The sequence below is a fragment of the Pelophylax lessonae genome, assembly GCF_965119305.1.
Source record: "Pelophylax lessonae genome assembly, chromosome: 9".
In the NCBI taxonomy this organism is placed as follows: domain Eukaryota; kingdom Metazoa; phylum Chordata; class Amphibia; order Anura; family Ranidae; genus Pelophylax; species Pelophylax lessonae.
Genome location: NC_138776.1, coordinates 3,648,435 through 3,720,523, shown reverse-complemented (window position 1 = coordinate 3,720,523; position 72,089 = coordinate 3,648,435). Strand labels below are relative to the sequence as shown.

The 72,089-nt window shown below is 47.5% G+C and overlaps 2 protein-coding genes across 4 annotated transcripts in view; both read left to right on the top strand.

Moving 5' to 3' along the window:
* Positions 1–28,320, top strand: part of ATN1 (atrophin 1) — an 83,739-nt gene extending 55,419 nt beyond the window's left edge. For 2 of the 3 annotated variants that reach the window (XM_082267372.1, XM_082267371.1), the window contains exons 7-9: positions 2,242–3,055; positions 7,527–7,670; positions 17,138–17,712. In XM_082267372.1, coding sequence (XP_082123498.1) covers positions 2,242–3,055; positions 7,527–7,670; positions 17,138–17,370 — 1,191 coding nt within the window. In that variant the 3' untranslated portion in view covers positions 17,371–17,712. Of the gene's footprint in view, positions 1–2,241; positions 3,056–7,526; positions 7,671–17,137; positions 17,713–27,833 lie in introns of those variants that run through there. The other variant, XM_082267373.1, reaches the window with a different exon arrangement.
* Positions 28,321–62,160: 33,840 nt separating this feature from the next.
* On the top strand, positions 62,161–71,348 carry LOC309564564 (protein C10). The gene is made up of 3 exons (XM_082269210.1): positions 62,161–62,308; positions 66,016–66,192; positions 71,075–71,348. Exons 1-3 carry the CDS (start codon positions 62,242–62,244, stop codon positions 71,215–71,217), a joined length of 387 nt encoding a protein of 128 aa, XP_082125336.1. The 5' UTR covers positions 62,161–62,241; the 3' UTR covers positions 71,218–71,348.
* Positions 71,349–72,089: the final 741 nt, after the last annotated feature.

Sequence of the window (72,089 nt, the reverse complement as noted above, 5' to 3'; positions counted from 1 at the left end):
GCTTTAAAAAAAAACATGTCCAATCCCACATTTTGAAGCAAATGTAAACGAGCCCTAATAGAGTAATCCCTATAATTGCTAGCGCCATCTAGTGACCAAAATGTGGTATGTTTTCTTATTGAGGTATTTCAGAAAACAATACCACATTTTGGCCTCTGGATGGCGCTAATGATCATAGGGATTACTCTATTAGAGAAATTATGGCCAGAATTTGTGCAGTATGCAGGAATGTGTTCAACATTCGCCCATCAAACGTTTTATAAATAGACCTCATAATGTCAGGTTTCGTGAGGCCTGGTTGGACAGCTTGGGTTCTTAGGAAGGTTATAGAGAGTTCAGATATGTCAGGAGCTGCAACTCAGAGTTGATCAGAAAATTATTGCTCTTGCCTAGTGGAGAATGAGAGGGAGGTTGCACAGCATAGATTTCCATGTTAAGGCTCCGTTCACATATATGCGAATTGGAATGCGTTTTGAACCGCATTTGATTCGCATGACATGTGAAGCAAACCAGCTTTCTATGGAGACGGCTCACATATATGTGGTGCAGCGACAGTGCGAGAATTTAAAAAGAGCCCTGTGCGTTTTCTGAGCACTGCAGTGTGGTTCAGGTGCAAATTCCAGGCTCATTGCCTTCTATGGGAACATATCTAAATCACACATCTGATCGGTTATTAACGTGAATATGATCCGGGAAAAAAAAACAGGGTGGGGTCTCCTTTCGGGTCTGGTATGGATTTTAAGGGGAATTCTCACGCCAAAACTAAAAGAAAGGTGTGGGGTCCCCCCAAAAATCCATACCAGACCCTTATCTGAGCATGGTGCCTGACATGTGACTGGGTTGGTGATGTCACAAGGGGGTGCTGCCACCAGATGACGTCACCGGGTGGCCCCGCCCTTTAGCTTCTTAAGAATTATCAGACAGTGGAGCAGGCAGACGGCAGGAGCCTTCGACATGAGCAGGGCTTTTTTATTTTTGTCTTCGTGTCAGCAGTGCAGGGGGCATCGTGATTTTAGATGGATCTACATCGGGGGGGGCTTTGTTTTAGTTTTTTAACCCCTTGGCGCTGGCTTCCACCGGGAGGCAGGGCTTGTGATCACGTGACTGCCGTGATTGGCTGTCACAGCAGTCACATAATCAGAAAACTCCTAATCGCAAGCACCAATCGGGAGCTTTCCGTGAGCCGCCGCCGGTCACTATCTTGGGAGTAAGCAGGGCGCACAGCTCCGTAGGCGCTATTGCATGCAACTATGAAGCCGCTCGGCGCCAAGTCTGGCCGCCGACCCGCACGCCAATATTTGCGTGCGCTTGGCACCAAGGTGTTAATAAAGAAATGTTCAAAAACTGTCTCTGTGTTTTTATTTTTGATACTTTTTTGCTACTATGTAACCTATATACATTCACATGGGGGGGGGGGGTGCGATCTGGGGTTCCCTTTGTTAAAGGTGACCTCTAGATTCTGATAAGCCCCCTTCCCGCAGACTCCCACAACCACCAGCCAGGGTTGCGGGGAAGAGGCCCTTGTCCCCATCAACATGGGGACAAGGTGCTTTGGGGTTGGGGGGGCATAGCCTCCCCTGCCCCAGAGCACCCCTATGTTGAGGACATGTAGTCTGGTATGGTTTAGGAGGAGGGGGCACACGTTTGCCCCCCTCCTTTTCCTGGCCTGCCAGGCTGCATGCTCAGATAAGGGTCTGGTATGGATTTTGAAGGGGACCCCAGGCCATTTATTTAAAAAAATTTGGTGTGGGGGTTCCCCTCCAAATCCATACCAGACCTTAGGGTCGGGTATGGATTGGAGGGAAGGGGGCACGCCGTTTTTTTTTCACAATTTCTTATTGGCAGCAATGGGGTTTTTTTTTAATTCAGCTGTCAGCGGGGAAACCTGCTGACAGCTAATGAGTAATTTGTTGTTAAGGATGCGGCGGCCAGCTTCTCGGCCCGCTGCTTAATAACCAGATAATGTCATGTTGCCCATGGCCGACAGTTCCAAAAATTTGCACCGGACATGTGTGAACCGAGCCTGCAGTGCCGCCCAGAAACACAGTGTAAGCCCTGCTGAATCTGGCTTCAGGATAAATATATAGAAGTGAATGGAAAGTAAACTGGCCTTTCTGAGTTGCTCAGCTCCAAATTTTTGGAAGTTTTGGTGGTTCATGGCTGATTTTGGGGGTAATCTTTCATTCAGGTCTTCATGTAGAAAAAAAAAATTGATAAAAGGTTTTTTTATGTCTTTTTCAGAAAATGGACTCTCGCCCTCACGACTGCCCCCAGCTGTGCCCGCAGCCGCCTCCCCATCACCCTTCCTTGGCTTTGCCCTCCCCGTCTTCTGCTCCCTCACGCCCACCTCACTTTGAGCCACCAGGAGCCGTGGCAGCCGTGCCCCCTTACTTGGGTCCTGACACCCCAGCTCTCCGCACACTGAGCGAATACGCTCGCCCCCATGTACTGTCGCCAGCTGGACGAGCACCCCAGCCCGGTCACCCCCCACATCACCCCTTTTACTTGCCCCTCGGAGACCCGCTGCTTGCCTACAATCTGCCTGCCGTCTTTGCCAGCGATCCATCTCGTGCAGAACGGGAACTACGAGAGAGGCTGAAACCCGGATATGAAGTCAAACCCGGAGAGCTGGACCCGCTTCACCCAACGACCCTGCCTCTTCCACCGCCGCCACCACCACATCACCCCCCTCCTCCTCAACCACCTCCCTCAACTGCCGGAGTACCTCCTCAGATGGGACTGCACCCGGCCTTCCCTTACCACCATGGGCAGCACTCCCACCAACATGCCCTCGAAAGGGAAAGGCTGGCATTGGGGGCCACCGGCGCAGGGCCCGGGGGCGGACCAGGAGCTGGCGGGGCAGCAGGAGGGGCCCGAGGGGAACTATCCTATGCCGAGCGCCTTGCCGCAGAACGACAACACGCCGAAAGAGTGGCGGCTTTGAGTGGAGATCCCCTGACCAGGCTTCAGATGCTGAACGTGACCCCTCACCATCATCAGCACTCGCATATTCACTCACACCTACACCTGCACCAGCAGGACGCCATCCATGCAGGTAAAATGGAAGTTCTACTTTACACTTTATAAAATACAAAAATGATGGAATGACCCAAGGAAACAAAAAGCCCTCCTTAAACCAGTAATGCCTTCTTCAATAGGGAGGTATCTTCTTGTCTTCTTTCCATAGTAAATCCAAAAATATGCGGCTAATTATTGCTCATTTTTGGTTATTAGGTGGGAAAATGCAAAATGTTACTTTTTTGGGCAAAATAGACGTCCCCATCAGAGTGCCCCCTTACATCAGGTGTCCCCATCAGAGTGCCCCCTTACATCAGGTGTCCCCATCAGAGTGCCCCCTTACATCAGGTGTCCCCATCATGTAAAAAAAAAAAAAATGAAGTATTAATCAGGGCCAGATCTAGCCTATATGATCTGGGGGTGCTGGAAAAAAGTGAGGGTGCATAATGTCAACACTCTGTGTGAGTCACTGACAGCCTATCACACATATGGGAAACACTATTACATCCCCCTTTACATTATGACTGCCCCCTTACATCAGGTGTCCCCATCAGAGTGCCCCCTTACATCAGGTGTCCCTTCAGAGTGCCCCCTTACGTCAGATGTCCATTCAGAGTGCCCCCTTACATCAGGTGTCCCATCAAAGTGCCCCCTTACATCAGGTGTTCCTTCAGAGTGCCCCCTTACATCAGATGTCCCTTCAGAGTGCCCCCTTACATCAGATGTCCATTCAGAGTGCCCCCTTACATCAGGTGTCCCCTCAGAGTGCCCCCTTACATCAGGTGTTCCTTCAGAGTGCCCCCTTACATCAGATGTCCCTTTAGAGTGCCCCCTTCCATCAGGTGTTCCCTCAGAGTGCCCCCTTCCATCAGGTGTTCCCTCAGAGTGCCCCCTTACATCAGGTGTCCCCTCAGAATGCCCCATTACATCATGTGTCCTCATCAAAAGAGCCCCCTTACATCAGGTGTCCTCATCAGAGTGCCCCTTATATCAGGTGTCCCCATTAAAGTGCCCCCTTACATCAATTGTCCCCATCAGGCTGGCTCATGGATCAATGGATGCACTCTCAGAGACCTGGGGGGGGGGGGAAACAACTAAAATCTGGGGGGCACAGCACACCCCAGCACCGCCTAGATCCGGCCCTGGGTGGTTTTGCTGATTGATGGGTCCTGGCACCACATCACCAAGAAGTGGTCAACAATTGCAAAAGTTGGGAGTATTCAGAGGACAATAAAATACAGTAGGTGGCACTGTGGAGGATGAGAGGTCTCAGGGGGCCAGGGAGCATTGTGGGAAAATGAGGGGCACTGCAGGCCACTATGAGAGTTTGAGTGGCACTGTGGGAGGTTGGGGGAAGCTCTGTGGAGACTGAGGGCTCTCAGGGGGGCTGGGGGCACTGTAGGAAAATGAGGGGCACTGCAGGCCACTATAGAATGTTGGGTGGCACTGTGAGAGGTTTGGGGAGGCACTGTGAAGGCTGAGGGCTCTCAGGGGGGCTATGGGCACTGTGGGAAAATGAGGGGCACTGAAGGCCACTATGGAAGGTTGGGTGGCACTGTGGGAGGTTTGGGGAGGCACTGTGGCGGCTGAGGGCTCTCAGAGGCCTGGGAGCACTGTGGAAAAATGAGGGGCACTACAGGCCACTATGGAAGGTTGGGTGGCACTGTGGGAGGTTGGGGGAAGCTCTGTGGAGGCTGAGGGCTCTCAGGGGGCCTGGGGGCACTGTAGGAAAATGAGGGGCACTGCAGGCCACTATAGAATGTTGGGTGGCACTGTGAGAGGTTTGGGGAGGCACTGTGAAGGCTGAGGACTCTCAGGGGGGCTGGGGGCACTCTGGGAAAATGAGGGGCACTGAAGGCCACTATGGGAGGTTGGGTGGCACTGTGGGAGGTTGGGGGAGGCACTGTGGAGGTTGAGGGCTCTCAGGGGGCCTAAAAGGGTTTCTCAGGGGGCCTAGAGTTTCTCCAGAGGTTCCAGAGGTTTCTTGAGCAATGAGCAACTTCTGCCTCTCAAATAAGTTCCCCCATCTTTTTAGCTATCTGTAAGGGGGTAATTCTTCCCAGTGACAACAAGTGTAATAAGCATTCTTCCTAATTTAAGGCAGGTGTTCCCTGAGACCAGAAAGTAATTTTAAGGGTTCCTCTGTGTTGAAAAGAATGAGAAAGGCTGCTCTAGATAGAAAACGGAGAACCTAATTTTGTTTATTTCTCTTAATAACTGATGTAAATTGTACATGTACTAATGTATACAGAAAGGTAAAAATGTACTTATCCTACACTCTGGTTTTTGCCCACTCTGCCTAGGCCTAGTTCCCAAGAAACGGGCCCAGCCACGGCCTCCCTCCTACTATGCCTTAAGATAGCTGCAGGTCCCCCAACCTACAACAGAACCTCCCAAGGTAGCCTGCAGTGCCGTTCAACCTTCCATTGCAACCCCAGGCCCCCTGAGAACCCTCAGCCTCCACAGTGCCTCCCAACTTCCCACAGTGCCCCCCAATCACCCTCAATGCCACTCAGTCATCTACAGTGCCCTCTTGCTTGCTGTAGAGCCTTCACCTCCCCATAGTGCCCCCAACCTCCAACAAACTCCCACAGTGACCCTGCAAAGCCCCCAGCTTCCTGAAGAGATCCCTAAATCCCTCACCCCCCCCCTACAAGGACACCAATGCCTGCTAAAATACTACAAAGTCCCCCTAACTCCCTCCAGAAGTCCCATCTAGGCCTTTCCAGCATTTCAATACATAGTATGTACTCCTTTACTTTTATTGCGTGCGTTGGGGACAGGGAGGTTTTGGACGAATTTACTGTACCCTGGTCTCAAAAAGAAAGGATAATGAACCTTCAGCCCAATGTTAATAAAAACAAGGAACACCATAATAAAATGTCCAGGAAACCATAAGGGAGACAACTAGTTGTGAATCAGTTCAAAGTGTAAATAATGGTTATGTGGTCCTGGTTCATATAGTGAATGTATGCGGTACTTAAGGCAGCTCCCAGGACATAGATCTCTGAAATGGAAAAAAAAGGGGAGAGTGGGGGCGCCAACTAAGTGTAGTATTGTTTTCCTCAATAAATGTATCTTTTTAATGCTGCACTTAGTTGGCGCCCCCTCTCTACCCTTTTTGCACCTTTAAAATATGCCAGCAAGATCCTTCAATCATTTCTAAGCCTGTGTGTGTGAGCGCTAACACGTAATATTATTATTAGAGGTACTTATATAGGGCTGACAATTTACACAACTCTTTACATACATATTGTATATTCACATCAGTCCCTGCCCCCAGGAGCTTACAATTCTAAGGTCCCTAACTCACATTTATACAAACACATACTAGGGACAATTTAGACAGGAGCCAATGAAACTACACTTCCAAGCAGGCCCCGACTGGGATAAAAAATAGGCTAGGGCATTTTAGACTGAGCAGCCTATGACATATTTACTGGGAGGCATGGGGGCAGAGAACATGGGGGGGGGAGTGAAGAGCACAGGGGGGCAGAGAGCACTAGGGGGGGGGGGTCGAGAGCACAAGGGAGGCAGAGAGTACTGGGGGGGGGGTCGGAGAGCACTGGGGGGCCGGAGAGCACAGTGAAGGCTGGAGAACACTGAGGGGACTGGGAGCTCGGGGGCCGGAGGCCATGAGGGGGGAGAGATAATGGAGGGCCAAAAAGCACAGGGGGCAGAGAGCACTAGAGGGGGCCAGAGAGCACAGGGGGGGCTTGAGAGCACTGGGGGGGGGGTGGAGAGCACAGGGGGGCCTAAGAGCATGGGGGGCTGGAGAACATGGGGAGGCTGGAGAGCACTGGGGGGGGGGGTCAGAGAGCACTGGGCCTGGAGAGCACTAGAGAGGGTCTAAGAGCATGGGGGGGGGGGTGAGAGCACAGGGGGGCCTAAGAGCACAAGGGGGTGGAGAGCTCAGGGGCCTAGAGAGTAAAGGGGGGCCCAGAGAGCACTGGGGGGCTGGAGAGCACAAGAGGGGGGGCTGGAGAGAATTGGGGGGGCCGGAGAGCCCTGGGGGGCCAGAGAGCACTTGGGGGAGCCTGAAAGCACGGGGGGTGAGCACTAGGGGGCTGGAGAGCCTTATGGCCATACCAGGCCTGCTTCCAACTATTATTACCTTTCGCAGAGTTTACAGCACTCCCTGCGACTGCCTTCATCTGCTTTTCTCTCCAGAAGTTCGGTGCCATTTTTGTTTAGGAATTGCTACAAAGTTACAGTCTGATCCCTTGGGGAGGGGAGACTAGGGAAATGCTTCCTGCTGCCTGCAGCAGACTGATGACATCATCGCAGCCTAGGCCCTATATTGGAGCTCAAGGACTGCGATCATGATAAAGGGTGGAGCTTTTTTTTTTTTTTTTGGAAATTGATACTTTTGCTTTATATTATGTTACAAATGTATTCATGCCGCAAGTTACTGAAGGGTCCATTGTAACATTCTGGGGGGGGGGGGGGGGGTACTCAGGAAGGATGTGGCGTGGTTTCTCCTTACACTCTGCCTGTCTGTCTTTTAGCTTCTGCCGCCGTTCACCCGTTGATGGATCCGCTCACATCGGGGTCCCACCTCACACGGATCCCGTACCCGGCAGCCGCTCTGCCCAACCCGCTGATCCCCCACCCTTTGCATGACAGTGATGTCCTCCGGCAGCAGATATTCGGTGAGTGATGGTAGGAAGCACCATCTACGAGTTTGGGGCAATTAAGCTGCCACAACTAAAGAGGGTAAAGTGTCAGGATGGGGGTCACTGGTTAGAAGAGAGAGGGAGTACTTACCTGTCCAGCGGTCTCTTTGTGGAAGTGCTGCTCCCCAGCTGCTAAAAGTGTTCAACTAGTGGGATAAATCCAACTGCCGTCTCCTCTGCCACACGCTGTGGTGCTCAGACATGTGCAGAACAGAAACATTTGTTTCATTTCGGATAAATTAATTACGTTACTGATTTTGTTTTGTTGATTTGTTTACGAAGTCGTTTAATTCAATTTTGTTTCGTTTATTAATCGTCTAATGAATTCCAAATTTTCAGAACAATTAGAATTCAGATCAGTCGAAAAATGATCAACCAATTGGAATTCTGTGTGAAGAATTGCTGGTTGCTGGGAAGCCATCCGCCTCGTCCTTAACAACCGATGACTCATCAGCTGCCAGCGGACTTCCCCACTGACAGCTGAATGTATACAAAAGAATGCAGCAATGAAAAATGCAGAAGAAAAACAGCATGGGGTCCCCTCCCAAATCCATACCAGGCCCGTTGGGTCTGGATTTTAAGAACACCACACCAAAATTTTTACAAAACAGCATGGGGTCCCCCCAATACATGCCAGGCCCTTTGGGTCTGACTATTTAGGGGAACCCCACACCAAAATGAGAAGAAAAAATTGCGTGGGGTCCCCCCCCCATTCATATCAGGCCCTTTGGGTCAGGATTTTTAGGGGAAACCCATACCAAAATTAAAAGAAGAAAATGATGTGGGGTCCCACCTAATACATGCCAGGCCCTTCGGGTCTGGTTTGGATTTTAAGGGGAACTCCATGCCAAAAATAAAAGAAAAAATGGCGTGGGGTCCCCCCAATTCATACCAGGCCCTTCGGGTCTGGATTTTTAGGGGAACCCAAAACCAAAATTAAAAGAAAAAAGGCATGGGGTCCCCCCCAATCCATACCAGGCCCTTCAGGTCTGGTTTGTATTTTAAGGGGAACCCCACGCCAAAATTAAAATAAAAAAAGGCGTGGGGTCCCCCAATGCATACCAGGCCCTTCGGGTCTGGATTTTTAGGGGAACCCCACACCAAAATTATAAGAAAAAAAAAGACGTGGGGTCCCCTCTAATACATGCAGGCCCTTTGGGTCTGGTTTGGATTTTAAGGGGAGCCCCGTGCCAAAAATAAAAGAAAAAATGGCATGGGGTCCCCCCCAATTCATACCAGGCCCTTCGGGTCTGGATTTTTAGGGGAACCCAACAGCAAAATTAAAAGAAAACCGGCGTGGGGTCCCCTCCAATCCATACCAGGCCCTTCGGGTCTGATATAAATTTTAAGGGGAACTTCACGCCAACTTTTTTTTTTTAAACGGTATGGAGTTCCCCCCAAAATTCATGCCAGACCCTTATCCGAGCATGAAGCCTGGCAGGTCATGAAAAGGGGGGGGGACGAGTGAGCAACAACCCCCCCCCCCCATTCCAGGCCACATGATGTCAACATTGGGTGGGGGTGCTTTGGGGCAGGGGAGGCTCTGCCCCTCCCTCAAAAGGGGCTTTTCCCCATGTTGACGGGGACAAGGGCCTCTTCCCCACAACCCTGGCCCAGTGGTTGTGGGGGTGACTTATCAAAATCTGGAGGCCTCCTTCAACAAGGGGGGCCTTCAAATCCCCCCCCCCCCATGTGAATAAGTATGGAGTACCGGATTCTTTACAATCAGCTATTCTTCACACAGTATTCAAATCGGTTGATCATTTATCAACCAAACCAAATTGGAATCGCTTCCGAAAATTTCTAATTCGTTAGGAAATTAATAAACAAAAGTAAACTAAATTAAACTAAATGAATTTCCGCAAACGAATCCACGAAAAAAAATTAGTAACATAGCATTTCCGAATTTGTTAGAAAACAAATATCCGAAATGATAATAAACAAATTTCAACTAAATTTATTAATATTTCATTTGGAGATTTGGATACATCTGAATCCCTAAATAACCAAAAATTCCCGATACGGGCCGAAACGATCTGCACATATCTAGTGGTTCTGCTGGCTTGTATGAACATATAGAACCGGCCGGAGAAACCATTGTGTGCAGTGGGGGGGAGCTGGTATTCTTCACACTCTGGACAGCTGGGGAACAGCTAAGAGGTGGTGGGCCACCGGGAAAGGTAAGTCTATTCCTTCTCTTTTACCAGATATGCTTTTACTTACAAAGTGACCCTGTTCAAGGTTTGAGAGAATATTGGAAAGGCAATATTAAAGGGAACCCGTCATGAGAGAAGATAGGAGGCTGCCATTGCTTATAGCTTCCTTAAAGAGACAGATGGAAGCCACCTTAGATACTTTTTAACTGCAAGTCCTGACTGTCCCACTAACTAAAGAATGAACTTGTGTTTGTTCGGAACTGGGTTGGGGTCTCAACCCCCGAAGCCAACTGTCATTTCTGGTCCAATGAGCAGCCAGTGGGGAATTCCTCAGCTGACACTACAAAGGTGCTAGGATTCTTGGGGTTTCGTTGACCTAATATGGCCATATGGTCATGTTGGGTCAATGACGTTAAACTCATGTATTGACCTAATATGGCCTTCAGAGTTTACTTAGCTCTGATGAAAAAGGTTTGCCCTTCGAGACACTTTAGTCCAGGGATCCTCAAACTACGGCCCTCCAGCTGTTGCGGAACTACACATCCCATGAGGCATTGAAAAACTCTGACATTCACAGAACATGACTAGGCATGACGGAATTGTAGTTCCTGAACAACTGGAGGGCCATAGTTTGAAGACCCCTGCTTTAGTCAATTGAGATCCTGGAGTGGTCTCCTAGTTCTGTAAATCCTTCCGAGTCTGTGATTATTGGGTTCAATGAGCTCTTCTGGTATATCTGTTTTTGAGTATATTTTGTTGTTTCTATTCTTGGCCACGGTCACATGAGGTCAACATCATTGACGTCACATGGTCATGTGGCCATATTAGTAAAGGTTTTTGGATCTGGTGGCTTGGATGGGTATTGCCAACATCCCTAAAATTATGAAACTGGAAAGGGAGTTCCCCTTGGGTGTGGGACTTTAAGGGCAATAACCCATCACATTGTAGGCTTGAATAGTAAACATGGCCATATTAGGTCAATGATGTCATGACCATCTTTGATCATCATCAGGTGCAGAGAAGACCCCACCAGCTGCTCACTGAACCAAGAACGACAGTTGGCTTCCGTTCCGAACAAAGACTCATTCCTAATGCTGACCCTCAGGCTTCAGTACTTCCAGTCACCGACCTGAAACAAGCATGCAGATAGGGACTTCTGACTTTAACCACTTCAAGACCGCAATGTATAAAAAGTATCTCACAAAATAGAGTACACCCCTCACATTTGTGTAAATATTTTATTCTATCTTTTCATGTGACAACACTGAAGAAATGACACTTTGCTACAATGTAAAGTAGTGAGTGTACAGCTTGTATAACAGTGTAAATTTACTGTCCCCTCAAAATAACTCAACACACAGCCATTAATGTCTAAACCGCTGGCAACAAAAGTGAGTACACCCCTAAGTGACAATGTCCAAATTGGGCCCAATTAGCAATTTTCCCTCCCCGGTGTCATGTGACTCGTTAGTGTTACAAGGTCTCAGGTGTGAATGGGGAGCAGGTGTGGTAAATTTGGTGTTATCGCTCTCACTCTCTCATACTGGTCACTGGAAGTTCAACATGGCACCTCATGGCAAAGAACTCTCTGAGGATCTGAAAAAATAATTGTTGTTCTACATAAAGATGGCCTAGGCTATAAGAAGATTGCCAAGACCCTGAAACTGAGCTGCAGCACGGTGGCCAAGACCATACAGCGGTATAACAGGACAGGTTCCACTCAGAACAGGCCTCACCATGGTCCACCAAAGAAGTTGAGTGCACGTGCTCAGCGTCATATCCAGAGGTTGTCATTGGGAAATAGACGTATGAGTGCTGCCAGCATTGCTGCAGAGGTTGAAGGGGTGGGGGGTCAGCCTGTCAGTGCTCAGACCATACGCCACACACTGCATCAAATTGGTCTGCATGGCTCTCATCCCAGAAGGAAGCCTCTTCTAAAGATGATGGACAAGAAAGCCCACAGTTTGCTGAAGACAAGCAGACTAAGGACATGGATTACTGGAACCATCTCCTGTGGTCTGATGAGACCAAGATAAACTTATTTGGGTCAGATGGTGTCAGGCGTGTGTGGGGGCAACCAGGTGAGGAGTACAAAGACAAGTGTGTCTTCCCTACAGTCAAGCATGGTGGTGGGAGTGTCATGGTCTGGGGCTGCATGAGTGCTGCCGGCACTTGGGAGCTACAGATCATTGAGGGAACCATGAATGCCAACATGTACTGTGACATACTGAAGCAGAGTATGAACCCTTCCCTTCAGTGACTGGGCCGCAGGGCAATATTCCAACATAACGACCCCAAACACCTCCAAGACGACCACTGCCTTGCTAAAGAAGCTGAGGGTAAAGGTGATGGACTGACCAAGCATGTCTCCAGACCGAAACCCTATTGAGCATCTGTGGGCATCCTCAAACAGAAGGTGGAGGAGAGCAAGGTCTCTAACATCCACCAGCTCTGTGATGTCATCATGGAGGAGGGGAAGAGGACTCCAGTGACAACCTGTGAAGCTCTGGTGAACTCCATGCCCAAGAGGGTTAAGGCAGTGCTGGAAAATAATTGCGGCCACATAAAATATTAACACTTTGGGCCCAATTTGGACATTGTCACTTAGGGGTGTACTCACTTTTGTTGCCAGCGGTTTAGACATTAATGGCTGTGTGTTGAGTTATTTTGAGGGGACAGCAAATTTACACTGTTATACAAGCTGTACACTCACTACTTTACATTGTAGCAAAGTCTAATTTCTTTAGTGTTGTCATATGAAAAGATAGAATAAAATATTTACAAAAATGGGAGGGGTGTACTTACTTTTGTGAGATGCTGTATATATGTTGCGGCTTTGAAGTTGTTTTTCAGGCAGTGGCTCATTAGCGGCAGGAGGTACCACCCAACCAAACCCCCCCTGCCTCCCGGTATTTCTTGGGCTAACCGATACAGGCGGCTCACCTGAGAAATGATCGGACGGTGCTGGTCACAGAGGCAATCAAAGACTACATTGTCTCTGATCGCCTCTATGGTTTTGGAGGACTGGAACGACATCATGCTTTCACTTCCTGTCCAGACTGGAAGCAATCAATTATTTTTTTTAAGAGCAAAAGATAACAAATAGGCTGTCAAATCGCAGCCTATTGCCGGCAACGGCACTGTCCCAATCAGTGCGATGCCGACTTTGTGGCGCCGCACCGATTTCCAAAAGTAGTTCCTGCACTACTTTTGGTGACTTCGGGGGAAATTTTAATAGACAGCTGTGCATGAACCCACACTAAAATGCAGGTTTGAAATCGTGGGGCTCTAGGTAAAGGAGAGATTTGGAGTCTTTTTTGGTGTCTTTTTGGGTCTTTTTTACTGGTCAATGAGGTCCCGGGCGAGCCCCAGGAAGGGTGGGGGCGGCAGCGGGAGGGAGGGCACCTCCTTCCACCGTCTGTAGAAGTGATTGAGTGGCTTTATAGCCAATGGAACCACTGCTACTGCAAAGGGAATTACCAGCTGAACATTTTGATACCGGGATGATGTCATCCCAGTAAAACCACTGAAACCCTAGGAAGTCATGTGATGTCCTATGGGTGGCAAGTGGTTAAAGCCCTCAGAGGTGAAACGCGTCGGTGCGATGAGCTTGCACGGTGGTGGTGTTCAAGAAAGTTTCATGAAAATTCCAGCTTGGTGGGCAACTGCTGTTCCTCGAATTATAATACGAGAGGCGGAGGTGAACCTAACCAAGGTGGAGTAAATGCCTGGGTGTGCCTAGCATGGGGTCAACACACTGGTGCTTGACGATTTGCCCAGCATTGTCACATGGTGATGGGAATAAAACAAAATGAAAAATGGAGGCATGGACTGGATGCTCAGATTTCTTCGAATGCAAGTTGATATTGGTGGATGTTGAGTAGATCTCAGAAAACACGAAGTGGGAGAAATGTCCTGCAGAAGATCACATGAACAGAAGAAACAGAACGCCCAATCATCAGTTCAAAAGTCCATCAAGTCTTTATTCTTCTTTCGGGGGGTCCAAAAATTCCCGCTTTAACAGGGCTTGATTGCTTCCTGTATCAAAATCTCCCAAACAAACATCTGATTGGTTGAACCGGAAGCATGCAGAGCTCCATGGCTGTGTGGTGGCGTTGCCACCAAGGCCATCAACAAAGCCATTGAGCTCTGCATGAAGAGTGGGGGAAGAAGGGATTTGCCCCCTCAAACGCCTATGCAAATGATACAATGGGCAGCACACAGTGGTGGTCCCATAATCAAAACATGAAGCCTTAGCGTCGCGTCCCTTTAAATATGAAGTCTCGTGTTGAGTTTTTAAAGGAGTTGAAGAGCTTCAACTCCTTCCATTCAAGTCTATAGTAACGCGCGGCGACCACATCGGCATGCGGTCACGGATCGGTCGTCAGTGGGGTTGCAGCGTAGCAGTACATTACAGTTAATAATAGATGTTTGTGGTGCAGCTTTAACGTGCCAAAACCACATGTCAACCGCACCGCAAACGCGGATAGGGCGTTCGGGGGGCGCTTATCAAGACTTATCAACATTATAGTAAATAAATAATATATAAATTAATGAATTAATCCCTACCCCCCTAATGTTACCAAATAATAATAATAATAATAATAATAATAATACATGAAAACATAAATATTAAATAAAATAAATAATAATAATATTCATGAATAAAATAAAAAAATAAATAATATATTATAGTAAATAAATAATATATAAATTAATTAATTAATCCCTAGCCCCCTAATGTTAACCAAATAATAATAATAAATGAAAACATTAATATTAAATCAAATTAATAATAATAATATTCATAAATAAAATAAATAAATAATATATTTTAGTAAATAAATAATATATAAATTAATTAATCCCTAGCCCCCTAATGTTAACCAAATAATAATAATACATGAAAACATAAATATTAAATAAAATAAATAATAATAATATTCATGAATAAAATAAATAAATAAATAATATATTATAGTAAATAAATAATATATAAATTAATTAATTAATCCCTAGCCCCCTAATGTTAACCAAATAATAATAATAAATGAAAACATTAATATTAAATCAAATTAATAATAATAATATTCATAAATAAAATAAATAAATAATATATTTTAGTAAATAAATAATATATAAATTAATTAATCCCTAGCCCCCTAATGTTAACCAAATAATAATAATACATGAAAACATAAATATTAAATAAAATAAATAATAATAATATTCATAAATAAAATAAATAAATAATATATTATAGTAAATAAATAATATATAAATTCATTAATTTACTCCTAACCCCCTGACGCTGACCAATAATAATAATAATAATATTAATAATTATAATTATAATAATATTAAATGAAAAGATTGGTAGTCAATTCTGTCCACTGTATCCATTCCACATCCCTATAATTTACATTCAATTCAAGGACTGAAATTGAAAATAATATTAAATGAATAAATAAATATTAAATAAAATAAATAATAATCATAAATAAAATAAAGAAATGATGCATAATAATAAATAAAGAACATATAAATTAATATAATAATATAAATCAATTATGCTAACATAATAATAATAATATTAATAATAAATAAATAAATATTAAATAAAATAAAATAAAATAATAATATTCATAAAATAAATAATTAATACATATTAATAAATAAATAATATATAAGTTATTGAATTAATCCCCTAACCCGCTAACCAAATAATAATAATATTAATAACAATGAAAATAAATAAATATAAAGAAAATAAATAATAATAATTAAAAATAAGCAAAATAAATTAAACCCTAATCCCTAAACCTAACTCTTAACCCTAACCAAAAAAATAAATAAATAAATGAATAAATAATAAATAAACTAAATTAAAAAAAACTCAATTATTCTCTAACTATAACCTGTAACCAAAACAAACAATAAAAACAAAAATTGTTAAAATAATGATAAATGAATAATTTATTTTTAATAAATAAATATTAATAATAATGTAATAAATAAATTAACCCCTAACCTCGAGCTCTAAACCTAGCCGGTAACCCTAACCCTCCTTTAACCCTAAAGGCTGTACAGAAACACACAAAAGCGTGCGTCAAAACGCCCAAAAAAAAACACTCCAGCCTAAAGGTCGTATTGACTTTTTGAACTGATCATTGGGTGCTCCGTTTCTTCTATTTACTCCGATCTATAGCTTGGAGGTGACATTGGGGCTTCCTCCTCTCTGCTTCTGAAGGCCAAGCACAGCGGTTCCACAGGCAAGCCAACACTCCAGACAGTGAAGGATGGATGGGGGGGGGGGGGGGTCACTCTCAGGGCATTCAGATAAAAAAAAATAAAAGAAGTCTCTTCACCTTTTGGTGAGGATTATATATATTTATATATATATATATACCCTGCAGAGTGTCATCTTAAGTCTCCCAATCTCCCAATTACTTAGCCCAATAATGGTGAAGGTTTACCTCCTGCCACTCACCTTCGTATGCTGGAACCTTTGGAGATATGTGGTCCTTCCAGGTATGGGTTGACTGTTAGCTTGTGGTCCTTCCAGGTATGGGTTAGCTGTTAGCTTGTGGTCCTTCCAGGTATGGGTTAGCTGTTAGCTTGTGGTCCTTCCAGGTATGGGTTGACTGTTAGCTTGTGGTCCTTCCAGGTATGGGTTAGCTGTTAGCTTGTGGTCCTTCCAGGTATGGGTTAGCTGTTAGTATGTGGTCCTTCCAAGTATAGGTTAGCTGTTAGCTCTTGGTCCTTCCAGGTATGGGTTAGCTGTTAGCTCTTGGTCCTTCCAGGTATGGGTTAGCTGTTAGCTCTTGGTCCTTCCGGGTATGGGTTGACTGTTAACTGGTGGTCCTTCCAGGTATGGGTTAGCTGTGAGCATGTGGTCCTTCCAGGTATGGGTTAGCTGTTAGCATATAGTCCTTCCAGGTATGGGTTAGCTGTTCGCTTGTGGTCCTTCCAGGTATGGGTTGGCTGTTAGCATGTGGTCCTTCCAGGTATGGGTTGGCTGTTAGCATGTGGTCCTTCCAGGTATGGGTTAGCTGTTAGCATATAGTCTTTCCAGGTATGGGTTGACTGTTAGCTTGTGGTCCTTCCAGGTATGGGTTTAGCATGTGACCCCCCCTTCCCTTCCTCCCAGAATGCAGTGCGAATGACAGCGTAAGAGATTCCCCAAAGGCCACGCCTCTAATGTTTCGGTAGACTAGACCCAAGCAGTATCTGAACATTCTGGTGGTACCGATATGAGATGAACTGACGGTCTCCTCTTTCTGTCAGCCTCCCCCTACAGAGACCTCCCTTCCTCCCTGTCCGCCCCGCTCTCCGCTGCTCACCAGCTGCAGGCCATGCACGCGCAGTCCGCGGAGCTCCAGCGTCTGGCCCTGGAGCAACAACACTGGCTGCAAGCCCATCATCCCCTGCAGGGAGTGCCCCTCCCCGGGCAGGAAGACTACTACAGGTACAAAGCAACTGCTCACTGTCCTGCTCCACCTCGTCATCCCAGGAAATAAAAAAAAAAAAAAACCAAATCTCTATGATCTCCACGTCTCCATGAATTTATTTAGCTAACTTACATTTCCAGAAGGGCAGGTATTACACCAAATCGGAAACCTTGGATTATAATCCTGTCCTGGACTATCCTCCACAGAAGTATACCCATTGGTTGCCTCCTCCCCTATATGTATGATGTCATGGAGTTGTCAGGGAATGTTTTGTAGCATCCATGCACTCATCCACACAAGAACCGGTACAGTGGGCTAAACCTGAACTCCAAGCAGATATATAAACTACACCAATTCATAGAGTTCTGTAATTATTATTCATCATTAAAGGTTTTCTTTTAATCCAAGTAACTGAATCTGACTTGAAATCAGCCCAGTACAGCAGAGCTCAGACTGGGAGGGGGGGGGAGAAGCAAGCAGCACAAGGAGCTGTGCAGAAATATGCTGACAGGAGGAGAGGGCAGAGTGATGGATAGATGAGCTTATCCTGCTGCTTCTCCTTTTAGGCTGGGGGAGGGACAATACCTGTGTAAGTACCTGAATCTGACCTGGTATCAGCCCTGTGCAGCAGAGCTCAGACTGGGGGGGAGAGAGAAGCAGCACAAGGAGCAAAGTATATAAAGGAAAAGGAGTGCTCAGCAATAACAATCAATCAAACTCTAATAGATATCATATTAAACAACACAAATATGAATCACATATAATAATCCGGGAAGACATGTGCTCAGTGAGAAACAATACATATATACAGTGAGGATATTGGTAATAAACGCCCATAAAAACTCCTAAAATGTCAAAGTCTACCTGAAAAACATAATCTACGTTCAAGAAATAAAGTGCAATGCCCGCTCACCTTACTCTATGACCCATTACAGGTCATGCTGCGCCTTTTTAGGATCTTGATATTGCTACCCTGAGGAAGTCACGTGACAAGTGACACAACACGTTGGGTGGAGCCAGTAGTGTCACTTCCGGTGTCCCTGAGACGACCAGGAAGTTGTGGTGAGGAGGCGATCTGCTAATATGGATTGCGACTTGTGTACATGCTAACGACAAGAATTGTTCATGTAAGTGTTTGTAACCCCTTGACGCTGACTTAGCGCAATTATGCGTCCTTCTGCTTCAAGGGGTTGTACCAGGGTGATGCCTGCAAGCTGCCATTTTTTAGAGCCAACAGTTGGCTTTCTTGTCATAAAAACTGATGCAGCTAATCAGCCGCTCGGCTGTTATTACAAGCATTGGGGGGGGGGGGGCGTCCTCCCCCCTCCCTCCATCTCCCACCACTCTCCCGTCCCATAATCTGTGTTCAAGAAATGCAATATGAAACGTGATGTCCATCCATATGACAGATATGTGCTAAAATGGCATCACCAGACACCTCTGAGTGCAATACCCGCTCACCTTACTCTATGACCCATTACAGGTCAAGCTGCACCTTATATTATCTTGACATTGCTACCCTAAGGAAGTCACAGGAAAAGTGACGCAACGCGTCGGGCGGAGCCAGTGACGTCACCTCCTGTGTCCCTGAGATGACCAGGAAGTCGTACTGAGGAGGTGATCTGCCATTTTGGATTGCGACTTGTGTGCATGCTAACGACAAGAATTGTTCATGTAATTTTTTTTAACCCCTTGATGCCGACGTAATGCAAATATGCGTCCTGCTTCAAGGAGTTGTACTAGGGTGATGCCTGCAGCTGCCATTTTTTAGAGCCAACAGTCAGCTTTCTTGTCAAAAAAACTGATGCGGCTAATCAGCCGCTCAGCTGTTATTACAAGCATGGAGGGGGACGTCCTCCCCCCTCCCTCCATCTCCCACCTCTTGCCCGGGCTCTCCCGTCCCATAATCTATGTTCAAGAAATGAAATATGAAACGTGATGTCCATCCATTTGAAGACAGATATGTGCCAAAATGGCATCACCAGACACCTTTGAGTGCAATGCCCTCTCACCTTACTCTATGACCCATTACAGGTCATGCTGCACCTTTTATTATCTTCATATTGCTACCCTGAGGAAGTCACGTGACAAGTGACGCAACGCGTTTGGTGGAGCCAGTAATGCCACTTCCGGTGCGCCTGAGATGACCCGGAAGTTGTGATGTGGAGGCGATCTGCCATTTTGACAAAAAATATATGGGGGTGCCCCGCGCTATGGACCAACCTGTGTTGCAAGTGATAAAATAATATAAAATAAAATACAATAAGGCTGTTGCCTGCACTCTAGATAACCACTAAAAGTGGTATCCATAAAATGAAATAGTGCTGTAGTGCGAGTGCAAAATGAGTGACAACCCATATGTTACCCCTGGAGATGAGTGATCTGGGCCATTAGGTCTATAAGTGTGTGTGTAGCAAAAAATTGGTAAATATATTGAAGGCGGCATTGACATCACATACATCCTATAAAGTGGATCAATGCTGCTGAACACACAATATAACCTTTACATAAAAGTGCTTTAAACCATGACGGTGCAACTCTGCAAACTTCAAAAGTGCATACGTGCAAATATATGTGCAAACAGTTGCATATGGCCAATCCCTAATGTCCAGTAAATGATGGTCCATGGGGGATCCCCAATGGCCGTATGCTGAGGGTAGTGCAAATAATAACAGTCCGTTGAATAGTTTCAAAGTGCCTTAGGCCAGGTGAGTACAATCGGTACTGTTGCGGCACACTTGGGAAACCCACAGTCCCGAAACACAGCACCCGATGTGCGGCAGTGCGGTGCTGTCTCCCTCCAAAAGGTGAACACTCATCAGAGGTAGCTCCCCTAAATAGGGGTGAATAGCCTTAGAATGCAGGTGTAATCCCGTGGGCTGCTCCCCTCTCCGCGGCCAGAGCGGGTGAGGGTTCCTTAGGGGTATGAAAATACAATGCCCATAGCGTTAATATGTTTAAAAGAGTATTCCTTTATTAAATAAGTGTCTCACTTACATTTAGACAAGATAAAACCAGCGTAGTACTGTCTGCTCGTAGTGTCCTGAGTTCCACTGAACAAAAACCGGAAGTGACGTGGTGATGCTTGGCTCCGCCATACGCGTTTCGTCAAACTGACGTCATCTGGCATGGCCCTCCATCCATATGAAGACAGATATGTGCCAAAATGGCATCACCAGACACCTCTGAGTGCAATACCCGCTCACCTTACTCTATGACCCATTACAGGTCATGCTGTCCCTTCTATTATCTTGATATTGCCACCCTGAGGAAGTCACGTGACAAGTGACGCAACGCGTCGGGGGAGCCAGTGACGTCACTTCCTATGTCCCTGAGACGACCGGGAAGTCGTGCTGAGGAGGCAATCTGCCATTTTGGATTGTGACTTGTGTACAAGCTAACGAGAAGAATTGTTTATGTAAGTGTTTTTAACCCCTTGATGCCAACGTAACGCAAATATGTGTCCTTCTGCTTCAAGGGGTTGTACCGGGAATGTTCCTGCAGCTGCAGTACCAACGGTCGGCTTTCTTGTCATACCAACCGATGTGGCTAATCAGCCTTGGTTGTTATTACAGGCAACTATGCATTCTTCTGCTTCAAGGGGTTGTACCGGGGTGATGCCTGCAGCTGCCATTTTTTAGAGCCAACAGTCGGCTTTCTTGTCATAACAACCCCTTGAAGCAGAAGGATGTTTTTACACTTACATAAACAATTCTTGCGGTGACCAAGTACACAAGTCGCAATCCAAAACAGCAGATCGCCTCCTCACCACAACTTCCGGGTTGTCTCAGGGCAAGTGACGTCACTGGCTCCCCCTGCTGATGCGTTGCATCACTTGTCACGTGACTTCCTCAGGGTAGCAATATCAAAATCTTATGAACACTTCTTGTTGTTGGCATGTACACAAGTCACAATCCAAAATGGCACAACTTACCACACTTCCGGGTCATCTCACAGACACCGGAAGTGACGTCACTGGCTCCCCCCTGATGCGATGCAGAAGGAAGCATATATGCGTTACGTCAGCATCAAGGGGTTGAAAAACCCTTACATAAACAATTCTTGTCCTTACCAAGTACACAAGTTGCAATCCAAAACGGCAGATTGCCTGTCACCACAACTTCTGGGTTATCTCAGGGCAAGTGACGTCACTGGCTCCCCCCCAACGCGTTGCATCACTTGTCACGCGACTTCCTCAGGGTAGCAATATCAAGATGTTAAAAAGCGCAGCATGACCTGTAATGGGTCATAGAGTAAGGTGAGCGGGCATTGCACTCAGAGGTGTCTAGTGATGCCATTTTAGCACATATCTGTCTTCATATGGATGGACATCATGTTTCATATTTTGATTCTTGAACATAGGCTATGGGACGGGAGAGCCTGGGCAAGCCCCAGACGCCGGCGGGAGGAGGGGGGACGTCCCCTCCCGCTGCCTGTAATAACAACCGAGGTTGATTAGCCACATCGGTTGGTAAGACAAGAAAGCCGACCGTCGGCTTTAAAAAACCGGTACTGCAGCTGCAGGAACATTCCCGGTACAACCCCTTGAAGCAGAAGGACACATATTTGCGTTACGTTGGCATCAAGGGGTTGAAAAACCCTTACATAAACAATTCTTGTCCTTACCAAGTACACAAGTTGCAATCCAAAACGGCAGATCGCCTCCTCCCCACAACTTCTGGGTTATCTCAGGGCAAGTGAGGTCACTGGCTCCCCCCCAACGCGCTGTGTCACTAGTCTCGTGACTTCCTCAGGGTCAAGATGTTAAAAGGCTCAGCATGACCTGTAATGGGTCATAGAGTAAGGTGAGCGGGCATTGCACTCAGAGGTGTCTGGTGATGCCATTTTGGCACATATCTGTCTTCATATGGATGGACATCGTGTTTCATATTTAATTTCTTGAACGTAGATTATGTTTTTTTCAGGTTTGTAACTTTAAGAGTTTTTAGGGACATTTATTACCAATGCCCTCACTGTATATATGTATTGTTCTCACTGAGCACACGCCTTCCCGGATTATTATATGTGATTCAGATTTGTGTTGTTTTATATGATATTTATTAGAGTTTGAGTGATTATTTTTGCACCACTCCTTTTCCTTTATAGATTTAACTTGAATGGTTGGAGTTTTGCCATTATCAGCGGTGCAGCAGTTCCATTCATTCTATTCATTGTTTTACACATAAGTAAGGAACATCAAGGAGCAAAGTAGCTGTGCAGAAACATGCTGACAGGAGGAGAGAGCAGAGCGATAGATGAGCTCATCCGTCTTCTGCTTCTCCTTTCACTGTCCAATCACAGGCTCAGGGTGGGAGAAGACCTGTCAGTGTGGCTGAATTGCACCAGAGAAAAATCAGTTCGTCTGTCCTCCCAAACAGGACTGTGCTGTGTGGCAGAGCTGTGTAAATCTCAGGACTGGATGGACAGAAATGCAAATCTTTTGGCATGCAAAACAGCTCCCATATGTAAATCTCATTGGTATGTCAGCTGTTTGTCTGGAGTTCAGTTTTTAAATCCTCTGAGCGATGTGATTGGCTCTCCCAGTGGTCACATGACCGGGAGCCCATCCTGCTGGCTCCCAATCGCAAATAAAAACTGAGAGCTGCTGGAGCCCCGCCCCCCCCCCCCGACCTGACACTGCACATGTGCGGGAAAAGGTTAAAGTACTACATATGGCGGTGGTGGGGGTCCATTGTAATAGGGGCTCCTGACTCACAATCTTCCATGCAAATCAACCAATGGCAGCCTTCTCTAAATCTGGGTGGAGCCAAGCCAGTAAAAGGTCCTACTCCTGAGGCTACTCCTAGCTGCACTGTGCATAGTATTAAACCCAGAACCAGAAATGTTATATATTGCAGCGACCCAATCATTAAAAAAAAAAAAACGAATGCAGCCGTCACATCTAAGAATTGGTAATCTGCAATATGGGAAATGTTTGCTTCATAGCTGAACTCCGGGACCAGCAAATATGAATCCATCGGTCATGTGTCTTCTCCCGAAACCTCGGTGAGCTTTGTGTCTTTCCTCCAGATCTGTGCCGTCATCCAGTGTGAGACTTCCTGTAATAAAGACCGCCCACTGCTGCTCTGTCTCATTGTGCATGGGTTGATGGTCTAGTCTCCGCCCCCCTCCTGTAGTTTTCTGTAGTGGGTGGGGCCTGTTGGATCCCTCCCGCAGTTCTGCTCTCTGCACAGTCTATGTACAGCACAGTGATGATGTCACTGCTATTTATACTAGGTAATATCTGGGCTTGTAAATGGATTTGGAGCTCACAAAGTGGATTTATATCCCCTGTTACTGTTGAACAATATATTTTTGTTTTTGAGCCCGAAGTTCAGCTTTAACAGTGACCATTCTGGTTAGGGGGATTCAAGCAGCTATTCTGTTCATGCATGCTAGCTCCATGCTTGTATGGGACAATGGCTCCATGCTTGTATGGGACAATGGCTCCATTCTTGTATGGGACAATGGCTCCATGCTTGTATGGGACAATGGCTCCATGCTTGTATGGGACAATGGCTCCATGCTTGTATGGGACAATGGCTCCATTCTTGTATGGGACACTCCATGCTTGTATGGGACAATGACTCCATGCTTGTATGGGACAATGGCTCCATGCTTGTATGGGTCAATGGCTCCATGCTTGTATGGGACAATGGCTCCATGCTTGTATGGGACACTCCATGCTTGTATGGGACAATGGCTCCATTCTTGTATGGGACACTCCATGCTTGTATGGGATATTGGCTCCATGCTTGAATGGGACACTCTATGGTTGTATGGGATATTGGCTCCATGCTTGAATGGGACACTCTATGGTTGTATGGGAAATTGACTCCATGGTTGTATGGAACTTTGGCTTCATGCTTGTATGGAACAATCCATGCTTATATGGGACATTGGCTTTTGGAACACTCCATGTTTGTATGGGACACTCCATGCTAGTATGGGACACTCCATGCTAGTATGGGACACTCCATGCTTTTATAGGACATTGGCTTTTGGAACACTCCATGTTTGTATGGGACACTCCATGCTTGCATGGGACATTGGCTCTATGCTTGTATGGGACACTCCATGCTTGTGTGGGACACTCCATGCTTTTATAGGACATTGGCTTTTGGAACACTCCATGTTTGTATGGGACACTCCATGTTTGTATGGGACATTGACTCCATGCTTGTATGGGACACTCCATGCTTGTATGGGAAATTCCATGCCTGTATTGGACATTGGCTCCATGCTTGTATGGGACACTCCATGCTTGTATGGGAAATTCCATGCCTGTATTGGACATTGGCTCCATGCTTGTATGGGACACTCCATGCGTGTGTGGGACACTTCATGCATGGTTTGGACACTCCGTGTTTGTATAGGACATTGGCTTCATGCTTGTATGGAACAATCAATGCTTGTGTGGGATACTACATGCTTGTAAGGAACACTCTATTCTTGTGTGGAACACTCCATGCTTGTATGGGACATTGGCTCAATGCTTAAATGGGACACTCCATGTTTGTATGGGACATTGACTCCATGCTTGTATGGAACACTCCATGTTTGTGTGGGACACTTCATGCTTGTATGGGACACTCCATGTTTGTATCGGATATTGGCCCCATGCTTGTATGGGACACTCAATGCTTGTATGGGACACTGGCTCCATGCTTGTGCAGGACACTCCATGCTTTTATGGGGATTTGGCTCCATGCTTGAATGGGATACTCCATAATTGTGTGGAACACTCCATGCTTGTATGGCACATTGTCTCTATGCTTGTGTGGGACACTCCATGTTTGTATGGGACATTGGCTCCATGCTTGTGTGGGACACTCAATGCTTGTATGGAATATTCCATGCTTATGTGAGACATTGTCTTCATGCTTATATGGCACACTCCATGTTTTATGGAACACTGGCTCCATGCTTGTATGGGACATTGGCTCCATGTTTGTATGGAAGACTACGTGGTTGTATGGGTCACTCCATGCTTGTATGAAATCCTACATGCTTGTATGGGACACTCCATGTTTGTATGAGACATTGGCTTCATGCTTGTGTGGGACACTCTATGCTTGTGGGGGACACTCCATGTTTGTATGGGACATTGGCTCAATGCTTGTGTGAGACATTCCATGATTGTATGGAATACTCCATGCTTGTGTGGGATATTGGCTCCATGATTGCATGGATTACTTCATGTTTGTATGGAACACTGGCTCTATACTTGTATGGGACACTCTGTTTGTATGGGACACTTCATGCCTGCATGGGACATTGGCTCTATGCTTGTATGGAACATTCCATGCTTGTATGGGACATCAGCTCCATGCTTGTATGGAACACTCCATGCTTGTTTGGGACACTACATGCTTGTAAGAAACATTCCATGTTTGTAAGGGACATTGGCTCCATGATGGAAAGGAACACTCCATGCTTGTGGTGGACACTCTATGTTTGTAAGGGACATTGGCTCCATGCTTGTGTGGGAAACTCCATGCTTGTATGGAATACTCCATGCTTGTGTGGGACATTGGCTCCATGCCTTTATGGCACATTCCATGTTTGTATGGAACACTGGCTCCATGGTTGTATGGGACACTCCATGCTTGTGTGGGAAATTGGCTCCATGTTTGTATGGAATACTACATGGTTGTATGGGTCACTCCATACTTGTATGAAATACTCCATGCTTGCATGGGACATTCCATGTTTGTATGGGACATTGGCTCCATGCTTGTGTGGGACACTTCATGCCTGTGTGGGATATTTGCTCCATGATTCTATGAATTACCCCATGTTTGTATAGGCTCCATGCTTGTATGGAATGATTAATGCTTGAATGGGACACTTCATGTTTGTATGGGACATTGGCCCCATGCTTATATGGAATACTCCATGCTTGTATGGAACACTGGCTCTATGCTTGAACGGGACAGTCCATTCTTATGTGGCACTCTCCAAGCTTGGATGGGACACTGCCTTAATTCCTATATGGGACACTGACTATATGCTTGAATGGGACACACCATGCTTGTGTAGGGCACTCCAAGCTTGTATGGGTCACCTTCTCCATACTTGTATGGAACTCTCCAAGCTTGTATGGGACACTGGATCTATGCTTATATGGAACACTGGCTCTATGCTTGAATGGGACAGTACATTCCTATGTGGCACTCTCCAAGCTTGGATGGGACACTTCATGTTTGTATGGGACATTGGCCCAATGCTTATATGAAATACTCCATGCTTGTATGGGACAGTGGCTCCATGCTTGTATGGGACAGTGGCTCCATGCTTGTATGGAACTCTCCAAGCTTGTATTGGGCACTGGATCCATGCTTTTATGGGACACTGGCTCAATGCTTGTATTGGGCACTGGATCCATGCTTGTATTGGGCACTGGATCTATGCTTGTATTGGGCACTGGATCCATGCTTGTATTGGGCACTGGATCCATGCTTGTATTGGGCACTGGATCCATGCTTTTATGGGGCACTGGATCCATGCTTTTATGGGACACTGGATCCATGCTTGTATTGGGCACTGGATCCATGCTTGTATTGGGCACTGGATCTATGCTTGTATTGGGCACTGGATCCATGCTTTTATGGGGCACTGGATCCATGCTTTTATGGGACACTGGATCCATGCTTTTATGGGACACTGGATCCATGCTTGTATTGGGCACTGGATCCATGCTTTTATGGGGCACTGGATCCATGCTTTTATGGGACACTGGATCCATGCTTGTATTGGGCACTGGCTCAATGCTTGTAGGGGGCACTGGATCCATGCTTGTATTGGGCACTGGCTCAATGCTTGTATTGGGCACTGGATCCATGCTTGTACTGGGCACTGGATCCTTGCTTGTATTGGGCACTGGATCCATGCTTGTATTGGGCACTGGCTCAATGCTTGTATTGGGCACTGGATCCATGCTTGTACTGGGCACTGGATCCTTGCTTGTATTGGGCACTGGATCCATGCTTGTATTGGGCACTGGATCCATGCTTGTATTGGGCACTGGATCCATGCTTGTATCGGGCACTGGATCCATGCTTGTATCGGGCACTGGATCCATGCTTGTATTGGGCACTGGATCCATGCTTGTATTGGGCACTGGATCCATGCTTGTATTGGGCACTGGACAGTCTAAAAAGAGTTGTAAAAAGGAAAAGGATCATAAATAGAGATGAGAAGATATTAACCATATACTATTTTATTTTACATTATATTATTATTATTTTTTCAATCCTCATGCATCTTTCATACAGTAGATCTTCCAATTTTTCTCTTTATTGAAAAATAAATTTTTGCTCTCAAGGCACAGCAATATCTTCACATTTTGTAGGAATTACCAACATATATACCTGGTGGCAAGTCTCTCTGAAAGTTGAAAAAAAAAGAATCTAATATGTTCTTGGATAGAGCTATATCTGCTTGGTCAGGTCTGCATGCCTTTTTTTGCTGATATTCTGTCCTCCATAAGACATTAAGAACCGTCCCCCGTTTGTGCTGTTGTTTTCCAGTCATTTGAAGAAAGAAACTGACAAAACTCTGTAGTGAAGTCCCGGGGTCGGAGGTCATCTCACAGCTTGCAGGCATCTGACTGGACAAGGCAAGATGACTTCAGAGCTCCTGAGATCTGACCCTGGTCCTCGCCGAGGGGCAACTATTTCATGTGACCAAAAAACCGACACCCAAGATATGCAGACTGGCAGCAGGGGAGTTCAGAGAGGCTTTCCAAAAGGACAAACTCTGATCAACCTCCCCTTCCCCAATAGGCCCCCTACCCACCATAATGCACTATATGACCTACCCCGTGGCACTTACCTCTTGGAGTGAGACAGGCTACAAAAAAATTGGCCACTGTGCCGAAAAAAAGAGAATGCTGCTCTATGAGATAATGGATGCCCTGCTGCAAGGAGACAGCCCTTGGGTGACCTACTGCTTCCTGAGACCCCCTTCCCTTCCTGTATCGTGAAAATGAGACGCCCTTGTGACAGTTAAGACGCACTACGACACTGTGAGAACTTGCGCACAGAGACAAGCCCTTGATGGACAGAAGCACTTTGTGACCTGGGGGGGGGGGGGGGGGGGGAGAAATCTGCTGGAAGGGACAGACTCCCCATCGTGAGACTCCTCAAGTGAGGCCAAGAGGCTCCCGTTGACCAAGCAACGCTCTGCACCGAAGGGGACGAGCATTTGTAGAGAGTGACGGCCTGCCCCATGATCCTGACATCTCATGGACTCTATTTTTATTTTGTATGTAACGTGTCACTAATGGTGTGTTTGGCTGTGTGTGACAGAAGCTTCACACTCTCCTCCTGGTGACGTGTGTGGAATTAGAGAACCGTGTGTACCGGTTGTGTCACTTGTATGTGGGTAGAATCATCTGTGGTTGGAACAAGCCCTTCCTAGGGAAGCCCACCAAGGAAAGCCAACAAGCTGGTCAGATGTTGTAGGAATTGAGCCATTCACTAAGGGCCCATCCAGACCTCTCCATTCCGGTATATTACGTTAATGTGTGTGGCACTAAAGCTGAACTCTTGGGGAAAAAAAAAAATATGGGGGGAGCCCCACAACAAGGGGTAAATGCTTGTTTATGCCTAGGGCTCCTTGCTTCCCCAGCAGCTGGAGCTCTCTTCTTCTACCTGAAACTCCAGGTTGCTGGTGGTGTCTCGGCATCCTCGCGTACCATGATGCCTGCAATCGCTGGAGAGCCTTAGAGAAGAGGCTACTGGGTCACTTGCATAACATGGAGGGAGCCTACAGGAATGATGGATTAGGTACTGTATTGGCGCTTTTCCACTGCATGGAACCGAACGGTTCGGCTCGCTTTTGTGCTTTTCCACTGCTGGTACCGCATGGTATGGTGTAGGAACGGTTCGGTATGGCGGTGCTTTTCCACTGCATGGAACCGAACGGTACGGCTCTCAAAAACAGTACGACCTCGATTGTGGTTCCAAGAGGTACCATACCCGGTACCATATCCCACAATCCTTTGCATGCAGTCACTACTAGCCACTGATTGGTCAGAGAATCCCACCCACCCCGTTGTTATCCCACCCACTTAACTTTAGTACTACTTTAGTGGAAAAGCAAACCACACCGTACCGTACCGAACCGTTCCAACACCGTACCATGCGGTACGAGCAGTGGAAAAGCAAACCGGGCCAAGCAGGGCCGAGTGGAGCCGAGCCGGTACTTGCAGTGGAAAAGTGCCATATGTTAGGCCTAGCTAGCCCTAGTTTGTGGTTGTGATGCTTTGCAGACAAGTTCCTCCCCTCTCTCCCTTTGGTGGAGCTACACCTAGTACTTGGTTCAGTCTTGCTTCAGCAGGGCTCCCGAAGAAATGGTTTCACCTAGTTTTGGCTGGACCACTTGTAGCCCTTTCCCCGTCAGGAGCCTTACGCCCCCCCCCCCCAGGGGATCAGGGTCAGGGTACTTTCTCTTTGAAGAAGGACCATGTGTACACCCTGGGCACCTTTTTGTGTGCTCATTTGTTCTTCGGTTTTGAGTGTGCTCACTGCACACTCGGGGCTTGCTGCCACCAAATGAAATCTATTTAAATGAATAGGGCCATGCTGCAACCAAAAGGCAAATGCTAGACTCAAAAAAAAAAAAGTTCCTCCCCTCCAATGGGGTCTCCCTTTGGTGGAGCCCCATCTAGTACTTGGTTCAGTCTTGCTTCAGCAGGCCTCCCGAAGAAATGGTTTCACCTAGTTTTGGCTGGACCGCTTGTAGCCCAGTCCCTGTCAGGAGCCTTACGCCCCCCCGGGGGATCAGGGCCAGGGTCCTTTCTCTTTGGAGAAGGACCATGTGTACACCCTGGGCACCTTTTTGTGTGCTCATTTGTTCTTCGGTTTTGAGTGTGCTCACTGCACACTCGGGGCTTACTGCCACCAAATGCAATCTATTTAATTGAAAAGGGCCATGCTGCAACCAAAAGGCAAATGCTAGGCTCAAAAAAAAAAAAGAAAATGAGCATTCAGGAAACTACAGTATTGCCTCCAGAACATCTGTCAAGGGCCCCCTTGCCGGGGCAAGCGTAAATGAGCCCTTAAAGTTCTTTTTACTGGTACCCCAGGCATAAACAAGAATTAAACTCTTAGTAGTGTGGATGGAGCTCCACCACAAAGAAGGACTTTACTTTTCCTTGGACTTCAGCTTTAAGGCAGCCCATTCATATGATTGGGCTGGCAACACACTATAATGGACCAAAAATTAAACATGCACCATTTTTCCGACACTGCGGACCATAACGAATGGTAAATTTTTGCAACGCAAGTGGGTCACAGGATTTCTATGTTAATGTGTTGGGGTGCCATTGGCAATGAGTTGGGGTATGTTAATATGTTAGGGTGCCATTGGCAATGAGTTGGGGTATGTTAATGTGTTAGGGTGCCATTGGCATGGTATGTCATTGCAATGTGTTAAAGCCCTTTCCCACAACACACCACCCTGGAAGGGTCTGGATGGGCCTTGAGAAACGCCGCCGAGCCTGAAGCGTCAGAAATGAGTGTTTAGCACCGTGAAGGAAAAATTAAAACCAGGAGTCAATTAATGAAACATAAAAATTGCATATGTGTTACAGGTTTTTCGCCCCTGCTTTGCACTCATTATATTCATAATATTAATAAGAGTATTATCGCAGTTTTTTCAAAGTATATGTAAAATTACCATTTTGTTGGCTTCTCTGATACTTCCAAGTTGTCCAAGCTAACTGAATTCAGTTTTGTGGATCTGCAAAGCCCATTCCAAGTGGAACCTCAACATCACTTGAGGTTAATTTGATTGTTCTGTTGATTCCTATGGCAGTTCCTTATTCGTAATAGCCTCCAACCATCGAGAGGCTTCTCTGCTCCTTCCAAGTTCTCCAAGCCAACTGAATGCAGTTTTGTGGACCTACAAAGCCCATTCCAAAGAGCAGCTCACCATCATTAGAGGTTCATTTGATTCAAATCCTATCCATTGATTCCTATGGCTGCCCCTTATCTGTAGCAGCCCCCAGCCATCGAGAGGTTTCCCTGCTACTTCCAAGGTGTCCAAGCCAACTGAATGCATTTTGATGGATCTACAAATCCCACTCCAAATGGCAGCTTGCCATCACTTGAGGTTAATATGATTCCTATCTGTTGATTCCTATGTCTGTTCTTTATTCGTAGAAGCCTTCAGTCACCGAGAGGCTTCTCTGCTCCTTCCAAGTTCTCCAAGCCAACTGAATGCAGTTTGGTGGATCTACAAAGCCCATTCCAAATGGCAGCTCACCATCATTAGAGGGTAATTTGATTCATATCCTATCCATTGATTCATATGGCCGTCCCTTATCTGTAGCATCCCCTAGCCATTGAGAGGTTTCCCTGCTACTTCCAAGGTGTCCAAGCCAACTGAATGCATTTTGATGGATCAACAAAGCCCACTCCAAATGGCAGCTTGCCATCACTTGAAATTAATATGATTCCTATCTGTTGATTACTATGGCTGTTCTTTATTCGTAGAAGCCTCCAGCCACCGAGAGGCTTCTCTGCTCCTTCCAAGTTCTCCAAGCCAACTGAATGCAGTTTGGTGGATCTACAAATCCCATTTCATATGGCAGCTCACCATCAATAGAGGTTCATTTGATTCCTGTGCTATCCATTGATTCCCATGGCTTTCCCTTATCTGTAGCAGCCCCCAGCCATTGAGAGGTTTCCCTGCTACTTCCAAGGTGTCCAACTCAACTGAATGCATTTTGATGGATCTACAAAGCCCACTCCAAATGGCAGCTTGCCATCACTTGAGGTTAATATGATTCCTATCCTATCCACCTTCGAGAGGCTTCTCTGATACTTCCAAGTTGTCAAAGCCAACTGAATGCAGTTTGATGGATCTACAATGCCTATTCAAAATGGCAGCGTGCCATCACTTGAGGTTAACTTGATTTCTTTCATGTTATATCTATTGATTCATTGATAAATACAAAATCTCGATACACCCCAGTCTAAAACGTAAAAAATGGTCCCCCCCACATTACTTTAAGGTCCCTCTTTACATCAGATTCCCTCCATCACATGAGAAGCCCCCTTCACATCAGAGGTCCCCTTACCATATCAATGGTCCCTCCACTACAACAGAAGCCCCCTTCACATCAGAGGTCCCCTTACCATATCAATGGTCCCTCCACTACAACAGAAGCCCCCTTCACATCAGAGGTCCCTTTATCATATCAAAGGTCCCCCATCACATCAGAGTTCCCCCAATTACAACAGAAGCCCTCTTCCCATCAGAGGTCCCCTAATCACATCAAAAGTCCTCTATCACATCAGAGGTTCCCCCATTATATTAGAGCCCCTCTTTACATCAGATTCCCCCCATTACATCAAAGGTGATTCCTTTCATATCCTATCTGTTGATTCATTGACAAATACAAAATCTCAAGACACCCTGATCTAAAATGTAAAAAATCCCCCCTCCCCCCCCCCCATTACATTAGAGTCCCTCTTCACATCAGAAGTTGGCCCATCACATCAGACGTCCCCTCAACACATCAGAGCCCCTCTTTACATCAGAAGCTCCTTTCACATCAGAGGTCCCCTATCACATCAAAGGTCAACCCACTACAACAGAAGCCCCCTTCACATCAGAGGTCCCCCTGTCACATCAAAGGTGCCCCCCCCTACAACAGAAGCCCCCTTTACATCCGAGGTCCCCTTATCATGTCAAAGGTCCCCCATCACATCAGAGGTCCCCCTATTACAACAGAAGCCCTCTTCACATCAGAGGTCCCCTTATTACATCAAAATTCCCCTATCACATCAGAGGTCCCCCCATTATATTAGAGCCCCTCTCTACATCAAAGGTGATTCATTTTATATCCTATCTGTTGATTCATTGACAAATGCAAAATCTTGAGAAACCCCAGTCTAAAATGTAAAAAATGGTCCCGCCATTACATTAGAGTCCTTCTTCACATCAGATTCCCCCCATCACTTCAGAAGCCCCTTAACATCAGAGGTCCCCCAACACCTCAGAGATCCCCCCATCACAAAAGAAGCCCCCTTCACATCAAAGGTCCCCCATCACTTCAGAAGCCCATTCACATCAGAGGTCCCCCTATCACAACAGATGCCCTTTACATCAGAGGTCCCCCTATCACAACAGATGCCCCTTACATCAGAGGTCCCCCTATCACAACAGATGCCCCTTACATCAGAGGTCCCCTTATCCCATCAAAGGCTCCCCATCACATCACATTCCCTTCATCACATCAGAAGCCCCCTTCAAATCAAAGCCCCCCCCCATCACATCAGAGGTCCCCCCATCACAACAGATGCCCTTTACCTCAGAGGTCCCCTTATCCCATCAAAGGTTCCCCATCACATCACATTCCCCTCGTCACATCAGAAGCCCCCTTCAAATCAAAGGTCCCCCCATCACATCAGAGGTCCCCCCATCACATCAGAAGCTCCTTCACAGCAGAGGTCCCTTATCACATCAGAGTCCACCTCTTCATATCAAAGAACCCCCCTTTCATGTCAAAGTCCCCCCATAAACCAGAGTGCAGTCCCTATCACAGATGCAGGAGCCCCCCATCACAGACTCGCCCCTACACATGAGAGTCTCCCCATGATAAATCCCCACCCCCCCCAACACATCAGAGTCTCCCCATCACAGAGAACACTTGGGTGCTTGGAGAGGAGCCCCAATGTCAAAAAAGAAGAAGATCGCGTCAAACTTGACCATCACCGTAGAGTCCTCTCATCCAACTCTGATCCAGAGAAAACTGGGTCCCTGGGGGGGATCCTAAATGTGACCCTGGTTCTCAACTATCCAAAACTGGAAGAAAAAAAAAAGATTAGGGCTGTAGATACACATTAGGGCTGACTTTATATTGAGCCAAATATGATCACAGCACTCCTGGAGCAGTCATAGGCACCCCATTAGGAGGAGCTTCAATGCAACATGCTAAGTAGAGTTCATACTAGCAGTTCGGAGAACCTCAAGGCACCTCCATGCTTTCCTAGGCGCAAAAATGGCAGAACTTGTGAATGGCTCGAGCAACTACAAAAAAAAAAGGTTCCTCTCCCGAAGTGCCAGTTATCACCATTGAATATTTTACTTTGCACATGAAGCCACCACCTTCACCTCCTTTTTTTTGGCACGTGTGTACATACAGAATGAGTGGATACGTATATATCTGTATGTAAGTGTATACATTGTACATACCTGAGTGTGTGCGCATTCTCCTTCCACGCTGAATGTGTGTTGCGCGTGCGCGTGCCCGAGCGTTCTACCCCCTGTATATAATGGTGCGTGCAACCTGTGGCTAAAAAAAAAAATACATTTGTTTGAGTATACGTATTGGTTTCTGTATATACCAGGGATGTGTCCAGTGGTGGGAATACTTACTTGTATTTGTACATGAAATCCACAGTGTCCGCATATCTGATCTGTGAGTATATATGTGTATATTAACGCCACGATATATATATATTCTGTATGAATGGATGGACCTGAATACCAGTGTATATAGCTTTAAGATACAGAGCGCTTGGAATGGGGAGCCATTGGGGTTTGATTTACCGGAGAGTGCAGAATCTGGGGCAGCCAATCAGCTTCTAACTTCAGCTTCTTCAATTAAGTTTTGACAATAAATCCTGGAAGCCGATTGGCTGCCATGCAGAGCTACACCAGATTTTGCACTCTCCAGTTTTTAGTAAATCAGCATCATTGTGTTAAAGGGTAGTCCACCTAAAACTGACATTTTGGGGTAAAGTCTGGTCAACTATGGTCCTCTAGGTGCTTACAGCAACCATCAGCAAAAGGGACATTGACAGATATGAGACAAATTTGAAAATAGAGGTCAAAATTGTCCTCTATCAGTGGCGGCCAGTCCATTGGGGGCGCAGGGGCGCCGCCCCCCCATCCATGTGTCCGGCCCCCTAATCTAAATGCAGAGTGCCGGATGCATGGATTCCAAAGGGTTTTTTTTTAAGCACGTGATTAGAGCCATAGGCTCTAATAGGCTTCAAAAAAGAGTGGTCCTGGGACCCGTTTCCCGATTGGCCAAAAGGAGAAGCCATGCCATTGGCCAAGGAGGAGGAGGAGGGAGGAGACGCTGCTGCCTGCCTGCCCTCCACATGTCCAGGGTGAGTGAGCCGGCAACTGGTGTGGTCCAGGGGGGGGTATGATGGGGTTCGTCTACCGCCCCCCCCCCCCTCGCCCTTGGAGCACCAGCTGCCACTGTCCTCTATCAAAATGTTCTTTTCAAACCATCGTTTGACGAATGTGGCGGGTAGAATGTCAGTGCCCATTAAAGAGGAGTCAGCCCCCCCCCCCAAATAAAAAATAATAAGTCAGCGGCTACAAATTCTGAAGCTGCTGACTTTTACTATTAGACTCAGCAGAGGGGACACCCAGAAAGGGGGGCGAAGCAATCTGGTATTGGCTGCAAGAGAGGTAGTTGGGGCAAATATTGGCTTTAATATTCTCCTCTAAATTTGCATAGCAAGGACTTAATAATTTGATTATCCCAGCCCAGTAAGGGACTAACTCCAAACAGGGAGCACTTCCAGATGGACATGCTTTCAAAAACAGAGTACACCAAGATCTGTGCCCCCCCCGCCAACATATGTGGAAGCGGGTCCTGAGACCTTTTTCCCGATTTGCCGAAAAGAGAAGGCATCCTATTGGCCAAGGAGGGAGGAGACATCCGCCGAGAGGGAACATGGGGACTGAGGGGGAAGCCGCTGCCGCCGGTAAGTCCCGCGGAGGTAAGTAAAATGGCATGGGGGGGTCCGTCCATCTGTCTGTCTGCCTGCCTGCCGCAGGAGTGATTGGAGGGGGGGTCCGTCTGCCGTTGGAGTGCATGTAGATTAGGGGGCCGAATGCATGGAAGCGGGGGGCGGTGCCCCCAATGGACTGCCGCCACTGGGTCTGATTTGTCTGCCGCAATGTAACAGTCCCGCTAAAAATGGCTGATCGCCATCATTTATCACATAGGGGCAGAAGGAGACTTATTCCCCAACCATCACGTCTCCACAAAGAGAAAACGGGACTTTCTAGGTATCTTTAAATATGTAAATGTACACAACGAGTATAAAAATATCAGACAAATCAGACCCAGTGGCGGCCCGTCCATTGGGGGCGCCGCCCACTGCTTCCATGCGTCCGGCCCTCTAATCTAGATGCAGGGCGCCGGACGCATGGATTCCAATGGGTTTTTTTTTTTTTTTTTAAGCATGTGATTAGAGCCAGAGGCTCTAATAGGCTTCAAAAAAGGGTGGGCTCGGGGCACAGAGCATTGCGCCCTGAGCTCACCCAATTGTGTGACAATAGTGAATGAATATTCGCTATTGTCACACGGATCCTCCTCCTGACTAATCAGAAAGTGGGTCCTGAGACCAGTTTCCCAATTGGCCGAAAGGAGAGGCCGTGCTATTGACCAATGAGAAGGAGGAGGGAGGAGACGCAGAAGACTGAGAGGGAAGTTGCCGCTGCCTGCCCTCCACATGTACAGGGTGAGTGAGCCAGCGACCAGGGGGGGGGGGGTATGGTGTGTGGGCTGGTGTGGTCGGGGGGGGGGTGTGGTGTCCTCCATCTGCCACCCCCCCCCCCGGCCTATGGAGCACCAGTTGCCACTGATCGGACCCCTAACTGATATTTTTTTACACTTTTGGGGGGTACCAGTGACATTGCTACAGTAATCAGTGCTAAAAATATGCACTGTCACTGTACTAATGACACTGGCAGGGACGGGGTTAACCCAGGGGCGGTCAAAAGTTTAAGTGTGAGCCTAGGGGGTGTTTTCTAACTGTGGGGGGGGGGGCTTGTGAAATCAATGCAGAGACCTGTGATCCTAAATAGGAAGATCACAGGAACTCTGTATTGATAGCTGAGAGAACAACGGTCTGCTGTGCTTACAACAGCAGACCGCCGTTCTCTCTTCGCGGGGAGCGATCGCAGGTAAAAGCAGATCGCCATTCTCTCTTCACGGGGGTGCCCGGAGGCAATCGTGGCCGTCGCCTCCGTGGATCTGCTTCCGCGCTGGCGAGTAGGCACGCGCGTGCGCGCCCCCAGGATCGCTCCCGTGCAGACCGCCGTACTGGTTCCAGCGATTCGCGGGAATCTGCCGACCAGCCGCCGCAGTTATTAAAGTGGTTAATATGAATTGATCAGATGAAATATATGAATTTTTAGGTGATTTTTTCATGTCTTGTTGAAAAAGATATCAGTTTTGGGTGGACTGACCCTTTAAGACCGTCCGCCAGACCAGCTCTCTGTGCATATGCGTGTCACCCGTATGTATGAGTATGCGTCCGCACTCATGTGACCCCTGTATGGTCTATGCGTTTTGTATGATACGTCTAATAATGGACCCGATTTCGGCACCGCTCTATCAGACTGGAGTATGTGTCTGCCTGTGTGTATATATGAGATATACAACTATAAGCGTGTGTGTATTTGTACATATATGTGTGAGTGAGAGGAGGAGAGTGAGAGCTTATGGAGATATAACTGTATAAATATATATGGATATTACACTCCTCCATCACCTCCCCCTAAACCCCTCCCCTTTTATACTCTCCCCTCCTCCTGCGCCTTTGCACGATGACTCGCAGCCACCTGTGTGACACGCGGAGGAGCGCTGAAATAAAGTGAAAGGCACTTAGAAACTGCGTGTTGGTAGTATTTTTCTCATACAAAATGGAAAGTCGTGACTTGGATGTCACACGTCGCCGGCTGAAGAAGAAAACGTAACAGGTAACGTGTCATGATATTTGTAAAATAAGGCAAATGCTTAAAGTGTTACTAAAAACCCGCAACAGTAAAATCAGTCTGTATATGCAGTAAAGCATGCTTGGTATATTTGCTGTGGAACCTAAGGGGTTAATGCTCTGCATTGTGTAAAAAAGGCTGTTTGATCCTGTCTTCTCTGATCCTCCCTTTCTTCCACTGTCCCCAATCCATCTCCTGATAGTACAGAGCCCTAGGAGGCACTCTGCACATGCTCAGTTTGGTGTGTATAGCTAGAGAGTTTTTTTTTTTTTTTGGGGGGGGGGGGAGGGTGCATGTGATCAGCACAGGGCCAATCAGCACTGTCAAAAAAGAGGGTCAGGGGTCCTGCAGCCTCAAAGGACTGTCAGAGGCGAATGAAAACTCCTCCTACAAGCTTTAACCAGACACTGATAGAAGTCACAAAACTGCTATATACTGCTGATGAGAAAAGGTGTTTAGTAGTTTATATTGTACTGGGGGGGATCGGATATAGTGAATGCAGAGTCCTGGGGGGGGGGGGGTCGGATATAGTGAATGCAGAGTCCTGGGGAGATCAGATATAGTGAATGCAGAGTCCTGGGGAGATCGGATATAGTGAATGTAGAGTCCTGGGGAGATCGGATATAGTGAATGCAGAGTCCTGGGGGGAATCAGATATAGTGAATGCAGAGTCCTGGGGGGGATCAGATATAGTGAATGCAGAGTCCTGGGGAGATCAGATATAGTGAATGCAGAGTCCTGGGGGGATCAGATATAGTGAATGCAGAGTCCTGGGGAGATCAGATATAGTGAATGCAGAGTCCTGGGGAGATTAGATATAGTGAATGCAGAGTCCTGGGGAGATCAGATATAGTGAATGCAGAGTCCTGGGGAGATCAGATATAGTGAATGCAGAGTCCTGGGGGGATCGGATATAGTGAATGCAGAGTCCTGGGGAGATCAGATATAGTGAATGCAGAGTCCTGGGGAGATCAGATATAGTGAATGCAGAGTCCTGGGGGGGATCAGATATAGTGAATGCAGGATCCTGGGGAGATCAGATATAGTGAATGCAGAGTCCTGGGGAGATCGGATACAGTGAATGCAGAGTCCCGGGGAGATCAGATATAGTGAATACAGAGTCCTGGGGGGGATCAGGTATAGTGAATGCAGAGTCCTGGGGAGATCAGACATAGTGAATGCAGAGTCCTGGAGGGATCAGATATAGTGAATGCAGAGTCCTGGGGAGATCAGATATAGTGAATACAGAGTCCTGGGGAGATCAGATATAGTGAATACAGAGTCCTGGGGGGGATCAGATATAGTGAATGCAGAGTCCTGGGGAGATCAGATATAGTGAATGCAGAGTCCTGGAGGGATCAGATATAGTGAATGCAGAGTCCTGGGGAGATCAGATATAGTGAATGCAGAGTCCTGGGGAGATCAGATATAGTGAATACAGAGTCCTGGGGGGGATCAGATATAGTGAATGCAGAGTCCTGGGGAGATCAGATATAGTGAATACAGAGTCCTGGGGGGGGGATCACATATAGTGAATGCAGAGTCCTGGGGAGATCAGATATAGTGAATGCAGAGTCCTGGGGAGATCAGATATAGTGAATGCAGAGTCCTGGGGAGATCAGATATAGTAAATGCAGAGTCCTGGGGAGATCGGATATAGTGAATTCAGAGTCGGGGGGGGATTTAGTAAATGCAGAGTCCTGGGGGGGATCAGATATAGTGAATGCAGAGTCCTGGGGGGATTGGATATAGTGAATGCAGAGTCCTGGGGAGATCAATATAGTAAATGCAGAGTCCTGGGGAGATCAGATATAGTGAATGCAGAGTCCTGGGGAGATCGGATATAGTGAATTCAGAGTCGGGGGGGGATTTAGTAAATGCAGAGTCCTGGGGGGGATCAGATATAGTGAATGCAGAGTCCTGGGGAGATCGGATATAGTAAATGCAGAGTCCTGGGGGGATCAGATATAGTGAATGCAGAGTCCTGGGGAGATCGGATATAGTGAATGCAGAGTCCTGGGGGGATCAGATATAGTGAATGCAAAGTCCTGGGGAGATCAGATTTAGTGAATGCAGAGTCCTGGGGAGATCAGATATAGGGAATGCAGAGTCCTGGGGAGATCAGATATAGTGAATGCAGAGTCCTGGGGGGGATCAGATATAGTGAATGCAGAGTCCTGGGGAGATCAGATATAGTGAATGCAGAGTCCTGGGGGGATCAGATATAGTGAATGCAAAGTCCTGGGGAGATCAGATTTAGTGAATGCAGAGTCCTGGGGAGATCAGATATAGGGAATGCAGAGTCCTGGGGAGATCAGATATAGTGAATACAGAGTCCTGGGGAGATCAGATATAGTGAATGCAGAGTCCTGGGGGGGATCAGATATAGTGAATGCAGAGTCCTGGGGGGATCGGATATAGTGAATGCAGAGTCCTGGGGAGATCAGATATAGTAAATGCAGAGTCCTGGGGAGATCAGATATAGGGAATGCAGAGTCCTGGGGAGATCGGATATAGTGAATGCAGAGTCCTGGGGGGATCAGATATAGTGAATGCAGAGTCCTGGGGGGATCGGATATAGTGAATGCAGAGTCCTGGGGAGATCAGATATAGTAAATGCAGAGTCCTGGGGGGGGATCAGATATAGTGAATGCAGAGTCCTGGGGGGATCGGATATAGTGAATGCAGAGTCCTGGGGAGATCAGATATAGTAAATGCAGAGTCCTGGGGAGATCAGATATAGGGAATGCAGAGTCCTGGGGGGGATCAGATATAGTGAATGCAGAGCCCTGGGGAGATCAGATATAATGAATGCAGAGTCCTGGGGGGATCGGATATAGTGAATGCAGAGTCCTGGGGAGATCAGATATAGTAAATGCAGAGTCCTGGGGAGATCAGATATAGTGAATGCAGAGTCCTGGGGAGATCGGATATAGTGAATGCAGAGTCCTGGGGAGATCAGATTTAGTGAATGCAGAGTCCTGGGGGGATCGGATATAGTGAATGCAGAGTCCTGGGGAGATCAGATATAGTAAATGCAGAGTCCTGGGGGGGGATCAGATATAGTGAATGCAGAGTCCTGGGGGGATCGGATATAGTGAATGCAGAGTCCTGGGGAGATCAGATATAGTAAATGCAGAGTCCTGGGGAGATCAGATATAGGGAATGCAGAGTCCTGGGGGGGATCAGATATAGTGAATGCAGAGCCCTGGGGAGATCAGATATAATGAATGCAGAGTCCTGGGGGGATCGGATATAGTGAATGCAGAGTCCTGGGGAGATCAGATATAGTAAATGCAGAGTCCTGGGGAGATCAGATATAGTGAATGCAGAGTCCTGGGGAGATCAGATTTAGTGAATGCAGAGTCCTGGGGGGATCGGATATAGTGAATGCAGAGTCCTGGGGAGATCAGATATAGTGAATGCAGAGTCCTGGGGAGATCGGATATAGTGAATGCAGAGTCCTGGGGAGATCAGATTTAGTGAATGCAGAGTCCTGGGGAGATCAGATATAGTGAATGCAGAGTCCTGGGGAGATCAGATATAGTGAATATATATATATATATATATATATATATAGAAAGCCTATCAACTATTGTGAATATCGGAAAACAAAAGTGTTGCCTAAGAGCAGGCAGCACGGAGTGTCTATTATCGCCTTCCTCTTGATCCTTCCAGCCTTCTGTCCAATGAAAGTGCCCTTTATTGACCAACAAAGCACTCCCATTGAACAAAGGGTCAGAGAATGGACAGGGTTTAGGCTAGAACTGTGGTCTTCAAACTGCAGCTTGTGGACTGGATGTGGCTCTTTCCTTGCCTTAATTCGATCCTTGGGGCACTATTCCTCCCACTAAAATGGGGGAAATATTCCTCCCACTTGTTGGAAGGAAGAAAACACTCAGAGTCCAGATGCAGTAACAGAACTGTATTGGACACGTAGTTCAACCAGAACAAGTACCCGGCAGGAAGTCAACCCGACCAGGCGCAATCGCAGCATGTTGCAGCAAGTCTCGGATGCACCGACAGCATCTGTCTCGAGGGATAAAATGTGGCCTGGCCAATCTGTGCCCAAACAGGGAGCTTTCCTATGATAGCGTGTCCCTGCTCTTTCCCTACTCGTCTGGAACCTCTCCCTACAGTTTGTACTGTCCCTGACAGATGGGTGACCTGTCCCTACAATACCCACCCACGAAATGTGCGCCAAGCCCGGAGCCAGGGTCTTAAATAGACTCTGCCTGACCCAAGATTGGCCCCAGAGTCACATGGGGCAGCAGCATCCAACCGAATAGCTTCCCTGGTGACCCAGGAAACCATAGAGGAACCATGTTCCTCTTGACTTCTTCTCTCTCTACAATGCTGGTGCAGTTGAGCACCACCTTCCTACACACTAACACCAACGACGAAGAATCCTTCCTCCCACTGACACTAATGACAGGACACTATTCATCCCAGTATTACCAATGATGGGGAACTCTTTATCCCAATTAAATCAACAATGGGGCACTATTCCTCCAACTGACACCAATGATGGGGCAGTATTCCTCCTACTGACCCCAATGTTGGGGCGCTATTCCTCCCACTAACACCAACAATGGGGAACTATTCCTCCCACTAACACCAACGATGGGGCACTATTCCTTCCACTGACACACCAACGATGGGGCACTATTCCTTCCACTGACACACCAATGATGGGGCACTATTCCTCCCACTAACACCAGTGATGGGGTATTTATCCTCCCATTAACACCAACGATGGGGCACTATTCCTCCCACTAACACCTGTGATGGGGTATTTATCCTCCCATTAACACCAATGATGGGTCACTATTTCTTCCACTAACCCCAGCGATGGGGCGCTATTCCTCCCACCAACACCAACAATGGGGAACTATTCCTCCCACTAACATACCAACGATGGGGCACTATTCCTCCCACTAACACCAGTGATGGGGTATTTATCCTCCCACTAACACCAATGATGGGTCACTATTCCTTCCACTAACCCCAGCGATGGGGCGCTATTCCTCCCACCAACACCAACAATGGGGAACTATTCCTCCCACTAACATACCAACGATGGGGCACTATTCCTCCCACTAACACACCAACGATGGGGCACTATTCCTCCCACTAACACACCAACGATGGGGCACTATTCCTCCCACTAACACCAGTGATGGGGTATTTATCCTCCCACTAACACCAATGATGGGTCACTATTCCTTCCACTAACCCCAACGATGGGGCACTATTCCTCCCATTAACACACCAACAATGGGGCCCTATTCCTACCACTAACACCAGTGATGGGGTATTTATCCTCCCATTAACACCAATGATGGGGCAGTATTCCTTCCACTAACCCCAGCGATGGGGCGCTATTCCTCCCACCAACACCAACAATGGGGAACTATTCCTCCCACTAACACACCAACGATGGGGCACTATTCCTCCCACTAACACACCAACGATGGGGCACTATTCCTCCCACTAACACCAGTGATGGGGTATTTATCCTCCCACTAACACCAATGATGGGTCACTATTCCTCCCACTAACACCAGTGATGGGGTATTTATCCTCCCACTAACACCAACAATGGGGCGCTATTCCTCCCACCAACACCAACAATGGGGCGCTATTCCCCCCACCAACACCAAAGATGGGGTGCTATTCCTCCAAATGACACCAATGATGGGACACAACGATTGACACCAATGATGGGACCACAGACGCTATGTAATTTATTCCCACTGACCACCAAGCCTGAGACATTGGGGGGGGATTTACTAAAACTGGAGAGTGCAAAATCTGGTGCAGCTCTGCATGGAAACCAATCAGCTTCCAGGTTTTATCGTCAAAGCTTAAATGAACAAGCTGAAATTGGAAGATGATTGGCTGCACCAGATTCTGAGTCCTCCAGCTTTAGTAAATCAACCCCACTGTTTGCTCCCGCTAATGCTGGGGCATTTTCTACTCCCAATGGCCGCAGTCCGCTCCCTTCCAAAAGTCTAAACAATATTAAATTGGCCCTTTGTTTATAAAGTTTAAAGACCCCTGGCCAAAAGTCAAGGGAGTCAAAGCTTCAACAATTTGAAAGCCAAACTCTAATTGAAGAGGCTCCTCTGGTTGATAGTCGGCTTCTTGCGGTGCTTGATCGTATGTAGCACGTTTCAGATATTTACAATGAATGAATCGTATGCTTAAGTTAGTTAAACCACTAAAAACTTACCTGGGAAAAGCAAGAGGACCTCTCGTGGTTTCATAATGGCCATGGTTGGAAGGCCAGGTCAACAACATGAATACCTTTCCATTAAAGCCTCCAAGGACAAAAAGAAACCAGAACTGAAAAATCAGTTTGACTTCAGTCCTCACGGGGTAAGGGCACTTTACAATAAAATAATTCTCACAAATTAGAAGATCAAGAAATCCTCTTATTCACTACCGGGGCCTATAGAGTAGTCATCATCTCCAGTGCTCCTACCTCTTGGTGCATGCAGCACGCTGTGGACATGTTTGGCTATAGAGAATAATGGCCATTCAGCCCAGTTCCCATCTTTGCCTTGCATGTGTTGAGCGCGCTTCATTATTCTGTGTGGCCAGATCTGTCTTCACCTTTGTATGTTCCAGATTTATGCAATTTATAGACTCATCATTGCAGGCCGGGCAGCAAATAGGAACAGGAAATAAAAATGTTTGCATGATGGAAGTAGTAGCATTTACTGATGTAGGACCGGATTATTATAAGTGAACTTTTCTTTAAAATTTAGGAGTCTCCAAACTTTTTGTAAACAAAGGGCCAGTTTATGTTCTTCAAAATTTAGGAGGGCAGGACTGTGGGCAGTGGGAGTAGAAAAGGTCGTCAGAGGGAAAAAATAATGCCCCGTTGTTTCAGTGAGAGTAATTGCTCCCCAGTATTGGTGTAAGTGGCAGGAATTGTGCCCCAACGTTGATATCATTGGGCCCCGTCCTTGGTATCATTGAGAGGAATTGTGCCCCATCGTTAATGTCATTGGGCCCCATTGTTGGTATCATTGGGAGGAAATGTATCCCATTGTTGGTGTCTGTAACGGAACCTCAGACCCACACTGTACTTGTGGTCTTCCATCAGTATACGGCTTCCTTGCAGTCATGGACATAGATATCAAATCCTAGCTGCCCCCATACAAAGCTAGCCAACAACTTAGCTTGTACTGGAATCTCTCTTTATCGAACAGTCACACAGAATTAATATACAGCATGGACCCCCCCCCCCTCCTGATGAGATTACCACACACAGGTCAGGGGTTGCCTGATTACATTATCATAGAAGATAGCAGATGAAATTGTATATAGAAATAGAATTAACATATCTAAAGAACAACCAACACAAACAGTATACTATTTCCACTCAGCAACTAACAGAAGACAATGATTCAATCAACCTGAGCAAATTAACTAGCAGACTTTCTGTCCTCAAGCTCCTGCAATACAATGCACATTATCTCAATACACAAACAATAGGGAAAGCCTGTCTCTGACATTGAAGGACATGGAACAGAAGCCAATGTGATTAGCTCTTTCAATGATTCAGAATCAAACAGGAAAAGTCCTCACATATTTCTCAAGATACATGGCTGACAAATATTACTGTCCCACTTGAAGCAATCCAAACCATTAAGTATCTGTCTTTCACTCCCAGTGACGGTGAGTACAGTGTCAGTTGGAGGAATTTTGTCCCATCGTTGGTGTCATTTGGAAGAAATGTGCCCCTTCATTGGTGTCAGTGGATGGAAATGATGCCCCATTGTTGGGATCAGTGGATGAAACAGTGCCCCAAGGGCAAGATAAAAGCAAGCAAGGGGCCGCAGTATGCAGACCATAGTGATGCCACTAAAACATTGTAAGCCAAATTTGAAGTCGCAATGGCTGGCCCCCTCAAGACATTAGTTGACCCTGCCAGTTTCCTAGGGGTCCCAGATTTAGTAACAGTAGATCTGGGGCAATCATTAGGATTCATGGAGCCAGTAGATATTGATGAATACCTAACAACACTATTGGCTTTAACTTCAATTTTTTCCTTCTTGGATTGGTAACAAACTTTGGGATGGGTGTTGAGGAGAACCTCCCGAAAGTTGTTATCCACTGTATGTCCCCTTGGAGGCTATCAGAGAGGTTGCAGACTGAGACCAAAACAAGGTATTTTATACATTGCACTTTCACTGTTTGTCGGCCCCTTTGAAGGAGGACTCACCTTGGCTCAAATCCTAAAGCACCAATCCCCAGCTTGCATATTTACAAAGAATAGCACATGCAAAAGAAATGGATTATCAAATATAAAGGCAATCAATAAATAAAAGTAGTGATTTGGTCCCACCATATGGCCATATCGTGCTCAAGCCCACCACTACGTCAAAGTACCCCATTGTCAGTGGGTCCTACACTATCCATAAAAAGAAGGATGAATCCAACCTCTCTGAACCATTGGAGATACTTACTCCTTACTGGGAGAGATGTGCAACTGTACTATAAGGGACTCCTCCTATATCTGCTTGCTAGTGGACACTGATAGAGTACAGGTGTGGGAGGGTGGGGTGCTAAACCCCAGAAGTCTGGTCAGACCAAAAACATAACAAACAAGGAGCTGGGGGGGCACACCCTGAACATGCATTTCTAAAGCTGGTGCAGCTATGAACCAAGCAACATGCATATTTACAGAGAATAGCGCACACATGCAAAAGAAATTACTATCAAATATAAAGGCAATCAATAAATAAAATGGGGATTTGGTCCCACCATATGGCCATATCATGCTCAAGCCCACCACTACGTCAAAGTACCCCATTGTCAGTGGGTCCTACACTATCCATAAAAAGAAGGATGAATCCAGCCTCTCTGAACCATTGGAGATACTTACTCCTTACTGGGAGAGATGTGCAACTGTACTATAAGGGACTCCTCCTATATCTGCTTGCTAGTGGACACTGATAGAGTACAGGTGTGGGAGGGTGGGGTGCTAAACCCCAGAAGTCTGGTCAGACCAAAAACATAACAAACAAGGAGCTGGGGGGGCACACCCTGAACATGCATTTCTAAAGCTGGTGCAGCTATGAACCAAGCAACATGCATATTTACAGAGAATAGCGCACACATGCAAAAGAAATTACTATCAAATATAAAGGCAATCAATAAATAAAATGGGGATTTGGTCCCACCATATGGCCATATCATGCTCAAGCCCACCACTACGTCAAAGTACCCCATTGTCAGTGGGTCCTACACTATCCATAAAAAGAAGGATGAATCCAGCCTCTCTGAACCATTGAAGATGCTTACTCCTTACTGGGAGAGATGTGCAACTGTACTATAAGGGACTATAATAAGTACAGTATATAAGGACTATATATACTGTAAGTCTGGTCAGACCCAATACATTACAAACAAGGAGCTGGGGGGCATCAACGCCTCATCGGTCCGGCCAGTAAAGAAGCAACACTCTAGAAAAAGGTAAGCTGTTTGGGTGTCCTTTTAAATCAGGGGTGGGGAACCTATACCCCGGGGGCCGTATGCGGCCCTCGAAGTCATTTGGTCCGGCCCCCCGTGCAGCTGAGTCTGTGTCTCTCAGCTGATCTGTCAGAATGGAGCTGATGCTTCCTGTATAGTTCCGGCTCCGTTCTGACAGTCTGAGTGAGTCACAGGCGGAGTGATATTAAATGCACTCCGCCTGAGACCAATACAGGAAACATCGTCTGTTCCTCCAGCGTGGCGCTGCTGCTAACCAGCATTTCGCGCCAGTAGCACACACAGCAGTACCAGCCAGAGCCAGCAGTACTCATAGCAGTACCAGCCAGAACCAGAAGTACCAGCCAGCAGTACCCACAGCACAGTACCAGCCAGCAGTACCAGCCTGAGCCAGCAGTACCCACAGCAGTACCTACAGCACAGTACCAGCCTGAGTCAGTAGTACCAGCCTGAGCCAGCAGTACCAGCCAGCAATACCTACAGCACAGCACCAGCCTGAGTCAGCAGTACCCACAACAGTACCAGCCTGAGCCAGCAGTACCCACAGCAGTACCAGCCAGCAGTACCCACAGCACAGTACAAGCCTAAGCCAGCAGTACCCACAGCAGTACCAGCCAGCTGTACCCACCAGCAGTACCAGCCAGCTGGACCCACCAGGAGTACCAGCCAGCTGGACCCACCAGCAGTATCAGCCAGCTGGACCTACCAGCAGTACCAGCCAGCTATACCCACCAGCAGTACCCACCAGCAGTTCTTTTCAAAACTTACCATCACAAAGAGTCGACTGCGCTCCAGACTGACCGACGCAAACCTGGAAAACCAGTTGAGAGTAGCAACATCACCAATACCAGCTAACATCACACACCTCACCAAAGAGAAGCAGTTGCAGCCATCACATTAGGGGTGAGTTAATTAAATGTTTAAACCAAATATAACAGGCTAATTTTTAAGTTGATAATTTTGTACAGCCCCCGAATGATTTTATAAATACCCAAATGGCCCTCGGCAGAAAAAAGGTTCCCCACCCCTGTTTTAAATGATTACATTGCTAGTAAGCTACTGGGAGCAACAGGATCACTAGTAGTATGTCATGCCTAACAGCAGCCTCCTGGGGGATGATCATTATGAAGGCTGTTGTGCAACAGAAAAGGTGCTAAGGGGATACGATGGTCAATTTTCAGTCAGTGAGAAAAGCAAATTTACTACTTACTAGGGTGACACATTTTCTTGGAAAATAAAATATTGGCCTTATGATTTCTTTTATGTTTAAAAGATTGACACACCCTAAGTACAGAATACGGGACAGTGGCAGTCCAACCACGTATACTCTTATGTCAAGGTTTTGGTAAGTAAGACTTTCAAAGCACTATAAACATCAAGGGTAAATGATGATTGGTCTTCTGAGGTCAGGTTGCCCTGCCATAATTGCTCAAGGGCCTATGAGGTCAGGGGGCCCTCCCATGACTGTCACCTGACCTCTGAAGTCAGGGGCCCCGCCATGCCTGCTCCTAGGCCTCTGAGATCAGGGGGGCCCTGCCATGACTGCTCCTAGGCCTCTGAGATCAGGGGGCCCTGCCATGACTGCTCCTAGGCCTCTGAGATCAGGGGGGGCCCTGCCATGACTGCTCCTAGGCCTCTGAGATCAGGGGGCCCTGCCATGACTGCTCCTAGGCCTCTGAGATCAGGGGGGCCCTGCCATGACTGCTCCTAGGCCTCTGAGGTCAGTGGGCCCTGCCATAACTGCTCCTAGGCCTCTGAGATCAGGGGGGCCCTCCCATGTCTGCTACTTGACCTCTGAAGTCAGGGGCCCCGCCATGCCTGCTACTGGGCCTCTGAGATCAGGGGGGCCCTGCCATGACTGCTACTGGGCCTCTGAGATCAGGGGGGCCCTGCCATGACTGCTCCTAGGCCTCTGAGATCAGGGGGCCCTGCCATGACTGCTCCTAGGCCTCTGAGGTCAGGGGGCCCTGCCCTGACTACTCTTGGACCACTGAGGTCAGTGGGCCCTGCCATAACTACTCCTGGGGCTCTGAGATTAGGGAGGACCCAATACGTCTGCTCCTGAGCCTCTGAGATCTAAGGGCCTTGCCATGACTGCTTCTGGTCCTCTGAGATCAGGAGGCTCTACCCTGACTGCTCCTGGGCCACTGATGTTAGGGGCCCCCTATGGCTGCTCTGACTCCTTACCAACTGTGTATAGACAAAGGTAAGTGATGATTGAAGCCAAGAGGTCTGCGGTGGGCCCTGCCATGACTGCTACTGGACCTCTGGTATCAGGGAGCCTGGCCATGATTACTACTGAATCCCTGAGGTCAGGGTGCTCTGCTATGACTGCTTCTGGTCCTCTGATATCAGGGGGCCCTGCCATGATTGCTCCTGGGACTCTGAGGTCGGTCAGTGGGTCCCCTCCCATGACTGCTCCTGGACCAATGAGGACAGGGAGTCCTGACATGACTGCTCCTGGGCATCTGATGTTAGAGGCCCCCTTTGGATGCTCTGCCCTCTTACCAGCTGTGTGTAGACATCAAAGATATGTGATGATTGAAACCAAGAGGTCCTCTGAAGTCAGTGGGCCCCGCCATGATTGCCACTGAGTCCCTGAGGTCAGTGTGCTCTGCTTTGACTGCTTCTGGTCATCTGATATCAGGATTCCCCATTGTGACTGCTTCTGGTCATCTGATATCAGGATTCCCCATTGTGACTGCTTCTGAACCTCCGATATCAGGGGGCCCTGCTATGACTACCCCTGGACCTCTGATATCTGGGAGCCCTGCCATGACTGCTCTTATGTCTCTGATATCAGGGCACCCTGCCATAACTGCTCCTGGACCTCTGATATCAGGGGGCCCCGTTGTGACTGCTCCTGGACCTCTGATATCAGGGGGCTCTGCTATGTCTGCCCCTGGACCTCTGATGTCAGGGTGCCCCGTCATGATTGCTCCTGGGTCTCTGAGGTCAGTGGGTCCCTCCATGACTGCTCCTGGACCAATGAGGTAAGGAAACCCTGACATGACTGCTCCTGGGCCTCTGATGTTAGAGGTCCTTTGTGGGTGCTCTGCCTCCTTACCAGGTGTGTATAGACATCAAAGGTAAGTGATGATTGAAACCAAGAGGTCTGAGATGGGCCCTACCATGACTGCTACTGGACCTCTGATATCAGGGAACCTCGCCATGATTGCTACTGAATCCCTGAGGGTCAGAATGCTCTGCTATGTTTGCTTCTGGTCCTCTGAAATCAGGCGGCCTTGCCATGATTGCTCCTGGGCCTCTGAAGTCAGTGGGCCCCTCCATGACTTCTCATGGAAAAAGAAGCAGCGGACGAACCCCAAGAAAAAGGGGGGGGGGTAGTTGTAAAGGAGGACCAACAATGGTGTAAAAATGAAAAAGAATGCTGTTCTTTAATGAAAAAATATATAATACAAATTTGAAGGAAATATCATTGCCCAGACACCCAAAGGTACAAACACCCAAGCAGCGTAATCACAGAAGGCACATACCCCAGGACCCCATTCATTCCAACTGACATACCACCAGTATCATCCCTAGAGCTCAACTCGATTGAACTCCTGGGCCAATGAGGTCAGGGAGCCCTGACATGACTGCTCTTGGGCCTCTGATATAGTGGCCTGATATGGCTGCTCTGCCCCCCTACCAGCTGTATATAAACTTCAAATATAAGTGATGATTGAAACCAAGAGGTCCTCTGAGGTCAGTGGGCCCTGCCATGATTGCTCCTAAATTTCTAATATAAGGGTGCCCCACCATGACTGCTCCTTAGTCCTGGACCTCTGATATCAGGGGGCCCCGCCATGACTGCTCCTGGACCTCTGATATCTGGGGGACCCGCCATGACTACTCCTGGACCTCTGATATCAGGGTGCCCAGCCATGACTACTCCTGGACCTCTGATATCAGGGTGCCCCGCCATGACTGTTCCTTGACCTCTGATATCAGGGTGCCCCCCATGACTGCTCCTTGACCTCTGATATCAGGGGGCTCCGCCATGACTGCTCCTGGATCTCTAATATCACGGTGCCCCGCCATGACTGTTCCTGGATCTCTGATATCAGGGGGCCCCGCCATGACTGTTCCTGGACCTCTGATATCAGGGGGACCCGCCATGACTGCTCCTGGACCTCTGATATCTGGGGGACCCGCCATGACTGCTCCTGGACCTCTGATATCAGGGGGCCCCGCCATGACTGCTCCTGGACCTCTGATATCTGGGGGACCCGCCATGACTACTCCTGGACCTCTGATATCAGGGTTCCCAGCCATGACTACTCCTGGACCTCTGATATCAGGGTGCCCCGCCATGACTGTTCCTTGACCTCTGATATCAGGGTGCCCCCCATGACTGCTCCTTGACCTCTGATATCAGGGTGCCCCCCATGACTGCTCCTGGACCTCTGATATCAGGGTGCCCTGCCATGACTGCTCTTGGACCTCTGATATCAGGGTGCCCCATCATGACTGCTCCTGGATCTCTAATATCACGGTGCCCCGCCATGACTGTTCCTGGATCTCTGATATCAGGGGGCCCCGCCATGACTGTTCCTGGACCTCTGATATCAGGGGGACCCGCCATGACTGCTCCTGGACCTCTGATATCTGGGGGACCCGCCATGACTGCTCCTGGACCTCTGATATCAGGGGGCCCCGCCATGACTGCTCCTGGACCTCTGATATCTGGGGGACCCGCCATGACTACTCCTGGACCTCTGATATCAGGGTGCCCAGCCATGACTACTCCTGGACCTCTGATATCAGGGTGCCCTGCCATGAATGCTCCTGGACCTCTGATATCAGGGTGCCCCATCATGACTGCTCCTGGATCTCTAATATCACGGTGCCCCGCCATGACTGTTCCTGGATCTCTGATATCAGGGGGCCCCGCCATGACTGTTCCTGGACCTCTGATATCAGGGGGACCCGCCATGACTGCTCCTGGACCTCTGATATCTGGGGGACCCGCCATGACTGCTCCTGGACCTCTGATATCAGGGTGCCCAGCCATGACTACTCCTGTACCTTTGATATCAGGGTGCCCCGCCATGACTGTTCCTGGACCTCTGATATCAGGGGGACCCGCCATGACTGTTCCTTGACCTCTGATATCAGGGTGCCCCGCCATGACTGTTCCTTGACCTCGGATATCAGGGTGCCCCGCCATGACTGTTCCTGGACCTCTGATATCAGGGGGACCCGCCATTACTGTTCCTTGACCTCTGATATCAGGGTGCCCCCCATGACTGCTCCTGGACCTCTGATATCAGGGTGCCCCGCCATGACTGCTCCTGGACCTCTGATATCAGGGTGCCCCGCCATGAATGCTCCTGGACCTCTGATATCAGGGGGCCCTGCCATGTTCTGTTCCTGGACCTCTGATATCAGGGTACGCCCGCCATGAATGCTCCTGGACCTCTGATATCAGGGTGCCCCGCCATGACTGCTCCTGGACCTCTGATATCAGGGGGCCCCATCATGACTGCTATTGGACATCTGATATAAAGGGGCCCCACCATGACTGCTCCTGTACCTTTGATATCAGGGTGCCCCGCCATGACTGTTCCTGGACCTCTGATATCAGGGGGACCCGCCATGACTGTTCCTTGACCTCGGATATCAGGGTGCCCCGCCATGACTGTTCCTGGACCTCTGATATCAGGGGGACCCGCCATTACTGCTCCTGGACCTCTGATATCAGGGGGCCCTGCCATGACTGTTCCTGGACCTCTGATGTCAGGGGGCCCCGCCATGACTGCTCCTGGACCTCTGATATCTGGGGGACCCGCCATGACTGCTCCTGGACCTCTGATATCAGGGTGCCCCGTCATGATTGCTCCTGGACCTCTAATATCAGGGTGCCCCGCCATGACTGTTCCTGGACCTCTGATGTCAGGGGGCCCCGCCATGACTGCTCCTGGACCTCTGATATCTGGGGGACCCGCCATGACTGCTCCTGGACCTCTGATATCAGGGTGCCCTGCCATGACTGTTCCTGGACCTCTGATGTCAGGGGGCCCCGCCATGATTGCTCCTGGACCTCTAATATCAGGGTGCCCCGCCATGATTGCTCCTGGACCTCTGATATAAAGGGGCCCTACTAATATGAAGCCTCCTTACCAGCTTGGTGCTGACATAACACTCTATACAGACTTGAGTACACATGGGCAATTATTAGGTAGAGCAATCACTCCTCATGATCGCCCAGCAATGATCACACATACAGTCCTATGTAGCAGCAATCGCTCACACAAATGTGGACCAATTAATGGCTCCATTGTCCCTTATGTGTAGCCACCCCCCCAGCATTCAAACTGAGGGGGCATTCAGGCAATAATCCCTCTTTCTCAAATCACCCGTGTGTGCCCAGCCTAAAATTGTCATTTTATTTCTTTAAGACTTCACCTCCGAAAGGTTTTACCCCCCCCAGGCCATTTTTGTATGTGTATATGAGCAAATCATGATTAAATAAACAGATATTATGTAAATAAATAATTAAATAAATAAATACATGATTAAATATGTGTATATGATCAAATCATGAATAAATAAACAGATATTATGTAAATAAATAAATAAATAAATGTTTAAATATGTGTATATGATCAAATCATGAATAAATAAACAGATATTATGTAAATAAATAATTAAATAAATAAATAAATGATTAAATATGTGTATATGATCAAATCATGAATAAATAAACAGATATTATGTAAATAAATAAATAAATAAATGTTTAAATATGTGTATATGATCAAATCATGAATAAATAAACAGATATTATGTAAATAAATAATTAAATAAATAAATAAATGATTAAATATGTGTATATGATCAAATCATGATTAAATAAACAGATATTATGTAAATAATTAAATAAATGAATAAATAAATAAATAAATAAATGATTAAATATGTGTATATGATCAAATCATGAATAAATAAACAGATTTTATGTAAATAAATAATTAAATAAATAAATGATTAAATATGTGTATATAATCAAATCATGATTAAATAAACAGATATTATGTAAATAAATAATAAAATAAATAAATGATTAAATATGTGTATATGATCAAATCTTGATTAAATAAACAGATATTATGTAAATAAATAAATAAATAAATAAATGATTAAATATGTGTATATGATCAAATCATGATTAAATAAACAGATATTCTGTAAATAAATAATTAAATAAATAAATGATTAAATATGTGTATATGATCAAATCCTGATTAAATAAACAGATATTATGTAAATAAATAATTAAATAAATAAATAAATGATTAAATATGTGTATATGATCAAATCATGATTAAATAAATATATATTATGTAAATAAATAATTAAATAAATGATTAAATATGTGTATAAGGCACTTTATTATTTATTTACATAATATCTGTTTATTTAATCATGATTTGATCATATACACATATTTATTGATTTATATATTCACTAAGCACTTTATATTGCACAGCATATTTTATTATTTTTGGATTTTTATACCCATAAGCGTATAAGTTGCGCAAAAGCACGTACAAACTATGGGAAAGATTTATTTATTTTTTATTTATTTTTTTACTAGTAATGGCGGTGATCAGCGACTTTTAGCAGGACTGCAATATTGCAGTGGACACGGGGTGACACTTTGTGGGGAACCAGTGACACCAATACAGTGATCAATGATAAAAAATATGCACTGTCACTGTACTAATGACCCTGGCTGGGATGGGGTTGACCCTGGGGCGATCGAAGGGTTAGGTGTAAGCCTAGGGGGTGTTTAATATCAGGGGGGATCCAAGAGGTAACTGTGTGTGCCTAGCCAGTGTTTGTGTACTGTGTGGGAGGTGCTTTTACTAGGGGAAGGCTTGGATTGGTGTCTCTGCTTTGCAGGAACACAGGATCCATGCCTTCCCTACTGACAGATCGCCGTTCCGCCTCTGTACTGAAGGATTGACGGTGCCGCCCACCGCTCAGCTTCCGCTGCGTGTAATCACAGCAGGAGCGAGCCACCAGGGGCGTGAATTCGCGCCCCGCTACCCAGTGCAGAGGTGCCGCCCTGTAGCAGTAAAAGAACTACAGCGCAGACCTTAAGCAGTTTTTTTGCAACCATGGCACAGCAATGGCACAGCAATGGCACGGGGCCCTATAACACCTTCTGGACCGCCCCACGCAGATATACTGCAGCAGGGCGGCCCTCCTGCGCGAAATGACGTACCTGCACGTGTCTGGGGGCGCCCGCGTACCGCCAGTGACCGGCTCCAGTTGTGATTGGACACATCGGGAGCCAATCAGCGGATCCAGCGGTGTTCTCAGGAGAGGAAGAACGGCGGTCTGTGAGAGGGGAAGATAGAGATCCTGTGTTCCTGCTAAGCAGGAACACGGATCTCTGTCTTCCCCCAATCAAAGCACCTCCCCCACAGTGAGTAATCACTCCCAGGGAACACATTTGACCCTTCGATCGCCCCTGATGTTAACCCCTTTCCAGCCAGTGTCATTAGTACGGTGACAGTGCATTTTAAGGCACTGATCACTGTATTGGTGTCACCGGTCCCCAAAAAGTGTCACTTACCGTCAGATTTGTCCGCCGCAATGTCGCAGTCCCGCTACTGATCACTGCCATAACTACTAAAATTAAAAAAAATAAAAATTCCATAAATATATCCCACAGCAAACTACACCGGAAAGCAGCAAACCAGCTGCAGGTGATCCCGTCTCTCTATTCAGCTCTATTCCCACTCTGTAACATGCGCTCTCTACCACCCCTGGTGGCAGTTGTGTCCTCTCTTCTCAAACTCTCTCACCTTCACCCCTCTTCCCCACCCCACAGCTTATATACATTATCTGACAAAAGTAAGTACACCCCTCCCATTTTTGTAAATATTTTATTCTATCTTTTCATGTGACAACACTGAAGAAATGAGACTTTGCTACAATGTAAAGTAGTGAGTGTACAGCTTGTATAACAGTGTAAATTTACTGTCCCCTCAAAATAACTCAACACACAGCCATTAATGTCTAAGGCCCCTTTCACACTTGTGCAACCTAATAGTCGCGCAATTTTACAGTGATTTTGCCGTCAATTTTGCCACGATTTTGACTGGACTTGAACCAATGCCTATGTCTTTGGACCTCAAAACGCATTTAAATTGTCCGAAAGTAGTGCAGGGATTACTTTGAAGTCGTTGCGACTGGAAGTCCTACGGATATGAACGGTGCTCATTGGAAATCATGGAGAACGACTTGTCATGCGGCTTTGCAGTCCCAGGACAAGTCGCACAAGTGTGAAAGGGGCCTTAACCGCTGGCAGCAAAAGTGAGTACACCCCTAAGTGACAATGTCCAAATTGGACCAAATTAGCCATTTTCCCTCCCCGGTGTCATGTGACTCGTTAGTGTTACAAGGTCTCAGGTGTGAATGGGGAGCAGCTGTGTTACATTTGGTGTTATCGCTCTCACTCTCTCATACTGGTCACTGGAAGTTCAACATGGCACCTCATGGCAAAGAACTCTCTGAGGGTCTGAAAAAAAGAATTGTTGCTCTACATAAAGATGGCCTAGGCTATAAGAAGATTGCCAAGACCCTGAAACTGAGCTGCAGCACGGTGGCCAACACCATACAGCAGTTTAACAGGACAGGTTTCACTCAGAACAGGCCTCGCCATGGTCCACCAAAGAAGTTGAGTGCCGTGCTCAGCGTCATATCCAGAGGTTGTCTTTGGGAAATAGACGTATGAGTGCTGCCAGCATTGCTGCAGAGGTTAAAGGGGTGGGGGGGGGGTGGGGTCAGCCTTTCAGTGCTCAGACCATACGCCGCACACTGCATCAAATTGGTCTGCATGGCTGTCATCCCAGAAGGAAGCCTCTTCTAAAGATGATGGACAAGGAAGCCCGAAAACAGTTTGCTGAAGACAAGCAGACTAAGGACATGGATTACTGGAACCATCTCCTGTGCTCTGATGAGACCAAGATAAACTTATTTGGTGTCAGATGGTGTCAGGCGTGTGTGGGGGCAACCAGGTGAGGAGTACAAAGACAAGTGTGTCTTCCCTACAGTCAGGCATGGTGGTGGGAGTGTCATGGTCTGGGGCTGCATGAGTGCTGCCGGCACTGGAGGGCTACAGTTCATTGAGGGAACCATGAATGCCAACATGTACTGTGACATACTGAAGCAGAGCATGATCCCCTCCCTTCAGAGACTGGGGGGCAGGGCAGAATTCCAACATAACGACCCCAAACACACCTCCAAGATGACCATTGGCTTTCTAAAGAAGCTGAGGGTAAAGGCGATGGACTGGCCAAGCATGTCTCCAGACCTAAACCCTATTGAGCACAGTGGCGGCCGGTGCGTTGGGGTATTAAAAGGGGGCACGCTGGTCACTGTGCATTGAAAGGGGGCACACTGGTCTCTCTGCATGGAAAGGGGGCACGCTGTGGTCTCTCTGCATTGAAAGGGGCACACTGGTCTCTCTGCATTGAAAGGGGGCACACTGGTCTCTCTGCATTAAAAGGGGGCACACTGTGGTCTCTCTGCATTGAAAGGGGCACACTATGTACCTTAATTACTGAAGGCCCCTTTCACACTTTTGTGACCTCAAAGTCACGCAATTTTTACAGCGTTTTTTTGCATCAAAGCAATGCCTATTTTTCTGCTTGCGCCCCCCAAAAAATTTTGAGCACCAGCCGCCACTGATTGAGCATCTGTGGGAGTGGGGCATCCTCAAACGGAAGGTGGAGGAGCCCAAGGTCTCTAACTTCCACTAGCAAAGTGTCATTTCTTCAGTGTTGTCACATAAAAAGATATAATAAAATATTTACAAAAATGTGAGGGTGTACTTACTTTTGTGAGATTCTGTCCTCCCCCTCCCCCTATTACTGCTCCTACCAACTCTTGCTAATTTTACATCAATATACTGAGAAAACTTCCAGGACTCTAGGGCATGTCCCTTCATATAAGTCACACTCCTCCATTACCTCCCTCGCCCTCCTGCTTCTCCTAACCTCTGGTGACATATCTCCAAACCCTGGACCTCTATTTTCATTGCCCGGCGCTCCCATCACCCTACACCCTCTGGCAGCAGCGGCAACCCACAGAACTTAATCTCCTTACCTCTTTTTCCCAAAACCAGGCTCACCTTCTCCTGTGCCTTCTGGAACGCCCGCTCTGTCTGTAACAAACTCACCTCCCTCCACGACCTCTTTATCACAAATTCCTTCAACCTACCATTACCGAAACCTGGCTTCATGATTCCCATACTTCTCCTGCTTCCCTCTCCCATGGTGGACTACAAATCACTCCCCCAGACCAAGGGAACGGAACGGAGGCGGAGTGGGAATCCTTTTAGACCCATGCAACACCTATGAGGTACTTCACCCACCTCCCTGCCTGACACTTTCCTCTTTGGAGGCACGATGGATTTGTCTATTTTCTCCTGTTTCTCTAAGAATTGCTCTCATCTATCGGCCCCCTGGACCAGTATCAACCTTCCTTGATGACATCTCTGCCTGGCTACCATACTTTCTCTCTTCTGAAATCCCAACAATCATTCTCGGTTAATGCTAATACTAATACTGCTTCTAAACTTCTTGGTCTAGCCTCATCTCTTGACTTGAAGCAATGGATAGCGGCTCCTACACATTCCAATGGCAAAACCCATGACCTTATCTTCTCCTATCTAGCAACCTCTCCAACAATCCTCTCCCACTCTCTCATCACCACCCATTTAGTTTCGCTCTCTCCCTGTCTTCCACCTCCTTTCCCCCTAACCCGTAGAAACCTTCTGTCATGGTGCCAGGAAACCAGACTACACGGAGATGCAGGTAAAATAAAGCAGTTTATTGGAGTAAACAACAATAAACATACAGCAAGAGAAAGGAGCAAGATCAGGAACAGCCAGGGTCAAGTCCAGAAGCGGGTGGTCATCCAAGCTGGGGTCTAGTCCAGAAGCGGTGGCCAACAAAGCCAGGGTCGAGTCCAGAAGCGGGTAGTCATCCAAGCTGGGGTTGAGTCCATAAGCAGGTAGTCATCCAAGCAGGGGGTCGAGTCCGGAAGCGGGTGGTCATTCAAGCCAGGGTCAAGTCCATAAGTGGGTAGTCATCCAAGCCGGGGTTGAGTCCATAAGCAGGTAGTCATCCAAGCTGGGGTCTAGTCCAGAAGCGGGTAGTCATCCAAGCCAGGGTCGAGTCCAGAAGCGGGTAGTCATCCAAGCTGGGGTTGAGTCCATATGTGGGTAGTCATCCAAGCCGGGGTTGAGTCCATAAGCAGGTAGTCATCCAAGCTGGGGTCTAGTCCAGAAGCGGGTAGTCATCCAAGCCAGGGTCGAGTCCAGAAGCGGGTAGTCATCCAAGCTGGGGTCGAGTCCATAAGCAGGTAGTCATCCAAGCGGAGGTCAAGTCCAGAAGCGGGTGGTCATTCAAGCCGGGGTCGAGTCCATAAGCAGGTAGTCATGCAAGCTGGAATCGAGTCTAGAAACGGGTAGTCATCCAAGCTGGGTTCCAGTCCATAAGCAGGTAGTCATCCAAGTGGGGGTCAAGTCCAGAAGTGGGTGGTCATTCAAGCCGGGGTCGAGTCCAGAAGCGGGTGGTCATTCAAGCCGGGTTTGAGTCCATAAGCAGGTAGTCATCCAATCCGGGGTCAAGTCCAGAAGCGGGTGGTTATTTAAGCCGGGGTCAAGTCCATATGTGGGTAGTCACCCAAGCCGGGGTCGAAGCCAGAAGCCAGAAGCGGGTAGTCTGCTGATGCCATGTTTGTCTGCCGATGCAGGATAGAGAACCAAGAGAGTCGTCCGCCAAGCCTGGTCAAACAAGGAGGAACACGGAGAACAGAAGACTGCTAGCAGTGATGCCCCTTGGAGCACAAACACAAGGGCAAGGACTGCAACCCATCAGGTGATAGATATAGTCAGGTGTGCAGCATCATCACTGTGCGACACCCAGGCAGCAGGCAAGTGATGATGCAATCAGAGTTTATAAGAGGCAGCAGTCTGCACATGTCCAAGATGGCTGCCAACAGGAGGGCAAGGTAAGACCTTGACACCTTCGCCACCTCAACCCTTCTCTTCTCTACTCTGCTACTGTCCATCTCTATGACAAAATCTCACCACTGTCACCCCCCAACCTAGCCACTTCCATCGATAACAGCTCGCTGTCACCCTCCCTAGACACAGAATCGCTCCCCTCACTACACGCAGAGTCAGACCAGACCGTTACAGCCCTGGCAAACTCCCTAAAACACGCGCTAGTCACCCCCATCCCTAAAAAGCCCTCACTGAACCCCACCAACCTTCACAACCTACACCCCACTTCCTTACTCCCCTTCTCCTCCAAACTTCTTCAATGACTGCTCTACAACCGACTGAGTGATCGTCTAAGAACAAAGTTCTAGGGGGTGCTTTCTAACTGTGTGGGGGGATGGGCTTGCTGCATGAACACAGAGATCCGTGTTCCTCAATTAGAGGATCCCAGCGTTCATTACTGACCGAACAGCGATCTGCTGTGTTTACAATGGCACACCGCCGTTCTGTCTCCATGGGGAGCGATCGCGGGTGCCCGGGGGACATCGCGTCTGTCGGACCCTCTGATTGGCTCCCCCTGAAGCCAGTCGGCACGCGCCACCACTAGCGGTCCCGCAAAACGACGTACAGTTACGTGGCTTTGCAGGACAGGACCGGCCTGTCGCATTATATGTACTGCTGGTGGTCGGCAAGTGCGTATCGTAACGCAGTGCCGTAAGGCAAAAAATGGCTTGGTCATGAAGGGGGGGTAAATATTCCGGGGGCTGAGGTGGTTATTAAACATTGGGCCCCTCATGTATTTGGTCGCACATTGCTGGGATATTTCATATTATATTCCATCACTGAGGGAAACTCAGGACTCCTCGCTTTGTTTATAACACTCCAGGCCCCTCCTTATATAGGGAGACCAAGTCCTCCTGTTTCCTAGCAACGCAGAAGAGAAGGTGACGTCACCTCCCCTTCCAGCTCTACCCACCATACTTCACGCCCACCCTTCACGCCCACCTCTTTTAAAACCAATGGGAGAAGGCTAATCTGCATATGATGTGGAGATGAAGAATCTGTGACATCCTTTACATTATGTCGATAAATAAACATTTATTTATAAACTATAAATGTATTTTGTTATTTCTATGTAATGACTGTGGGTTCTGTAATACGGAATTACACATTACATTTATTTTAGTAGTGATACAATTCGTGTCGCCATGACTTCGTGGCAGTGCAGGGAAGGTTGGTCGGTGGACCGGAAGTGTCGAGCTCTTCGTATTATAGCTCTTTTGCTATTTGTCTAGAAGGTTCCTGCCTGTCAGGAGCCGCCTACTGTGTGTTAATAATAGAGAATGATCTAGAGATGTGACGAGGAGGGGGACATATAACTGTACGGACGATGGTAGAGGTACCGTTTACAGAGAAGAGAGATTTTGTTGTACGGACACGCTGCTTCCGCTTTTCACCGGAAGTCTTTACCCTTTATCCTGTAGTTGTGCTCTCCGGCCACTAGAGGTCGCTCTCCGCTGTGCCTCTCCCGGCTCCGGAAGCCATAGAGAGGAGGCGCTGTGTGATCATTCAGCGGTCGGTGATGTGAGGGGAGCCGCTGTCTGTACTCGGGGGAATCCATAGAGAGCAGGAGGGGGGCCGCCATGTCCAGCCTGCAGAGACCCGCCCCCCCCGCCCAGACCGTCACCCTCAGCCTGGAGCAGGTGAAAGGTCAGTGACCCCCTATGTGTACATCTATAGGACTATTTCCGGTGCTGGTGTCCCCCCCCCCCCCCCAATGTATACATGTACAGTGCTCCCTCTCTATGATATATACCCCCTTCCAATCCATGTATATATGTATTACCCCCCCCCCCCCCATCTATGTATACATGTACTACCCCCATCTATATATATATATATATATATGTATTACCCCCCCCCTTCCCATCTATGTTGCTAGGACGCAGTTTAGCCCTGCTATAGGTTACTTCTAGGATGCAGGCGGTCCCTGCTCTAAGTTACTACAAAGCAGGTGCCCCCACGCTAGATTTTCCAGGATGCAGAGTCCTTGCACTAGGTTGCCCATAGGTTGTAGTTATGCAGGTGGTCCCTATTTTCTTCTGACTTGCTAGGATGCAGGCAGCCCCTGCTCTGGGTTGCTAGGACGCAGACAGCCCCTGCTCTGGGTTGCTAGGACGCAGACAGCCCCTGCTTTGGGTTGCTAGGACGCAGACAGCCCCTGCTCTGGGTTGCTGGGACGCAGACAGCCCCTGCTTTGGGTTGCTAGGACGCAGACAGCCCCTGCTCTGGGTTGCTAGGACGCAGACAGCCCCTGCTCTGGGTTGCTAGGACGCAGACAGCCCCTGCTCTGGGTTGCTAGGACGCAGACAGCCCCTGCTTTGGGTTGCTAGGACGCAGACAGCCCCTGCTCTGGGTTGCTAGGACGCAGACAGCCCCTGCTCTGGGTTGCTAGGACGCAGACAGCCCGTGCTCTGGGTTGCTAGAATGCAAGTGGCCTCTGCTTTGGGTTGCTGGATGCTGGTGGCCCCTGCTTTTGGTTGCTAGGACACGGGTGGCCCCTGATCTGGTTTGCTAGCACACAGGACAGCCCCTGGTTTGCTATGGCGTAGGCAGCCCCTGCTGTAGGTTTCTAGGACGCAGGCGGCCCCTGCTCTAAGTTACTACAAAGCAGGTTCTCCAGCACTAGATTTTCCAGGATGCAGAGTCCTTGCACTAGGTTGCCCATAGGTTGTAGGTATGCAGGTGGTCCCTATTTTAGATTACTTCTGACTTGCTAGGACGCAGGCAGCCCCTGCTTTGGGTTTCTTTGATGCAGGTTTGCTGGGATTCTGGAGGCCCATGCTCAGGCTTTCTAGGGCACGGGTGGACCCTGCTCTGGTTTGCTTGCACACAGGACAGCCCCTGGTTTGCTAGGATGCAGGTGGCTCCTACTTTGGGTTGCTAGGACGCGGGTGGCCCCTGCTTTTGGTTGCTAGGACACAGGACAGTCCTTGGTTTGCTAGGGCGCAGGATGGTCCCTGCTTTGGGTTGCTAGGACACAGGCCGGCCCCTGCTCTGGGCTTCTAGAATGCAGGATAGCCCTTGCTCTGACTTGTTAGATTGCAAGCAAGGACACTAGGTGTTGGAGAAACCTAGAGCAAGCCTCCAATTCCAGATGACGCCTCTTTAGGGGAAACGCGTCGGATGGAGCTACTGGTGATGTCAACGCGCTCGAGCCGAACCAGCGGAGTCGCGGCTTCGCACTGTGGATGTTTTACATGTCTATGATTTTACTTTAGTCTGTAAGTGCAAAACATCTTCTCTCTTCATTAAAGTGTTATGCGAATTCTCCTCCTTGCTTTCAATACAAATACCAATCGGAGCCGAATAGTTGTACTTGCCTGAGCTGTTCGGGGGTTGGTCGCCCCTGGGAGTCTATCGTGGCGACTATTGTAGAGTCTATCATAGAATCATAGAGTCTATCGTAGAGTCTATCGTAGAGAGTCTATCGTAGAGTCTATCGTAGAGAGTCTATCATAGAATCATAGAGTCTATCGTAGAGTCTATCATAGAGTCTATCATAGAGAGTCTATCGTAGAGTCTATCGTGGAGTCTATCGTGCAGTCTATCGTGGAGTCTATCGTGGAGTCTATCGTGGAGTCTATCGTAGAGAGTCTATCGTAGAGAGTCTATCGTAGAGTCTATTGTAGAGTCTATTGTAGAGAGTATATCATAGGGTATATCGTAGAGTCTATCGTAGAGAGTCTATCGTGGAGTCTATCGTAGAGAGTCTATCGTGGAGTCTATCATAGAGAGTCTATTGTGGAGTCTATCGTAGAGAGTCTATCGTGGAGTCTATCATAGAGAGTCTATTGTGGAGTCTATCGTAGAGAGTATATTGTAGAGAGTATATCATAGAGTCTATCGTAGGGTCTATCTGAGAGTCTATCGTGGAGTCCATCGTAGAGTCTATCATAGAGAGTCCATCATAGAGAGTCCATCGTTGAGTCCATCATAGAGAGTCCATCGTTGAGTCCATCATAGAGAGTCTATCGTGGAGTCTATCATAGATAGTATATCGTGGAGTGTATTGTGGAGTCTATCATAGATAGTATATCATAGAGTCTATCGTGGAGTGTATCGTTGAGTCTATCATAGAGAGTATATCATAGAGTGTATCGTGGAGTGTATTGTGGAGTCTATCATAGAGAGTATATCATAGAGTGTATCGTAGAGTCTATCGTAGAGTCTATTGTAGAGAGTATATCATAGAGTCTATCGTAGAGTATATCGTGGAGTCTATCATAGAGAGTGTATCGTAGAGTCTATCGTGGAGTCTATCATAGATAGTATATCATAGAGTCTATCGTAGAGTGTATCGTAGAGAGTCTATCATAGAGTCTATCGTGGAGTCTGTCATGGAGTCTATCTTAGAGAGTCTATCGTAGAGTCTATCATAGAAAGTATATCATAGAGTCTATCATGTAGAGTCTATCATGGAATCTATCATAGAGAGTATATCATAGAGTCTATCCTAGAGAGTATATCGTAGAGTCTATTGTGGAGTCTGTCATGGAGTCTATCATAGAGTCTATCTTAGAGAGTCCATCGTATAGAGTCCATCATAGAGTCTATCGTAGAGTCCATCGTGTAGAGTCCATCGAAGAGTCCATCTTAGAGGCTATCATAGAGAGTCTATCATAGAGTCTATTGTGGAGTCTGTCATGGAGTCTATCATAGAGAGTATATCATAGAGTATCGTGGAGTCTATCGTAGAGTATATCATAGAGAGTCTATCATAGAATTATAGAGTCTATCATAGAGAGTCTATCGTAGAGTATATCATAGAGTCTTAAACATTTTAAAGCATCGCCTATGGAGATTTTTATGTACCGTAGTTTGTCGTCATCCCACGGGGGGGCGCATTTTTAAACGGTAACATGTTGGGTATCTATTTACTCGGTGTGACTTCATCTTTCACAATATACAAAAAAAAAACCTGGTTCACTTTACTCTTTAGTTTTTCTAGCTAAAGATACAGATTTTTAACTTGTAAAGAACAAGTGTCAGAAATGGGCCCGATACAGAATTGGGTAAAGTAGCGCAGTGCAGAATGGCTGCATCCTAGCCAATTAGAGCAGGAGACGCCTGCATCCTAGCAACCAAGGACTCCAGGTGTGCAGTTATACTGATCAGAGGATGAGAATGTGCTGGCATTGAATAAACCTGCCTAGTTAGGTTTACACATCATTGGGGTCACGTGACCACGGACTCAGATGACCCCTGGGCAGGCTTTCCTGGTGGTCACACATCAGGATGTAGAGAATGTCAGTTACCCCGGGCCCCCCGGAGATTCTCCATAGCATTGCTTGTTCTCTTCCATTTATCACAGACTGTCCGTATACAGCAGCCGGCTGACACTTCTTCTCTTTCAGAGGCGTTGGGGGAGGTGCTCGATGCTCTGCAGTCCCCGACGGGCAGCGCACGACTGGAGGAGGCCAGAGAGAACTCTGGGAATGACTTAGGGAAAGTGCTGCAGCTCCTGCTCCCGGCCGCCGTCCAGATCCAGCAAGAAGTCCTCCAGAACTATGGCTTCAGCCCGGATGGAGAGGGTGAGTGATGGAGGGGCTATGGAAGGGGAGAGGGTTTGGGGGAGGGACTACAAGCCTAAACCTTCTATGGTGTCACATGGTGAGGTCATGAATTACATTTCCTTGTCACTTTTCTCTTTATGTCTCAGTGACATCATTGCACGGTCTCTTTGCTTCTCTATGCAGTGCAGATAGATCATGGCTAGTGGGAGGGGCAGCTAGATCATGGTTAGTGGGAGGGGCTGACAGGGTGCTGTAAATGGCTTCCTGCCTCAGTACTCCTCTCAAGAGCCCTCATTTTTCATGCAAGCTGTGGGCTGGTTCTTGGGAGGAGTCATGCAAATATCGATGCCTTGATGGGTGGGTATCAATCTGGAGGAGGAGCTCTGGGTTGCTAGGATGCAAGCGACCACTGCTCTAGATTGCTATGACGCAGGCGGCCCCGGCTGTAAGTTGCTAGAATGCAGGTGCTCCTGCCCTAGGGTGCAGGTAGCTCTTGTTCTGGGTTTCCACTAGGATGCAACTGTGCAGGTGGCCCCTATTTTAGGTTGCTTCTGGGTTGCTAGGATGCAGGCAGCTCCTGCTCTGGGTTACTAACATGCAGGTAGTGTTCTAGGTTGCTAGGATGCAGGTGGCCCCTATTTTAGGTTGCTAGGATACAGGTGGCCCCTATTTTAGGTTGCTAGGATACAGGTGGCCCCTATTTTAGGTTGCTAGGATGCAAGTGCCCCCTATTTTAGGTTGCTAGGATGCAGGTGGCCCCTATTTTAGGTTGCTAGGATGCAGTTGGCCCCTATTTTAGGTTGCTAGGATGCAGGTGGTCTCTATTCTAGGTTGCTAGAATGCAGATGGCCCCTATTCTAGGTTGCTAGAATGCAGGTGGCCCCTATTCTAGGTTGCTAAGATGCAGGTGGCCCCTATTCTAGGTTGCTAAGATGCAGGTGGCCCCTATTCTAGGTTGCTAAGATGCAGGTGGTCGCTATTCTAGGTTGCTAGAATGCAGGTGGGCCCCTGCTTTAGCTTTTTAGGAGGCAGGTGTCCTTGCCCTGAGTTGCTAGGATGCAAGTGGCCCCTATTTTAGGTTGCCAGAATGCAGGTGTCCCCTATTCTAGGATGCAGGTGTCCCCTATTCTATTTTGCTAAGATGCAGGTGTCCCCTATTCTAGGTTGCTTGGATGCAGGACAGCCCCTGCTCTGTGTTGCTAGGAGGCAGGATGGCCCCTGCTATGGGTTGCGTTCCTAGTCCATGATCTGCACTCCATTCGTTTCATTGGAGGACAGGTGGGACATTAGGAGTCTTTTAGACCCCTGATGTGTCATTAACCAATTCCTATATGGAATGATAAAACTTTCATTTGGGTACAGCGTTGCATTACCGCGCAATTGTCATTCAAAGTGTGACAGCACTGAAAGCTGAAAATTGGCCTGGGCAGGAAGGGGGTGAAAGTGTTCGGTATTGAAGGGGTCAAAAAGAACCTGCCACTAAAAAATCACCACATAGAAGACATTTTGTCCTGTGTTTAACCCGTTTGCTGACTGTGAATGACAGGTCCTCTTTATGGGGAGATCGGGGGTCAATAAGACCTCACATCTCTCCTACAGGCTGGAAAGCCTGAAATATAAAAATAAAAAAACAATCTCGGCTATCCAGCCGAGATCACTGCAGTATCGGCAACTGCCAGGCTGGGCGTGACGTCATAACGTCGCGCTCGGGACTCTGAGGGTTATAGAGACTGCCGGGGACCATCTGGTCCAAAGTAGTCTCTATGGTGTACTTCCACCGCCAGCGGATTTCTTTGGCTCGCCGATTGGGGCGTCCCCTCCCGCCGCCTGTAAGAATGATCAAGCGGATGAATGGCCGCTACGATTGTTCCTACTGTGAAGGAAATCGCCAGCTAAAAAAAATCTGAATGATGCCGGCAGCTGCACCCATCATCCAGATACCGTCATGTCCATAAATATTGGGACATGGACACAATTCTAATCTTTTTGGCTCTATACACCACCACAATGGATTTGAAATGAAACAAACAAGATGTGCTTTAACTGCAGACTTCCAGCTTTAATTTGAGGGTATTTACATCCAAATCAGGTGAACGGTGTAGGAATTACAACAGTTTGTATATGTGCCTCCCACTTTTTAAGGGACCAAAAGTAATGGGACAGATTAACAATCATAAATCAAACTTTCACTTTTTAATACTTGGTTGCAAATCCTTTGCAGTCAATTACAGCCTGAAGTGTGGAATGCATAGACATCACCAGACGCTGGGTTTCATCCCTGGTGATGCTCTGCCAGGCCTCTACTGCAACTGTCTTCAGTTTCTGCTTGTTCTTGGGGCATTTTCCCTTCAGTTTTGTCTTCAGCAAGTGAAATGCATGCTCAATCAGATTCAGGTCAGGTGATTGACTTGGCCATTGCATAACATTCCACTTCTTTCCCTTAAAAAACTCTTTGGTTGCTTTCGCAGTATGCTTCGGGTCATTGTCCATCTGCACTGTGAAGCGCCGTCCAATGAGTTCTGAAGCATTTGGCTGAATATGAGCCGATAATATTCCCCGAAACACTTCAGAATTCATCCTGCTGCTTTTGTCAGCAGTCACATCATCAATAAATACAAGAGAACCAGTTCCATTGGCAGCCATACATGCCCACGCCATGACACTACCACCACCATGCTTCACTGATGAGGTGGTATGCTTTGTATCATGAGCAGTTCCTTTCCTTCTCCATACTCTTCTCTTCCCATCACTCTGCTACAAGTTGATCTTGGTCTCATCTGTCCATAGGATGATGTTCCAGAACTGTGAAGGCTTTTTAAGATGTTGTTTGGCAAACTCTAATCTGGCCTTCCTGTATTTGAGGCTCACCAATGGTTTACATCTTGTGGTGAACACTCTGTATTCACTCTGGTGAAGTCTTCTCTTGATTGTTGACTTTGACACACATACACCTACCTCCTGGAGAGTGTTCCTGACCTGACACACATACACCTACCTCCTGGAGAGTGTTCCTGATCTGACACACATACACCTACCTCCTGGAGAGTGTTCCTGATCTGACACACATACACCTACCTCCTGGAGAGTGTTCCTGATCTGACACACATACACCTACCTCCTGGAGAGTGTTCCTGACCTGACACACATACACCTACCTCCTGGAGAGTGTTCTTGATCTGACACACATACACCTACCTCCTGGAGAGTATTCCTGATCTGACACACATACACCTACCTCCTGGAGAGTGTTCCTGACCTGACACACATACACCTACCTCCTGGAGAGTGATCTTGATCTGACACACATACACCTACCTCCTGGAGAGTGTTCTTGATCTGACACACATACACCTACCTCCTGGAGAGTGTTCCTGATCTGACACACATACACCTACCTCCTGGAGAGTGATCTTGATCTGACACACATACACCTACCTCCTGGAGAGTGATCTTGATCTGGCCAACTGTTGTGAAGGTGACACACATACACCTACCTCCTGGAGAGTGTTCTTGATCTGACACACATACACCTACCTCCTGGAGAGTGTTCTTGATCTGACACACATACACCTACCTCCTGGGGAGTGTTCTTGATCAGACACACATACACCTACCTCCTGGAGAGTGTTCTTGATCTGACACACATACACCTACCTCCTGGAGAGTGTTCCTGATCTGACACACATACACCTACCTCCTGGAGAGTGTTCTTGATCAGACACACATACACCGACCTCCTGGAGAGTGATCTTGATCTGGCCAACTGTTGTGAAGGTGACACACATACACCTACCTCCTGGAGAGTGTTCTTGATCTGACACACATACACCTACCTCCTGGAGAGTGTTCCTGATCTGACACACATACACCTACCTCCTGGAGAGTGTTCCTGATCTGACACACATACACCTACCTCCTGGAGAGTGTTCTTGATCTGACACACATACACCTACCTCCTGGAGAGTGATCTTGATCTGACACACATACACCTACCTCCTGGAGAGTGATCTTGATCTGGCCAACTGTTGTGAAGGGTGTTTTCTTCACCAGGAAAAGAATTCTTTGGTCATCCCCCACAATTGTTTTCCGTAGTCTTCCGGGTCTTTTGGTGTTGCTGAGCTCACCGATGCGTTCTTTCTTTTTAAGGATGTTCCAAACAGTTAATTTGGCCACACCTAATGTTTTTGCTATCTCTCTGATGGGTTTGTTTTGTTTTTTCAGCCTAATGATGGCTTGCTTCACTGATAGTGACCGCTCTTTTTATCTCATATTGAGAGTTGACAGCAACAGATTCCAAATGCAAATAGCACACTTGAAATGAACGCTGGACCTTTTATCTGCTCCTTGTAAATGGGATAATGAGGGAATAACATACACAAAGATTAGAATTGTGTCCATGTCCCAATATTTATGGACCTGACTGTATATACACTTAAAGCCCAGGACGTCATATGACATCCAACGGTAAGGAAGGGTTTAAAGCGTCACCTATGGAGAATATGGGGTAGCGAAGTCTGTCGCTGTTTCGCAGGTGTGCGCCTTTTTTGGGTGTGACCTGTCGGGTGTCTATTTACTTGGTGCATCCTCGTCTTTAATATTTTACCAAAAAATTTGATACATTTTTACATTTGTGTGCCATAAAATACATTTTAGTTTATTTCTCCTGAAGTTTGGCGTTTTTATAAACCGTTGCGCTAATATTGCGTAACAAAAAAATTGGAACTGCCGCTATTTTATTCTCCAGGGTCTCTGCTTTCAGAAAATATATGATTTGGGGTTTTAGTTTTTTGTAGTAATCTGTATAAAAAAAAAGATGTAAAAACCGTCTCTGGCAGTGAGAGGGTTAACCGTCATGGCGGTCTGGCTGTACTGAAGGTTTTTTCTGTCTCTCCTCTCCTAGGTGTCCTCCGATTCGCTCGTCTGGTAAAATCGTTTGAGGCGCAGGACCCCGAGATCGCAGCCATGTCCAACAAACTGAAATCCTTCTTCCTACCCCCCTTACCTCTCCCCCCACATGGCGGACTCCCCATGCCCTCCTCCTAAAACATCCCCCCACCCCCGCCGGCAGACGTCCTCACCCCGCCACGGCTCGGGATCTCCTCGTCACACGCAGGACTGTGTGTTCTGGAGACGCCTCTTACATTCATAATAAACATCTTCTCATTTTCTACTCATCGCTGGTGGAGTGTACTTGTCTCTGGTAAGCGGCATTAAAATCTGGAGGGGGCGTTCCAACCAATGCGAAAAGAGGGGAGAGAGCCGCTGGAGGCTGTGAGGAGAAAGTCGCTGAAGGCTGTGGGCAGAGATCTGATGGAGACTGTGGGGAGAGAACCGCTGGAGGCTGTGGGGAGAGAGCCGCTGGAGGCTGTGGAGAGAGAGCTGCTGTGGGAGAGAGCTGATGGAGGCTGTGGGGAGAGAGCCACTGGAGGCTGTGGGAGAGAGAGAGCCGATGGAGGCTGTGGGAGAGAGAGAGCCACTGGAGGCTGTGGGAGAGAGAGAGCCGCTGATGGGGGGAGAGAGAGAGCCGCTGATGGGGGGAGAGAGAGAGCCGCTGATGGGGGGAGAGAGAGCTGCTAGAGGCTTTGAGGAGAGAACCGCTGGAGGCTGTGGGGGGAGAGCCGCTGGAGGCTGTGGAGAGAGAGCTGCTGTGGGAGAGAGCTGATGGAGGCTGTGGGGAGAGAGCCACTGGAGGCTGTGGGAGAGAGAGAGCCGATGGAGACTGTGGGAGAGAGAGAGCCACTGGAGGCTGTGGGAGAGAGAGAGCCGCTGATGGGGGGAGAGAGAGAGCCGCTGATGGGGGGAGAGAGAGCTGCTAGAGGCTTTGAGGAGAGAACCGCTGGAGGCTGTGGGGGGAGAGCCGCTGGAGGCTGTGGAGAGAGAGCTGCTGTGGGAGAGAGCTGATGGAGGCTGTGGGG

Bases quoted from the DNA above. Each gene is read 5' to 3' on its own strand.
- LOC309564564 (XM_082269210.1), top strand. From the start codon at position 62,242: ATGTCCAGCCTGCAGAGACCCGCCCCCCCCGCCCAGACCGTCACCCTC. The intron at 62,309-66,015 runs GTCAGTGACCCC...CTTCTCTTTCAG, and splicing joins CAGCCTGGAGCAGGTGAAAG to AGGCGTTGGGGGAGGTGCTC. The intron at 66,193-71,074 runs GTGAGTGATGGA...CTCCTCTCCTAG, and splicing joins CTTCAGCCCGGATGGAGAGG to GTGTCCTCCGATTCGCTCGT.